Below are 72,089 nucleotides of genomic sequence, written 5' to 3' on the forward strand. Positions count from 1 at the left end.
TTGCTTTTGCACTGCTCTCACTTGGTGTGCTCAGATTTCCTTGACTTCTCAAAGATACCGGTCAGGCCTATGGGGTTTGCTTCCTGCTTCCCTTAATATATGTGCAGAGTAGATGTGCCTGCAATTTCCTAACCATTCCCACAGTTTTCTCTGTTTTGATGACTTCTTTTGCACTTCCACGCTCAAGCTAAATTTAGCTTAATTTCATCCCTCTGCTCCATTATTAGAGGCTTTATATGAATATATGAAGCCAAACTACTGGACTATTGGACAGAGTCCAATACAACATACCTCTCATATACCGCGCTAGGTAACACAGGTAGTTGGAGCACCGTTTGCACTGCTGAATCAGTCTAAACACTACTCATGATGTTGCACACTAGGGTAGTTCTACTCCAGTATAAACATCCAGATCAAGGGTCATCTAGTCTAGTTTGTGTTTAATTTCCTTTTAAAGTCATCTAGGTCAGTGGCCAGGAAGTTTTTCACATGGGGCTTTTAAAGCCCTTTAACTCACATATGCTCCAGAATGGAGGGGGTGCGTACACATATCGGCCAGATTTACCCCAAAGTCCCTGTGAATTATTGGGGAGCAGTTCGCACACAATTCAGGTTTTTCACTGTGCACTACAGTGTAGCCTGATTTATATTTGGGGTAAAAAAATCCAATATTTGCATTGGTTTTTTGGGACAACTTTGGGTTCACAGTAAAGCCTCCCAGTAAACCCGCAGTAAAGCCTGCTGTGTGTAAAGGTCCCAGGAGGCCTGTCCAAAAGGCCTGTCCCAGGCCTCCTGTCCAAAAGGCCTGTCCCAGGCCTCCTGTCCCAGGAGGCCTGTCCAGGGAGGCAGAGGTGGGGGGGGGGAAGGGGAATGAGAACTGACCCATAACTGTTCTCCTCATTCTTGTCACAAATCTCCTCCTGTATTCAGCACTTGTTGCAAATATATTTGTGTCGGGGGGGGGTTTCTCCCCCCAATACTATTCTACTCTGAACCATTTTTCTCCTCTTATTTTGTTCTCATAGTCCTCCGTCTCACTTACCCAGAATGACACTTAATGCTGTTGGCTGTGGCAACCTTCATAAAATGGGCATCACAAAGGCTGGTAAAGAACGCATCTATAGGTCAGCCAATTGGATTAAAAGGCAGTCTAAGGATTAAAAGAAGGCAGAGAAGAAAAATTGTGCCAAAGAGAAGCAACAGCCAGGAGAATAAAAAAAAGGGGGGGGGGAAGGCTTCAAAGAGCAGCAAAACAACAAGATCAGTCAGGGTCCCGTCCCCCAGCCCCCAGTAACCTGTTCAGCTGCATTGAACGTGCAACTTTCAAAGCAAATATCTAAGTTAGAGGATATGCAGTGCAGCTTTAGGGGAGGCAGGATTATCTCAGCAATTTGCATTTTGAGGGCAAGGGAAATTGTTCTGGGTGTGCAGATGGAACAATTTTTAGAGCCCTTCCACCTGTTTAGTAAGGACTGGGAAATCCTTCCAAACACAACAATAATCTGAAAGGGAAATATTATTAATTTAGCTAATACATAAAAAGGAGGTTCAAAACAGGTTTAAAAAGGAGGTTCAAAACTGAATTTTTATTAATTTTCAGTATCCTTCCACTTGTTTCCATTTTAATGGAAATTAATTTTATAGTCAACAATTTTAGTGTTGCTGTATATATTAATGAAATTATTTCCATGCCAAATCACTGTTAATTGTGAATTAATTGTCAAAACATATCTTTAATCAAGGTCAAAACAATAAGTTAATGAGACGGTGAGTAGGGAGACACAAAAAGCATGGGGTTGATTGGTTTCATTAAAAGCTCAGATAGCTTAGGTGGAAAGAAAATGTTTTTTTAAAAACAGAAACAGCTTGGATGGCACATGAGTTAAAGAGGGCAAATAGGAGTTTGCATTTCTGTTTTCCCTCTCTGTGATTATATTTAGTTCCTATCATCCATCCCGAGGACATGCAGCAGACCTACCAAGACAGATGCCAAGGCAACAGGAACCAGAGAAAAGGTATTGCCTCCCCAAGACACCCTCTCCCCACCAATAGATAACATCCACGAGCCAGCAGTCTCCTAGACAACTAGCTACTCAGAGTGCAGACCAAATGAGAGTACATATTCAGAGGAAAGTGGGGGGAAAGCAAGAAATGGGCAAGAAGTAGATAGGAAGAGAAAGTCACACAAGTGGAGGTCATTCACATGTATACACACACCTGAGTCCTGACCAAGATGGAGGTCAACTCATGTTACTATAGTTCACATTTGTGTGGGAGGGAGCAATTTCGTTCACTCTGACCATGTCTTCTGTACTCAGACATTACCAGAGAGGCATACGATTCTGCTACAAGGCAGCTGCTGTAATGCAGATGTAGCTCTGCGGCAGAGGATCTGTTTTGCATGCAGAAGAAAACTTTTAATGCTGGTTTTAAATGATTTTAGTGTTAATGTTTTCAGTTTTTTAATGATTTTAATTGTTTAATTTTGTTTTGATTTTAACTGTTAATTGATTTTAATTGTTTTTATTTGTTGTAAACTGCCCTGAGCTATTTTCGGAGGGGCGGTATATAAATAAATAAAAATTTTTAAGAAAGAAAAAGGTCTCAGGTTCAATCCCTGCCATCTCCAGGTAGGGCTGGGAGAGACTCCTGATTGAAACCTTGGAGAGCTGCTTCCAGTGTAGAAAACACTGAGCTAGACGGTCTGATTCTGTATAAGGCAGCTTCCTATGTATCTGTGATCACATATTAATCACGTCTGGGTCACAGAGACCTGTCATTCTAAGCTGCATCCCATTGCTAATATGCCCTGAATTCCATAGGCAAGCATCTCTCCACGGTTTCCAGAACGGAAGAAAGCAGCAACAAGCACCAGAAAGTCCTGTTGTGATACCTCAACTTACCTATCATTCACAGGGTTCAATTAAAGCCTGAAGTGCTGCAGCAGGCAGAGGCCTCAGTACAGAGCAAAGTCACATGATCAATGCATATGCAATGCAAAGTCACATGATCAATGCATTTTTGTTGTGCTCTCAGTGGGACACACCCTGCATAGGCAAGGGGGCTGAGCAGCAGGGGCATCATTAGGGGGTGGCCCATGGGGCACAGTCCCCCAATGAACGCTCAGAGCCCCAAATCTCATCCACCAGCTCCCTCCTCTAGAAAGGAAGTGCAGCAGTGGAGGCCCCTGCACAGAGCAAGGGAGAGAGAGCGCCTAGCCTCACCTAGCTCTCTGGTGCTTCCACCTTCTTAGGTGCTGTATTATATACAAATACGACAAATATTTATATACCGCTTTTAAACAAAAGCTCACAAAGCGGTTTACAGAGATACACATAAATAAATAAAATGGCTCCCTGCCCCCAAAGGGCTCACAATCTAAAAAAGAAATATAATAGAAGATAATATTGTAATATTAGAGACTTTTTAAAAAATCTAATTATTCTTGTGGGGGCATGACTGAGTTTAATTATCAAAAGGGGGTTGTGGGCCCAGGGTTCAGATCCTTTAAGCACTGAGCAATGCTCCTGCTGAGCAGCAGCACACACAACCACAAACACCCCATACCTTCGTGGGCCACCACAGTGATGGAGTCCACAGAAACAGAGTCCTACCTGCCACCGCAACTCCCTCTGCCATCCCCTCAGAAGGCCAGCAAGAAGCCCACTGCCCAGAATGAGAGGCATACAGCACTGCTGGGATGATCACAACCCACAGTATCTAACGGAGAAGAAGATTTGGGAGACACTTTGGATTTTGAAGAGTAATTTTTGAAATTAACCTTTACAACCAGCATTTGCATCACATTAGAAAGATGTTGACTAAATACACACACACACACACACACACACACACGTCATACTCTTTGCACCAAGTCTTAAAATCTAATCTTAGCATAAAGCTTTCCATTTAAACCTTGCCATAACTTGTGACAGATTTAACACAGCCAATACCTTCAGTGCTCAGTTATTCTAAACGTTAGCGTGGGCCATAATGGATAAAAATGGAACCATATCTATTTCTGAACATTCATCTTACACATTCCTGGAGGTTGAAATGAAACACAAAAGATGCATATCAGCTTCATTTATTCTTCAGAGTGAGGCTCTCTTTACAATTATAGCAAAAGGAACACTATAAAAACGATTTGACACAGAGGTGACCAACCTGAGGTTTTCTAGCCATTGCTGGACTACAATGCCCACAATCCCAAGCTGAAGTGGCCGGGGATGATGGGAGTTGTAGTTCAAGAGCAGCTGGAGAGCCTCTGGTTGGCCACCCTGGCTTAGTGCACATGCATAGAAATATGCTAGCTTTTGAATTCGGTGTCATCTACAACATTAAACTGTCTCTTGGGTTTGGTGGCTTCTTGCATTAGTTCCTGTAACTGTCCAACCTGCTCATCTCGAAGGGCATTAAGTTTCTCTTCTGAGAGGTGAGATCCAAAGTGAGGCCTGCTGGTTGAATTCTTTACACTTTGGCTAGCTTGCTGCCACAGCACTGCTGCATAGTTCTAAAAAGAGGAAGAAAGGTGTCCATGATTAAAAAGCAGGTGCAAGCAGATTTATGATCTAGAGCAGGGGTTCCCAAACAGTGGCCCTCCAGATGTTGCTGATCTACAGCTGCCATCATCCTCAGTGATGGGAGTTATAGTTCAGCAACACCTGGAGGACCACAGGTTGCTCTAGAGGTAAACAAACCTAAACTTAAAAGCACCCCTAAACCCTCCATTTAACCAATACAGGTAGACACTTCAGGCATCAAAGTTCAAAATTCATCATCACCATCTTTATTTGTGTCCCAGAGCAGCTTCACAACCTTGCACACACAAATACAGTAAAATTATGAATACAATAAGGAGCACACCATCTTTGTCCAACGCAATCCTTATTTATCCTTAATTAGCTCACATCATCTTTTGCATACTGCCGATTTTGCAGTGTTATATATGACTCCAGGATATTTATCAGAAATAAGCCAGATGATCAGTACTTACCAGGAAGCTTTTCACATGGGGCTTTTGAAGCCCTTTAACTCGCATCTCCTCCAGAACGGAGGGGTGCGTTCACATATTGGCTAGATTTACCCCAAAGTCTCTGCAAGCGATTGGGGAGCAGTTCACACACAATTCGGGTTTTCCACTGTGCATTAGAGTGTAACCTGATTTATATCCAAGGTAAAAAAAATCCACTATTTGTGTCGGTTTGGGGGGACAACTTTGAGTTTGCAGTAAAGCCTTCCATGGTAAAACCTGCTGTGTGTAAAAGCCTCAGGTATCAAACTGAGCAGCCAAGGCAAGGAGCTTAAGCTTGCACCATGGACCTGGGAGCATGGAGTGACATTCTCATATGAGTGATTGCAATTCAACATCCAGCATCAGCAGCTGTCAGCCTCTCTGAATGGCTGGCTCCCTCTCCTCTCCTGCTCCTTGTTTCTAGCAACAACCTGCTGTGCTCCTCCAAAATGGAGGAGACAAAGTGCACAAGTTTGTTGGAGGGGAGAAAGAGACAGACCAGCCAGCTTGTAACGTTGCCTGCTGAGGCTGCACGCTGCTCCTAGAGAAGCGAGCAAAGGGAAGAGGGGTGGCGACTCAGCACTCTGCTTCCAGCCCCGAAATGCTGAGTCGGGCATTGGGGCAGTTGCAATGAAGCAGCACTGCAGGGCCCACACAGGGGTCAGTGGGAGGCAATCTAGAAACTACCTGGGGCGGAAGCAGAAAACAAGCCACCACTGGAGCCAACATTTCAAGAACACATTAATCAAATGCCTTGCATAACTGTATGTTCCGCCAGTATCTTTTGAAGATAGACGTTTAAGAAACATGTGAAATATTTTTATTTATTTTTATACTGAACTTTGGGCCAAGCCTTCTCCAAGTGGTTTACAGAAAATATACAGGTTTCTGGCTGCTGGTGGTTCTTAAAGCTGTAGCAGACCCAATGTAAATAATCCCCAAGAAAATGGACACTGCAATACTAATTTTATTTTATTTTAAACACGATGATATACCCTGTAATAAAGGAGATTTGAAGCAGCCCTTTTAAACAGCTGAGAATCATTACCAGTTCTACAGTTTAACTTGCTATATTAAACTTTGTTTTTACTTTGGCAACTTCACAGCAACCTACACTCCATAACCAATTTAAAACAACGTACTCAGTGAACAAATGGAACACTTCAGTGTATCACATCATAGAACCTATTAGGAAAGCTAATTTGAACTGTCAGCTATTTTGCATTTCAATTTGAACTTCTGTACCAAGTCACCAGCAGCAATTTCTCATCAGGTTATTTCAAGCTGCCTCTGTTAGTGAAAGGAATGCACTGAACATCCTATCACAGATCTTTGGCATCGCATGCCATGCTTTTCCAAGACATTCAGCTCTCTACTGATGGAACAGTCACATAGGATGCTACCTAGATCTCACTGAAGCCTCACACTACTTTGAAAATGGGACTCCAAAGCCTCTTAAGAATTCTGCTGTGGAGATTTGCTAGTCACTTTGATGAAGTGTCATTTGCATTAACACAGAGAGTTTATCCAACCATGTCACAGCAAGCATCATAACTACTTTCATACAGCATAACTACATCATACCTACTTTGGGGATGGAGCCATAGCTCAGTAGCTCCAGACTCGCTTGCAAAAGTTTCTGCTCTTCATGCAGAAGGTCCCAGGTTCAATTCCTGGCATCTCCAGGTAGGGCTGGGAGAGACTTCTGCCTGAAACCTTGGAGAGCTGCTGCCAGTCAGAGAAGACAATACTGAGCTAGGTGGACCAATGGACAGACTCCGTATAAAGCAGCTTCCTATGTACCTGTGCTCCACCGATCCTCAGCACCATCAGTCAATACAATGTAGGAATGATGTAGATGGGAGGGAAGTTTCATTTAATTCTCTACAAGCTGATTATAACCTATAAAGCCTAAATGGCTTAGGCCCAGGGAATGCCTTCACCATTACGAGCCCTGCTGCTTATTGAGATCATCTGGGGAGGTCTGTCCACAGCTGCCACCAACTCATCGGGTGGCTACTTGGGGACGGGCCTTCTCCATCACTGCCCCGAGGCTTTTAAGTACACTCCCTGTCGAAATAAGCGCCTCCCCATCTCTGACAGCTTTTAAAAGGGCTGTTAAGACACATTTATTCACACAAGTTTTTAATTAGACTTATTGAATCTATCAGTTTTAAACTGTTTGGATGTTTTAACTTTGTTTTTAATCTGTGTTGTTTTATTGTAAACCACCCAGAGACGTGAGTTTTGGGTGGTATACAAATATGCTGGATGGATGGATGGATAGATAGATAATCTCCCCACTCTCCCTGCTTTTTGAAAAGGCATGAGGCAGGGAATGGAGCAACAGGAAGCGTGAATTCATACTTCCTGCTGCTCAGCTCCCTACCCCACTCTTTTCTGAGGACAGGGAAAGCAGGAGATGTAGGGTTGATTTTAGGAGGGCAGTGAGGCTGGGTGCAGCTGCCACCACCAGGTAAGACGGTGGAGAAGGAAAAAACGCTGCGGGATGCTGAGGCTGTGCCATGCAGGAAGGTAGAGAAGAAACGTGAGGGGTTAAGAGGGAGCTCTGTATTGGAGGAAGAGGAGCAGAGAGATACAGGCTATGGCAGCAGTGGGGATGAAAAACCTTCTATGGGACTGAGGGTCAAAAATGAGAAAGGAGAGAGCAACTGGTTGTGGGAGAGAGGATATTGTTTTGTGAGAGTGGCTCACCAAGCTACCTCAGGTGCCAGTGGGGCTTGGGCTGGGCCTATTTAAAAGGCACAAGGAAGGCAGCCTGGGAAGGGAGAAACTGCTGCATGCCATCTTCCAGTGCAGTTATGCTGTACACAAAAATTTTATAGATTTTTTAAAAAAAATGCACACAATTTTGCGGAGTTGGTGGGATGTTGCCCACTTAAGCAATTAAAGTATGCTGTCAAGTCAATGTCGACTCCTGTTGACCACAGAGCCATGTGGTTTTTCTTTGGTAGAATACAGGAGGGGTTTACCATTGTCATCTCCTGCGCAGTATGAGATGATGCCTTTCAGCATCTTCCTATATCACTGCTGCCCAATATAGGTGTTTCCCATAGTCTGGGAAACACACCAGTGAGGATTCGACCCGGCAACCTCTGGCTTGCTATTCAAGTCATTTCCCCGCTGAGCCAAAGGAAGGGCCTCGTTTAAGCAACCGCCCATGTGCTTTTGCAGAAACCTGCTATACACCTGGAGAAACAAGAACTTACCAAAAACTGACCAGTGAAAATTATTGACGAGTTAGCCCCCACAAAGAGACAAAACGTGTTGCAATATCACAGGGATGGACACTAAGAATATCTCACTGAAGTGACAGTTTATGACTTGCATAAGAGAACATGCAAGTGGGGATAATTCATGGGCAAAAGGTGCCGAGGGGCATACCCTGCATGGCTGGTGCATCCAAGCACAGTTGTTGGGTGGAATGGGAAAGAAAAAGAAAAGAAACCCTCTTTTGCTCCTTCCCTTCCTGGCAGGCCAACTACACTGGCAAATGTCAGCCCTCTTCATGTACCAGGCAATCAGGAGGATCCAGGCTGTCTTTGTTGCTGTAGCTGCTGCATCCAGAAATATCCTGGGAGATTCATATTGCATTACTGTTGCAGCAAGACAATAAGCAGCAGCATCAAATGGAGGCCATTGATCTTTATGCCATGGTGGCACTCTGTTCCTGACATCAGTGCAGGTGTTTCATGCTCCCCTGTCCCATCACCTATGAGACCTATGGAGCTGGACACAAGAATGGGCAAGAGGTCTGGATGGGACAAGGCAGAGATGAGTTGCGCAAGACTCATAAGTAATTTAGACAGCCAGACTGGCCAACGAACTGGGATGTCTAAAGTACTCCTAAGTTTTATTATGTCATCTCACATAAGGTAGATTCACTTCACCCAGATTTCTCCAACTTGGGTTCCCAGATGTTGCTGGACTACAGTTCCCCTCATCCCCGGCCACAATGGCCAAAGCCACTGGGGATTATGGGAGTTGTAGTCCAGCAACATTTGAAGACCCAAGTTTGAGAACCCTTGCCTTAACCAGTCTTACCATTACCATCTCAGGAAGATGAGCATTAGCTTTTTCAGCCACAACGTGATGGAAACTGATACATTCATTTAGTGGTGTCTAAAGATTCCTGTACTTACTGAACCCTTCAAAAACTGAATTCCAGTTTCCAACAAAAACTGAATGATCGGTGTTGTCTACTCTGGCTCACAATAGCTCTCCAGGATCTTGAAGGTAAAGTGTGCCACCAAGTTGATTTCAACTCCTGGCTCCCACAGAGCCCTGTGGTTTTCTTTGGTAGAATACAGGAGAGGTTTACCATTGCCTCCTCCCATGCAGTATGAGATTATGCCTTTCAGCATCTTCCTATATCACTGCTGCCCGATATAGGTGTTTCCCTGTGAAACACACAGCGGGGATTCGAACCAGCAACCTTCTGCTTGTTAGTCAAGCATTTCCCTGCTGCACCACTTAAGGTGGTTTTCCAGGATCTTAGGCAGAGGTTTTTCCTATCACCTGCTACCTGGCCCTTTTAGATGGAGATATTGAAGACTAAATAGGGAACCTTCCTGCATGCAAAGCATTGCTCTGCCACTCTTCCCCTTGACTCCATCCAGTGGGCTACTACAAAAATAAATACTCATGGGGTGGGTGGGAATGATTGTCTGAATCCACTCATGGTATTAAGTAAAGAAAATGGTTGTCCGAATCCACCCAGGAATATAGGTGTCAAAAACATCTGCTTTTCAGGCCATTCCAGCCCTTTTCACAGAAACCCATGATTGTACAATGGCTGCTGGTGCATAGAAGAATGTGGACTAGACTTCTTGCTTTTCAGCCATGTGTGCCTGCTCATTCTCTGAAGTCATTTGGGAAGGCTCTGCTCTAGGTTCTACAATCAGCAGAGGCGAGGTTGGTGGAGACTCAGGACAGGGCCTTTTCTGTGACTGCACCCAGGCAGTGAAATTCCCTCTCACATGAGGCCTGTCAAGCTATCTCCATCTCTTCCTTCCAGAAGACTGTTGACAAACTTTTTCCTTAAGACCGATTATGGCCTGCTTTGACTTTTGGGAGTTCCTGCTATTTATTTGTTGCTCACTAAGATTGTGACTGCTGGGGAATTTCACTTTGGTTTTGGTGGGTTTTGTTTTGTTTGCTGCTGTTAACTTTTGTTGCTGTTTTTTATTTCTGCAGTATTCACATTGTTGTTCACCATGCTGAGAGCCTGTAAAGCCAGAAGGGGGCTGTATAAATCTTTCAACAAAGAAACAAATAAATACAAAAACATCCTTATTCAATTGAAGTCAATGGCAAATGTCTTACATGGCTTCAATGAAATTTCCTTCTTAGTGTTCATAGTCTCAAAGTAAATGAGGCACCTGTGAAACTCCTAGGTAGTTTACACAGCAAGAATAGCTTGCATGTAAGCTAGGCTTTTCAAAGAAACCAAAGGGAAGCAGATGTGCTCCCACAGTTCATGGGGGAAAACATGAATCTAATACCAGACTTATTTGGGGAGTATTTTAAAAATTCCATTGATAGAAAAACTTTCGCAGTTCAAAGACATTTGGGCCTTTGAAAAACATCCTATCTGCACTCTGGATATTTCAAAGAATTCCAGAACTTATGGCTAAGAAACCCCAGCAGAGAGGATGATCTTGCAAAGTGCTAAACAAGTTAGACAGAAAATCCAGTGTGAGGACTTGGACTTGGACTCACATTGCACATGGCCAAAGAGGGAAGTTTACATACTTTCCCAAACCAGGTTAAGATATGCGCTGTGCACATCCACAACCAGCACTGGGACTGAGAACAGACTCCACTTGGGTCCACTTACAGGCTCCACTTGGGTCCTATTGAAACAAGTAAGGATTTAGCCACAGTCACTCTAACTGAAGATGAAGGGCTAACAAAACATTTAGTCCAAACATATGACTTAGAACCGGAGTACTGGGGTTTATTATTTCAATCAATCAATCAATCAATCAATCAATCAATCAGTCATTATTATGGTCTCAGACCAGTGCAAAGTAAAAGGAGCATGTAAGGTTATTATGATATTACTATAAGATTAAAAACTATGAATGTCTGTAAAAGGCGATACAAGAGCTATACAATTGCTACCAGTAGCATGTGACTATGGAGTCACAGTAGGGCTAAAATCTATGTGATGCTGTTGAAAGTCACATGCTACAGGCGATAAACTGCTGCAATGCTAAAATCTATAAAAGATAAACTGAGACTTTAAAAGCAGTAGGGCTGAGTGATTGAAGGAATTGGTTCTTGCTGGCGGTCAGAGCCCGGCAAATTCTGCATGCGGCCACACAGAACTTGGCAACATTGTATGTTATAGATGGATTACAGTCTAATAGGGAGACATAGTATTGGCCTGAGTGTCCTGGCAACTTGTCAAGTAGCAGGATAATAAGGGTGTTTTGTATGTCTATAGAACAAGCAGTGAAGGAGGACATGCTCAATAGTTTCAATGTGTCCTGAGTCACAGGGGCACAGATGTTCCGGGAAAGGGGTCTCCCTGTATCTTCCTTCAAGGACAGGGGAGGGAAGAGCATCAGTGAGCCAGGGTATAGGCCCTTCTGTGTTTAGGTACTTCTAGCTGCGTAAGGTATCCAGCAGATGTTGTTATGTACCTTAGACTTTCAAAGAGAAGAGAGTCTGTATCTCGGTCTATATGGCATTCTGCACCCAGTATGCACTGTTTGAGAAGTGTTCCGGCCAGCTCAACCCAAGGAGAGTAGGCGGGGAGGAGAGTCCAAGAACAGATAGTTTTGCAGATAGAGATAGCAATCCATGTGGATTGGAAGCCATTCATCAGTATTGAGGGGGTTAGGCTTATTGGGAGGAGGGATAATCTCAGCCAGTAGTTGAGTATGGACAGACAGTCTCTGGCTTCCACTTTCACCAGGCCTGCTTCCAATTGTAGGATGGCATTAGAGACACAAGGCAGGACTAGCAATACTGCTCTTAGGAATTTGAATTGGACAAGCTCTAGAGGGGCAAAGTTGGGAAATGGGCCAAGCTGGGCACCGTACAGAAGTTGTGCCATCAACTTAGCTTCAAATAGTTTAAAGGCTGTGCGTATGTATTGGCCCAGTTTTGACTGGAAGAATTTTAGAATGGCAGCGACGCTTCTCTGCGCGTTTGGGGCAACATAGCTGCCATGGGCCTTCCTAGTCCCAGAAGCATGAAAAACACACACACACACCAGGTATTTGAAGCATGTGACCTGGTCGATGTCATTCCCATTTATATGCCAGGAGTTTGTCCTAGGTCTCTTAACAAAGACCATGATTTTGGTTTTATGGCAATTGATTTCCAAAAAACCTTCTTGCAGTATTGGGCAAGGACCCTCAGTGCCCTTTTAAGTTCAATGGGAGTCCTTGAAAGAACCGTCGCGTCGTAAATCTATTTCAGTAAACCATTGGAGAAAGTGGATAGAGAGAAATTCTTCTCCCTCTCACATAACACTAGAACCAGGGGTCATCCCATGAAATTGATTGCTGGGAAATCTAGGACCAACAAATGGAAGTACCTTTTCACACAACGCATAATCAACTTGTGGAATTCTCTGCGATGAGATGTGGTGACAGCCAACAACCTGAATGGCTTTAAGAAGGGTTTGGATAACTTTATGGAGGAGAGGTCTATCAACGGCTACTAGTCGGAGGGCTATAGGCCACCTCCAGCCTCAAAGGCAGGATGCCTCTTGAGTTGCAAGGGAGTAACAGCAGGAGAGAGGGCATGCCCTCAACTCCTGCCTGTGGCTTCCAACGGCATCTGGTGGGCCATTGTGCAAAACAGGATGCTGGATTAGATGGGCCTTGGGCCTGATCCAGCAGGGCTGTTCTTATGTTCATTAATATTCCTGATTTTACTCCACTGCCTTGTCCTTGCATACCACAACTCTTTCCTCTAGATTCTACAGTGCTACCCATCTTTTCTATCTATTATGATTGAATGTGTTATGTTTTTTAATTGTATGTTTTAATCCTCTGTTGTGAGCCGCCCAAAGAACAATTTGTTATGGGGTGGCTAACAAATAGAGTGGTTTTTTATTATTATTATTACTATTATTTTTATTTTTATTAAGACTCAAGGACAGTTAACAAGATAAAAACAATTCAATCACACACACACAAACTGAACAAATACAGCTAAAAAAAATTAAAAAGAGCAAGGGACAGCTTATTGACCAAAGGCCTGGAGAAAATGGGCTATTATTTTCTCTCTCCGCTTGAGGACAAAGCAGAGAGAAATGGCTAAAGTTTAATCCCCACTGATGTGAGCATGGTAACAGTATAGAGGACCACTACACTGAAAGTCATGTGGAATTAACAACAGCTGTTGAAAAAGACAGGTGTGACTGCAACTCCATACCCTTATAATCGTATGACACAACATACAAAATATAAAATTTAGCCCCAATAAAGGCAACTCTTATGAAAGAGTTCAGAAGAACTCAAAGAGATGAAGTGTAATGCAAATTTTAATTTGTGTCTATGCAGAACAAATAGAATTCACCATATCTGGATTTCAATACAAAGTTGTAGGGTTAAATTACTTTTTAAGGAACTCCTTTCAAATCCTTTTTAAGCTCTTCACAGAGATCAAACAATGTCAGCCCTGCTTACTTAAAAATGTTGCTCTGATAGTCACAAATAAAGGAGTACTTAAAATGAATACACCTTCTTAGAAATAAACCTGGAGTCTCAACTTCTTTCTTTTCTGCCTCTGCTACCATAGCTGCAGTACTGCTGCCATAGCAACATTTCCCCTCTTGTAAAATAACACAGTTTCTACCTCAGTAGCCCCGAATTAAGAAAAGTTAAGCACGACAAGAAGTGCTTATGGAGCTTTAATTCACACAGAAGTGTGAACACTTTGAGGACAGCCTGGTGTAGTGGTTAGAGTGCTAGACTAGGACCGGGGAGACCTGAGTTCAAATTCCCATTCAGCCATGATATTCACTGGGTGACTCTGGGCTAGTCACTTCTCTCTCAGCCTAACCTACTTCACAGGGTTGTTGTGAGGAGAAACTTAAGTATGTAGTACACCGCTCTGGGCTCCTTAGAAGAAGAGCGGGGTATCAAACGTAAACAAACAAACAAACTTTGTTTCTCACCTAGATCGTGCCAAAGATTCATCTGATCCTTCCCAGACCTGGATATATGTCCAGATAAATAAAGGCTAGGATCCAAAGAATTCTGCAGATACCTGTGTGTCCAAATGGCCTCTTAACTTGCATTTCTCAAAGAGCAGCTGCCGTCCCGCCCTGCTGCTCATCAAACCAGACTGAAGGGGGTTCTCAAAAGCAGCATGTCTCAGGCTTTGGAGTTCTGCTGCTCAGCAAAAAAATACCCCAAATCTCAAAAGGCACAAACAGCTGGCATTAAGCAGCCTTCCAGGATTGGCCCAGAGCATCCAGAAATTAACATCAATCTCCAGCTCACTACTGAAAGCAACCCTGGAGATCTTAATGGCTTGATATTGTGAAAAATATTGCCGGCGGGTGGCCGGAATCTACAGGAATAGCTTCAGTCAGAGTGGGCCCACTCTGAGGTTGGTTGGGGGTTTTGTTGTTATTGTTGTTTTTAATCATCCCAGTCATACTTTACATAAGAAGCTGCCTTGTACCAAGTCCAACAATTGCTCCATCTAGCTCAGAACTGCCTATACTGACCAGCAGTGGCTATCCAGGGTCTCAGATGCGTCTTTCCCAACCCTACCTGGAAAAGCCAGGGAGTGAACCTGGGACCTTCTACCTGCAAAATAGATGCTATGCCATTGAGCCACAGTCCTTCCTGAATGTTCTACTTTATAACAGAATATTTGAGTAAGACACCTAAACTAATGAAGTTGAAACTTAAAGACATATTGTGTCATCGCTGGGGAATCTTTAAATTAAATCTTTAGGGAAAGCAATATAGTGCCCACTGTTGAATTACAAAATCTGTACTTAGGTGTGTTTTCTTCAGAGTCTTCCTCTTCCAGCCAGCCCACCAGCCCAGTACCTTCCAGAGAGGCCACAGGACAGGCCTTGGCTGGCTTCTCCGGCTCAGTGCAAAGAACAGCCATGTGAAGCGTGTGTTCTTGGACTGTGACTTTGGTCTGCCTTCCCTTCGAGAATAACCCATTTCATTTACTTGACATGGGAACTTTAGGAACACTTTCAGGTGGGGTGTTTAGCCCAGGATTACCACACCTCATTCACACACTCCTTATTGAGAGAGGAGAGCTGGTCTTGTGGTAGCAAGCATGGCTTGTCCCCTTAGCTAAGCAGGGCCCACCCTGGTTGTATATGAATGGGAGACCACATGTGTGAGCATTGTAAGATATTTCCCCTCAGGGGATGGAGCCGCTCTGGGAAGAGCAGAAGGTTTCAAGTTCCCTCCCTGGCTTCTCCAAGACAGGGCTGAGAGAGATTCCTGCCTGCAACCTTGGAGAAGCCACTGCCAGTCTGTGTAGACAATACCGAGCTAGATGGACCAATGGTCTGACTCAGTATATGGCAGCTTCCTATGTTCCTATGAATATTTTGAAGCTGAGTTCACAGCCCAGAGATGCCATTACAATGTCAGGATATGGCTTCCAATGGGAAGTGAAGGAGCTGAGAGCCTAACTAGAAGGTATTTTTCACACAGGCTTTGGCCCAGTGCGTCGTTTCCCCCCCCCCCCCCGCTAAATAGGCATGGGGGCCCTTAATTTAACTGGCGTACTCAAATATTATAAAGCACGATATCATGAAAGGACTGTCGCTCAATGGAAGAACACCCGCTTTGCATGCAGAAGATCTCAGATTCAGGTTTGCAGGGCAAAGGGTTAGAGCCTCCAAAGTACACCCTTCCACAGTCCTGATCCAGATTTCAAGCATCTATTCAAAATTAACTGATTTTTCTGGAACTTGCTTCCAAGTAAGTGTGGCCTAAGGCTGCAGTCTTATGCATACCACGCACAGGAATCTGCTCACACACTTTGATCTTCAGAGGATGGCCCACTCCGTGTTCCACCACCATCTGAAGGGTGTTTGAAGGGGATGCAGGATGGAGCCTTCTCAATTGTGGTCCCCAGACTGCAGAACGCTCTGCTACAAGATGTTTGGCTGCCTCCCTCACTTTGTACCTTTAGTTGCCAGTCTGGGCCAAATTACAGTACATGTCGCTACACAGCTACGTCATATTTTGTAATGCATTTATGCCCAATATTTATTTATTTAACAAATTTAACATTATACCTCACAAATCTTTGGGCCTCCCATTCCTCTTCTATGCTTTGTACTTAAGCTGGTCTGAGACTATAATACAGATGTTTGATCAATCATATGATGTTAATAACATTACTGCAAATCTGTTATGGCTATTTTCTTTGGCAAACAGCACTTGGAGGGACTCCCAATCCAGACAGGGATCCAACAGAGGACCCCAGAGAAGTGTTACGACCCCTCTACTCTATGCAGTCCCAACCTGTATCAGACCCTGCACAAAAGAATATGGCCCTGGTGTGCTTGCAATGGCATCAGGCAGCAGCTATTAATCTGACGCATTCTGGATGCTGGCCATTATGTGTAATCTGACCCTTAAACAGGTCTTTTAGTAGTGTGTCTGTTCTATTTCTTAGTGCTGCTGCTGTTTATTCTTGATTTAGTTTTTATAGTTATTGGCTGATATCCTAATACAGCACTTACACAACAAGCAAAGTTGGAGTAACTCAAGGAATTTGCAGTGGCGCTAAAAGGAGGGGGGGTGTTGCGGAATTGAGCTCTTTCTCAAAAGTTATTTATAAAACTAATAAGGCATGCCACAAGTTGAGCAACTATTACGCAAGTGCACGCATGCCTGCAGTAGCATGATACTAGTCCGCCCTGCAGCGACCCTTTTACTGGCCCATAGGAAGGAATGCCCTGCAGCAACAGCAGAAGCCACTACGAATTCTTGGGCCATCCTGCTGATGAGCAACAGCGATTCAGGGCAGTTGGCCGCTTCAGTTCAGATGTCCCTTGCCCCTCGTCCGGAGCCCACTGACACCATCCCTCATCTCTCTTTCACCTTGTCTTTTCCCCTGACTCCAACTCTCTTCCCCCTAGCTTCCATTAATATTTCTGTTAGAAACTGTTAGTTTTGCACTGTTTCTATTTGCATAAATAATAATAGGTACCTCCCCCCCATCTGTTTCTCTGTTAAAAAAAAGAAGAATTATGTGCCATTTCAGAGAAATTATTTTACTACTTTATATAAGAACAGCAAAGTATAAAGCCATAAAAATGAGTCTGACAACTTATTTTTCTTCAGCACTACATGTGTAAAACATTTTTCTCTAAAAAGGAGAGTGTGATCAATTTGGTATTTCTACTACTTTCCTAGGGAAATGTTTACTGCTCTCAGAACTACCTCCATGGTGCCAGTTTTCTAAGGAACTACTCCCTGCTTAAGCACTATCTAGACAGAAATACAAACATGTATACATATTTGTAGTGGTGGTAAAGAGAAGACCCTGTACATACATTTCTAGATCTGGGAGGCACAGCAATGCTTTCTGCCCTCTGAATGGAACAAATGGAATATGCTAATTGGAACAAGGTCCTGACCACTCCAGCTATCGCAACAGACTGTGAACACATTTCAAAGCGCCAAACAAAAGCAAAAAAGCAGGAAAAAAGAAAAGCAATCTGGAAGCAACTTTTCAGACTGCAATGACATCTACTACACACTTACCAGCTTTCCATGAGTCTACTAATTAGGCTCACACTTAGTTCTTTCAGTTATTAACTGAACTAACAGATTCCTAAAATTTTTACTTTTGTGGGGGGGAGGTATCCAAAACACATTTTCTTGCAATATCTCACAATATCCCCGAGGACAATGTAATTCATTACCAATCTAAATCAAGTTTCACATTTTGAAATTCTTGTATTTTCTGAACAAGCATACATACTAACTGGTTGATATAACTAATGGAGCATATTGGTTTGCAACTTCTGAGCTAAAATTCACAGGCCATTAACAAACCAGTTAGGGCCACTGCTCCACCTCAAGAGGGCTTGAGAACCACGGAGCCAGGAGAAAATTCAGGAACTTACCAAGCCAAGTCTTGAGTAACAAAAGCAGAGAAGCAGCCATGGTTTGCCTCTTGTATATTTGGACGCTCAAACCATGGTGTGGGCTATTACCTATGGTCAGAACAAGCCATGGTTTTGCTTGGAGCAGCAGTGGCGGGTGGACTGGAAGACATTGGAAGCTCCCATCTACTGAGTTGGACCATTGGGGCATCGAGCTCAGAATGGTCTATTCTGACTGGCAGTGGCTCTCCAAGCCCTTCGGGCAGGAATTTTTCTCACCCCTACTTGAAAATGCCGGGGATTCAACCTAGGACCTTCTACATGTGAAGCAGATACTGTACAACTGATCTATGGCCCCATTCCCCCCACACCCCATAAAGATCTCCAAGATCCCTTCCTATTATTCTATGCTGCCCATAGTCAAACCACAAATTAATTAGAGCACAAATTAAGGATTTGGTAGAAATGAATCTGCTTTTTCTGGAGGGTGGGTGCAAAGCTAGTATAGGATACTTCTGTTAAATAGTTTTAACATTGTTTTAAAATATTGTTTCAAGGTTTTAAATTGTTGTAATGTTTTAACTTTTTGTTGTCATTTATTTTAACTAATGTTTTAATTTCTCTGTTGTCATTTATTTGTTTTAATTAATGTTATAACTTTTCTGTTTTTTGTTGTAAATCGCCGAGGAACATAGGTTTGGGGCAGCATAAAAATATGTTAAATTAAATGAATGAATGAATGAATGAATGTAACATAATGAGGCTCTACACATGATCCACACGTAGAACCTAACCGGGCTCTGTGGGAAGAGTGGGTTTAGACCACTCTCCCCACAGATGACCAGGGAGCTTGCCAAGGACAGGAGGATTGTTGGAGCTTCCCGGTCGGGGGCTCCTTGTGAGTCACTGTGGCGTGGAGCTGCACCGTGGTGACTCATGGTTGCCAAAATGGGGTTAGCAGTGCACTCATTCCGCTAACCTCATTTAAGCGGGGGAATTAAGCAGGCTAACCGCCGGGAGCAGTGCAGCTCCCGGTGGCTCTCACGACCGCTCGAAAGCGGGCTGGGGCCTGGGCTCCCTTAGCCCGCTTTCGAGCAGTCATGTGAATAGTCTCAATATGTCTGCATAAATAATATTAATCTTGGGCTTAAAAGCAGAGAAAGCACACAAATTCAGTTCTATGAAATAAACTGAAATAATGCCTAACATGATGTCAATCTATTTCAAGGCAGCAAGGGAGAAAAAGCATACTTAATTATCCATCCAATTAAATATATATTGTTTAATTATTTGGCAAATATCTACCACAGGAACAACTAACATTTCAATCCATTGTTCTAATAAAATAATGATTTGGGGTGGGGAGAGAATTATCTAGTTCTATATGAACTATACTCAGACATGCTCAACTGAGAGAATCCCAAGGTAGTATTGAAACACACTAGATGACTCTGGGACAGTCACTTCTCTCTCAGCCTAACCTACATCACAGAGTTTTGTGAGGATAAACATAACCATGTACTCCAGTCTGGGCTCCTTGGAGGAAGAGCAGGATGAAATGAAATTTCCCTGAAATGTAAACTCACAGTTTGAAGTGGGTTTCAAATCTGGGTTTATTTCAAGGAAGTGGATTAGAATAAACCAAGACTGGATGGTTTGGACATCACAATTGATCTTGGTTGATTCCTAATCTCTCTTGGAAGTGGAATTTTTCCAGTGCGTGGGCAAGGGAGAAAGGAGCACACGTTTCTGAGGCTAAGGCCATTTCCTAAAAGAGAATAGTGTGAAAATGGAAGCTGTTTGTGTTTACTTGCTCTTTGTCCACATTACATAGCTTCCTTTCATGCAAGGTATTAGCATGATCATTCAGGGTCATAAATGGGTTGTTCAGACTGATTACTTCCTCCATGCACCATCGCAGTGCAACCTGCTGGCCATTTGTGAGAAATCCATGATGTAGTCTCAAAAGATGTGACTTTCATCCCAGATTTCTCTCTCTCTCTCTCTCTCTTTTTTTTTTTTTGAATTATTTTCAATTTTATTGAAACATAAAGAAGAAGAAAGTACAGTATCATATTTCTTTAAGCAAGTACTAAAGAGGAAACGTTCTAAATATGTTAACAGTTCTAAGAAAGTTTGGCAGCAATGATCGACATTTGATTACGCCTGATCAACACTTGGTTACCCTTATTACAATGAATACATAAAGCTTCACAAATCAAATCCAGACATTAGGAAGAAATGATGTCCTTGTCGGATATTAAAGTTTATAAAGTGATCCCAAATTAACATAAATTAACATTAACATCCCAGATTTCTCACAAATGGCCAACAGGTGGCACTGCATAAAAGTGCATGAAGGAAGTAGTTAGTCTGAGTGACCCATTTACAAGTGCTAATATCTTGCATGAAAGGGAATTACGTAGTCTGGACAAAAAGCAGGTAAACACAAAACAACTTCCATTTTCAAATGGCATATTCCGTCATCTGGAAATAGCCTAGGAGACATCCCATGGGATCAACATTTAGCCACTGTTCTATGCAATATCTGAACCTGCTCACACAGTTAGGTATAACAAGCTGATCTACGTCAACCCTGTAGGCACTTACCCATTTTATCAGAAAACCCAATAGTATCTCAAACATTCTAAGCAGCAAAGAATCTCCAGGCTGCAATGCAGACAAATCTCTTATATGGTCAAACTGCCATGATACTATTACATCTGAAAGCTTCCTTTGACACATGAAAATTACCAAGCTTTTGTTCGTTATTGTCTCTAAACTGCCCAATCAGAACAAAAGGTTCCACAGACTGGAAATACACCTATGATTTTCACAAGACACAAATACTTATTTTATCAGAGTGCAAAAAACAAAACAGAACAAGTTGGACTGAGCTGCTGCAATCAAGGTTGTGTATGTTCTGTACAGAAATTGGTATCTGGAGAAGATGTCAGACTTCTGAACATAATTTGGGAAATTTGCCTTCTACTCACTGGGATAGGGCCACAGCTCAGTAGAAGAGCATCTGCTTTGCATGCAGAAGGTAACAGGTTAAATTCTTGGCATCGCCAGGTAAGACTCAGAAATATCCATACCTAAAACTGGAGAGTATATACCAGTCAATGCAGACAATACTGAGCTACACCAACAGTCTGACTCAGTAGAAGGCGGCTTCCTATGTAATATCTAATAGCAACCCAGATTATCATCTTTCCTCCCATTGATTGCTATGCAGAGGTACTATCTTGCTGTGGGGCAGGAAACATAGGGAGCTGCCTTATCCCGAGTCAGACCATTGGTCCATCTAGCTCAGTATTGTCTACACTAACTGGCAGCAGCTCTTCAAAACTTCAGGCAGGAGTCTCTCTCAGCCCTACCTGGAGATGCTGCCAAGGACTGAACCTTGGACCTTCTGTATGCAAGCAGATGCTCTACCACTGAGCTATGGGCCCAATCACCTAAGGGGAGTATCTTGCCACAGACAGCACACATGCAATCACCCATCCAAATGCAAAGCAAGGTGAACTCTGCTTGGCAATGTGGACACTACCACAAGCCTAGCTCTCGATCAAAATGCAACCAAAGAGAACCTCTGGAACTTGCACCTAAAATGGCCTCTGTTAACATTTCCTTGTCACAAAGTGATTGGGAAGATTTCAAAGCACTAAATTCTCTGGAAAAACACATTGAACCATAGTTCTGAATGTAATGTTGTCTCTGTGGCATAGTCAAGAGTTATTCCGTCTGTAATAGCATGACTGCCCTTCTCCGAGACCTTCTTTTGCTAAGGTAATGGCTCTTAGGACTACAGCACTAATAGGCAGGAAACAGACTGACACCAGAGAAGGCCGTTCAGAAGAGATATCTATTAAAGCTTTTAGAACTGCACTCAGGTTCCACAGAGAGCACTCCCTAATCTGAGGATGCCTGTATAAAAGTGACAGCTCCTGAGAACTTGATAGCACAAAGACAGGAAGAGAAAAAACGAAAGCATATAGGACCGACAACTAAATTTGTATGTCATCGCTGATTTAGCCACCGATTATCAAAAGTCCCATCTTAGTACACTAGTTGCTTTTAAATCAGAAATTTCTTTTTCCATAACCCTTGCATATTAATAAGAATTTAGGATAGGCATAAGAAAACATGCTCATAAACATGCCAGGAGTGAATAATTTCAGCAATATTTCTCTTGTAATGCCCATACAAAGTAATCTTGTCGTGGATCATTGGTAGTTTCATCTTAATGCAAATCACCAGAATTTTTATATAGTCCATAAGTCCATGTCCCTAGTTTTAAGCTTCGAAGACTAACAACATTAATCTTTTGAAATAGACATATTAATTGGACCATTCTTTTCTTCTACACAATAGGACTTGTCCCGTGTCTGCATTTATTTCCATTCTTTCCTTTGCTTTGACCAGAGAAGAAAGAGTTTTAATTCCTCTTTTTCAGGAATATAAGCAGCAAGCTGTACTGAGTGTTCAATCATGCTCACTACTGGAGAAAAAAATTACTTTTGAGTTCCATTTTCTTAATCAAATAGGAATGTTTGAAAAGAATAAAAAGATTGAGGGGTTTTTAAATCCTCTCTCAAGTTATTTTTCTGTGAAACCTGAACTGACATCAAACTTAAGGGAGGGAAAAGAAATGTAACTGCCACCACGTATTTCTTTAGCAGAATGTTAATAATGATGTATTGCACATTGTATATTTTATTGCATATATATACAAATTTAGGACATATTTACAAAATACTGTATCTAGGTGTCCGACATCAGAATAAGCAGCAAGAAGTACACACCTCTTGTCCTCTTAAGAATACATCCACTATTCTAGGGTTTCTCACACATGGGTGCCCGGATGGCCTCTGACCATTGTGGCTGTGGATGATAGAGGTTACGACCCAACCAAGGTTCCTAATCTTTGGTCTGATCCAGCAGGCTTCTTCTAACATTCATGTGTCCCATCTCCCCAATTGACTTCATCAACCATATGGACAGACAAAAGGGCCAGCTGAAGAAGTTCCCTGCCAGCATGTACTGCAGTGGCCACATAACTTCACATTCTGTTGCACCGTAATGGCCCAGTGCAGAGGTCACAATGCTCAGCACTGAAATACATCGTCTACATCCAAACTGGACTGCTGAAATTCACTCTATATAAAAGACAGCTCAAAACTCATAGCTCATTCAAAATACAGCTGGCAGAATGGGAGCCACGTGATATAAAAATTCTTTGCCAGTTACACTGGCTGTCAATATTTTAAAAAAACAACACCACACCTTTAAAGTCTGAAACAGGCAGGGACCAGGTGAGCTGCAGAACTCCGGCCCTCTAGCTGTTGGACTACAACTCCCATCATCCCCAGTCAGTGGCCAATAGTCAGGGGTGATGAGAGTTGCAGTCCAACATCTGCAGAAGTGCAGCAGCCCTTCCTTAAGGAAAGCCGTGAACCTACCTAAGCCTTAAGACTGGTATCTCAGGTATGCCATTGACCCAGATTCAATTGTTAAGAATCTCCCCAAGCAGATCCAGAAATCACCCAATTCTCTTGCTTTTAAATGGGACTTAAAGACCTTCTTAGTCTATAGGGCTTTTAACTACTGATATGGACTCCTATGGTTTTCTATGAATTGCTCTGATCGTTTTGCTGTGACGGTTGTTTTAATGGATCATTGCATTTTATTTCCATTTTGCACACTACCTTGTGAAAATGACACTCTTAAAGGTGGAATAGAAATTTTTAAAAAACCCAACAACCGTACAATAAAATATATGCTGAACTGGACTTCCTAACTGCAGGACACAGAAAGGCAGGGCGAAAGGAAATGGTGACGGTAGGACTGGAGATGACACTCATACCATGCAAAATATGTTATAGCTAGCCCAGAACTATCTCCTTAGGACCGTATTTGCAAAAGGACCATCATTAAGGGCCAGTGTGGGTTGGTAAATAGGATAGTGACAATATCAATCCTACAGCGAGGCAGACTGAAAGCCAAACCTCTGCCATGACCCAGCATCTGGGAACCCCCACAAGGTAAACTGTTTACAGGCTGAGAACTGATGACCCAGATTCCAGATAACCCCATGCCACTGAGACCGCCACCCCAGGAAAATCAAGGAGACACAAGCTGGTGCCTCACCCATGACCCAAGGACACATTCTTGTCTTCAACTTCCAATTCTAGGGAGTCCCCTGAGAACCTAGCAGAAGCTCCCTGCTATCATTGGAACCAGAACCTAAAAGATGAAGCAAGGTCCCTTTAAGACACAGAGCCTTCCCTAGGGAAGGGGGAGAGTCAATTCCTCCTGCTTGTGCAGCGGCCATAAGAACTGGCAGTCTTTTTCAGGAAACTGCTGGAGCAGCATTCCATTAGTCTTGCATTATCCTTCTCCTGTGATCCTGCTTGGCACTAGCTGTGGTGCTGACTCCCTGTACTGGAAGGTGTCCAAGGTCCATGGCACTTCTGGATCCCTTCATTGGTGGAGGCCTTGGCTTGGCCCAGAACAGGATAGCCTTGGATCTAAACCACCACCATGGCCACCAATAAGAGCAAGAGCCCTTCTTCGGCTGCCATGGCAGCTGAAGGAGGAGGGCTATTTCTCTTGCTGGCAGCTTAAGGCTCTGCAGAATGTTGTGTTGTGCCTGCCTTGAGCAGACAGCATGGAAATGAGTCAGAGATGTCATCATTTATTTATTTAACTTATATAACACCGGCTCAGGGCAATCCACAATCAAGCAGTGGCTCAGGATGGTTCATAGTCATGCCAAGCTTCGCAACTTTAAAAAAAAATTATATATATATATATATATATATATATATATATATATATATATATATATATATATATATCTTGGCACCAGCTCAAATATTTGCAGTTCACAATCAATTGTGAAATGCCCACTGAATCAAAATTTGGGCTGGTTCGAGGCAGTTCACAATCAATTATGCCAGGCCGCCCTTGACAAATTTTATTTAGAGCTTGGCATCAGCCCAGAGCCAGACAATGTACCATTGACAAAGTTACTGGACTTTATTTATTTGTTACATTTATATCCCGTTCTTCCCAAAAGGCTCAGAGCGGCTTACTAATAATAATCTTATCCCAAAAGGGCTCACAATTTTTAAAAAATCAAACAACTTTCTGGGGGCCCCAGAAGGTTCTTGGTCCTCCTGAGGCTGATGGAGGGGCCTCCCTGGTTGCCTCTCCCTCTGCTGCAGCCTTATTATCCATCTTGATCATCATATTGAGAGAGAAGGGGAGGTTGTCAGGAGCACTGGGCAGAAACTCACTCCACATCGTCCTCCAAGGGTCGGTCACACACACAACACAGAAGCACATTCAACTCGTCAAGAAGGATCAATGAAAGTCCAGGCTGGGAGAGGCTGTCGTGAACAGACACCGAATCTAACATGGAGAAGTCCCAAGATGAAGGAGTCATGACCACTGAGCTGGACACCGGGGCTCTCGAGGTGAAATGATTGTGACCCCTGAGCCTGACTCTGACCGAGAGGACTCACAGAATAAGGCAAGCTTCAAGGGGCCCTCAGCCCCACCAATGGAAGTGCCAGCACCTGCTGACCCCACTCAACACATCCTTGCCTCTGTCCTCTGAGTCAGAAGATGAACCTGAAGCACCTCAGTCTCAACCAGCAGCCACCCAGCGATGCCACAGCCACAGTGATTAAGAAATAGGGTGCTGCTCCTTTAAGACATCCCAGGCTTGTGTGGGGCTGCAGTGCTGGCTCTGTATTTAAGTTTGCCTCCACCATTTGTTGAAGCAACTTCCTTGTGGATGTGTGCTACCCTGTTCCCACTTCCTGTTCTTAACCTCCCTGGCTCCTGCCCCGTGGCTTGTTTTTGGACTTCAACTGATCTTTGGCTTCTGACCCTTTGCCTCTTTCGGCTCTGACATGCCTGCTCCTACTGGACCGATCTTTGGCTCCTGACCTCCTGCTTGTTTGGCTTGGCCTCGCCTGCTCCTGTAGTGTGCTTCCTGCCACACCCAACCTGCCCAGGTACGACAGCGACTACCACTTCAGGCTCTCAGATCTGCTATTCCACAACTGACTGAAAGACATACTTCTCCTCTCTGTTCTAGGCTCCACTCATCCTCTTCAATATCTCCCTCCTCTTTGCTAAATTTGTTGTGGGCCAACTTGGGGCTGGTCCTTGATTCTGGTACAGGAAATGGTGGGGGTGGGGAGGCCCAGGCCCTGGCGGGTGAGGGGAAGTGGCCCCAGCGGCCTCTATTTGCCCACTTAGCAATCAATCAAACAAACCAACTTTACTTGGGCCTTTAACCAGCATAAGATAAAACATAAAAATAGTAGTGTTAAAAACAATCTATGCCTGAGGGAAACAGAAGTGTAAAGTTCAAATTGAAAACTATAGAATGTTATAGAATTAAAATATGAAAATAAATGCATAAAGGCAAAGAAGTTTAAAAAGCCTAAAACTAAAGCGTATAAAGCTATAGAAAGGTTAGGATTGGAATTAAAATTTGATTAAAATAAGAAAATATTTGTTTATATGATTATTTGATAAAACTGTATAAATGGGTAGGAGAGGTGGCATTGCAAGTATGAACTATGTTGGGCCTAAATAGTTCTTGCTGGCAGTCAGATCCTGGCGAATTTTGCACGCTTCCGTGCAGAACTTGCCAGTGTTATATGTTGTAATAGGGTTGTAGTCAGAGAATAGTAGGGAGACCTAGAATTGTCTTGTATGGCCTGGGAACCTTGCAAGTAACAGGAGAATGAGGGTACTGTGGGTGTCTCTATTAAATAGGCAGTGTAAGATGTGCTTAGTGGTTTCAGCTTGCCCAGCATCGTATCTATCTATCTATCTATCTATCTATCTATCTATCTATCTATCTATCACATTTATATACCACCCAAACTTACGTCTCTGGGCAGTTATGAGCACAGACATTCCAGGAAGGGGATCTTCTTGTATCTTCCACCTAACACGGATGAAGGGAGGCCAAGTTGAAGGCTCTTCTGTGGCTAGGGGTCTCTAGCTGCATTAGATATGCAGCCGGTGCTGCTACATACCTTAGGCTTTCAGAGATAGGGAGATTTGGAGCTCTTCCTAGGTCAGTTTGGCAGTCTGTATCCATTATGAACTGTTTGAGAAGTGTCCTGACCTGCTCGTATCCCAGGGAAAGAGTGCAGGGAGGGGTGATAGATTCTCCAGCAGCATTCTCTTCCAGATAGATTGGTATCCATCCTCCATCATTAGAGTTAGGCCCATTGGGAAGAAGAATATTCTTAGCCAGAAATTTAGTACGGACAGCCATACTCTGGCCTCCACTTTCACCAGGCCTGCCTCCAGTTGTAAACCAGCACTGGCAACACAAAGGGATTCCTAGAATAATGCTCTGAGGCATTTAGACTGGACACGCTCCATAAGGGTGGTGCTGGAGAAGGGGCCCAGCTGGGCTCCATAGAGAAGCTTCCAATAGTTTAAGGGCTGCAGGTATAGAATAGCCTCCTTTTGACTGGCAGCAGCGCTCCACTGGGCTTTGGGGGCAACACATCTGCTGTGGGCCTTCCTGGTGCCAGATGCATGGAAGACCACCCTGCCAAGTATTTGAAGCATGAGACCTGCTTCATTGTGTTCCCATTTATGCACCAGGAGTGTGTCTTTGGTCTCCTGGCAAAGGCCATGACTTATTTCCTGGCAAAGGCTAATTTATTTCCAAATTCTCCTCTTTACAGTATTGAGCAAGGGTCCTAGAGAGTCCTAAGTTCTATGGGGGTCCTAGACAGAATTGCCACGTCATCTGCATATAGCAGGATGGAAAAATGTTTCTCTACCAGCTTGCGGGGATGGAAGTCCAAGTTGTTTAGGTACATCATGGCGTTTATGCAGAAGTGGAATAGAAGCAGGGCAGGTATCACTGTTCCCTCTAAGGTATGCACATGTGTGTGCGCGCTCACAAGTTTTTGGATGTCCACTCAGTTCACTTTTTATCCCACTCAGGTTGAATCAGGTAGGCCCCATTCTGAATGCATCTGGGCACATAGTGCCTTGATACTGCCGCCCAGAACAAAATTCAATCCACACAGAAGAAAAAAAATTAGAGAGACCACTGGCGGGTATGCCATTTTGTTTGATGCCCTTACAAGTGGGGATGGCGCTTGACAAATGACCTTGGGAAGGTTTCCTTCGGACCTAGGTTTCCAGAGACTATTACGTAATGGATGACACTCATTTTGTTCCTGGCCCAGAAGGTAAATTTGGATGGGGTAGATTCTTACCACCTTCGCCCTCATGGTCGTCATGAAAGGCACCTCATGCTCTGCCCTTCTAGCTTGGACCAGTAAACTGCTTGGTGCCAAGCGGGACTTGCCAAACCGAGGAGCAACCGCTGCCACCTCCTGCTCTTCAGTCTCCTCAGGATATTCTTCTACTTTGTGGGAGTGTAAGGACGAAGAGCTGGGCCAGGATTCCTCTCGCACACACCTGAGCTTTTTCTTTTTGGATACTTTGTGGGACCTCTTTGTTTTCTCCTGTTGATCTCTTGCATGAATAACCGTAGGTCATAGATTCCCTCAACTTGCCACACTTCTCTCTCCTCTTATGTTTTTCACACAGTTCAATGTCAAGGTGCAGGTCAACTGGGTCATTTTTTTTTTAATTGCTTGCTGCCTAGGAGCACCTCAGGCACAAGCAGGCCAGCCACTGCACCAGAAAGGCAGCCTCTTCTTCTTGGCAGGCAGGGATTGCTTTTTGGGCCCACAGGAGCCCAGGCAGCCACTGGGCTGCAGAGGATGCACTTAGTGGTGGACACTGTGGTAGGCAACCTAAATGGGCTTCTCTTTAACCCCTTTACAGCTAACATATCTGGAACAGAAACAAGGCTGCCTGGATCAAACGAAGATTGTATTAAATAACTCTCCCTCTGAATATCCTAGTCTAGATGCCATGGTTAAGTTTCTGGGATTTGTCAAGCCCTGCATTACGCTATGCAGAGTAGTTCAAGAAAACTGAGGGAGTTTAGCCATGTGGTAGTCCTTCTGCAGGCGCGTAACAATGATAGGGCAAGGGGAGACAGTTGTCTGGGGGCCCCACTGCCTGGAGGGGCACCCCAGGGGCACCTCACGTGACTCCCCATTGCCCCCTGCCCAGCCCCATAGCCTCTCAGCCACTTGCCCTCTTCGCCGTCTCTCCTGCTTGTTCTGCTGGCCCGCAATCGAAGCAGCAGCCCAGCGGCAAAGAGCTCCTTTTCTCCCGCCTCTCAGCTGATCGGCGGGTGGGCGGGGCTTCCACGGAGGCCTCCGTGTAGGCCGCAGTGAAGCCTGAACTCGAGTAGGGCCCAAGCAAGCCAGGAAGGAGGAGGCAGCCTGCGTGTTCTCTGCAGCAGAAGACTCCTTGCTGCCCTGCTTAACCCAGACCAGCATTTGCCAGGTAGAATGTGAACTCCTTTTTGTGGTTACCTTTCCCGCCCCCCGCCCCCCATATATAGGGATCTGCTTGCCATAGGGCTTGGATATGGGGCGGGGGGAGGGACCGAGAAGTCTCTGAATATTTATTTTGAAACAGCTTGGAAAATTTGCTGACTTAAAAAAAACTATCTAAAAAGTCCTATAAGTGGCTTGTTTCATGGCAGAAAATTGCAAAAACTTCTGGAACAGTATTTTATTAATTTTATTTATTCATTCATTCATTTATAAATGCACTTATGTTCAAGTTGTTTTGCAACCCAGAAGGTCTGAGTGAGAACTGTGAAGCATGTGTGGTGCTTTTATTTTATTTTTCTTGTGTGTGAACTGCTCCCCAATAACTTGCAGGGACTTCAGGGTAAATCTGGCCAACATGTGAATGCAGCACCTCCATTCCAGAGGAGATGTGTCTTAAAGGGCTTTAAAAGCCTCCTGTGAAAAACCTCCTGCAATCAAACTTGACTGAATTTGTTCAGAATTCTGAGAAAACAAACATAGGTTCACCCTGCATGGTTGAAAGTCTCCTTTACTAATCTGCAGCAAGGGGCCCATTTTAATAATTCATCTTTCTAGTGTGTTCTAGGCATTAAAAGTAATACAAATGTATAGTACTCAATGTATATCACTATATATTGTGACATGTGCGTGTGTGTATTCAGTGAAATGTATTTGCAGGCAGCATACTTATTTTGGAATATCAGACTTAAATCCTTGGGGGCCTGGGGTGTGCGGAGGCCCTGGACTTTGAGGCGCTGGGGGCCCATTTTAAAATCTTGTCTCTGGGCCCACTCCAACCTTGCTACGCCCCTGTCCTTCTGTCAAGTCTTGGCTTACTTGTGAAAGGAAGAGTCTCTCTGAGGCCATTCAGCCTACTGTCATGTTTCATGGAGGCTGACTGTAGTTAGCTCTGGATTCAGCCAGCAATACAGATGCATCTTGCCCTGAGTAGTGTGTTTTGATTGTGGTCCCAGGAAACCAGCTGAACAGAATGCTAAGGCTTTGCAAATGAGGAGTGCCATCCAAATAAATTATTCACTCTGTGCACTGTATTTTCCTCTGACTCCATGAATTAACCAAAACACAGGCTTGGTCCAAAACCAATTGAAATCAAATAGGAGGTTTTCTTCCATAAAGTGTAACAACAAAAGCCTGATTCAGAATCAATTTAAATTAAAAAGACTCATTCCAGAGAGACCAGTTTGGATCACAATTTTAATAATGGCAACAGCAAAGGAAGGGAGGGGAGAGGAAAGAGAGAGAGAAAGGAATGTGAAATGCATGACACTAAGGGTTGTAACTGAAGAGGCCACCACCGGAACGCTAAAATCATAATAGGACTTTTCCGCAATGCTTTAGAGCATTGCCTATTTGAAAGTTGGAAAATGTTTTCCAGGATTAAATGTCTTAACATGCCCAAGCAAGAAATACTGCTATGATTCATCTCTAATCTCCAAAGAGCCTAATAAAAGCCACGGTGAACCACAACTAGCAGGACCCAGGCTCAAATCCCCACTCCGTCACGAAGCTCATTGGGTGACCTTAGACCAGTCACTACCTTTCAGCCTACCTCACAGGCTTGTTGAGAAAATAAAATGATGTGTGCCCCCTGAACTCCTAGGGAGAACCGCAGAACACATTATTTTCAAGCCGAGGTTTAAATGTCCTTTCCCAATTACCATAACAATCACAACTGTTTCAGAGGGCCTGTAACAATTATACATTAGGGACGTGCACGGAAGCATAAAGTGTAACAATTATACATTAGGGACGTGTGCATGCACGCGACAGCGCAACATGCGCGCACCCGTGCCCAGTGCGTTAACAGGCATGTCAGATACTTCCGGTTATATCTGGTAAATGGGGGCACCAGGGTGGCAAGGAGGTACTCTGCCGCCACGATGGACTTTAGAAAAAAGGAGCACCGACAGGAAGAGTGGAGAGAGGGATAAGTGCACCCTTCCCTGCTCTTAAAGCAGCACCCACCCCCGCAATCGGACCACCCCCGCTTGGTTCTGTGCACATCCCTATTATGCATGACACTGCCACTCAGTGGAAGAGCACATGCTTTGCATGAAGAAGATGCCAGGTTCAATCGCTGGCATCTATGATTAAGAAGAATTGTATGTAACACAGAAAGTCTCCCTGAAGCCTTGGAGAGCCACTGCCAACTGAAGCAGACAATACTAGCTACATGGACCAATAGCTATAGGAACACAGGCAGCTGCCATATACCGAGTCAGACCATTGGTCCATCTAGCTCAGTACACAGACCAGCAGGAGTTCCTCACAAACTGGGGGACTGGGCGACAAAATGGCAAATGTGGTTCAATGTTGGCAAGTGCAAAGTGATGCACATTGGAGCAAAAAACACCAGCTTCACATATACGCTGATGGGATCTGAGCTGTCGGTGACGGGCCAGGAGAGAGATCTTGGGGTTGTGGTGGACAGCTCATTGAAAGTCTCGTCTCAGTGCATGGCAGCTGTGAAAGGGGCTAATTCCATGCTAGGAATCATTAGGAAGGGGATTGAAAATAAAACTGCTAATATTATAATGCCCTTATACAAATCTATGGTGCGGCCACATCTGGAGTACGGCGTACAGCTTTGGTCACCATATCTTAAGGAGGATATTGTAGAACTGGAAAAGGTACAGAAGAGGGCAACCGAGATGATCAGGGGCCTGGAGCACCTTCCTTTTGAGGCTAGGCTACAGCATTTGGGGCTCTTTACCTTCTCCAGCCTCAGAGGCACAATGCCTCTCAATACCAGTTGCAGGGGAGCAACAGCAGGAGAGAGGGCATGCACAAAGCTCTTTCTTGCCCGTGGGCTCCCCAGAGGCATCTGGTGGGCCACTGTGTGGAACATGATGCTGGACTAGATAGGCCTTGTGCCTAATCCAGCAGGGCTGTTCTTATGTGTCTCAGCCGTTTCTTGGAGATGCCAGGGCCTCAGTTTAACTGGGCAAAGAGGTACTTTTTAAGGTAGTGGCTTTCTTATATTTAGTAGGAGGAGAACAACTGTGCCTATTAAATCCCAGCACAGTCCAGTGGTGATGTCTACCTTGGGTTGTTGTTTTTAGATTTTGAGCCCTTTAGGGACAGGTATTATTTTCAAGCCTCAGTTTAAGTTTCCTTTCCCAATTACCATAACAATCACAACTGTTTAAAGAGGACCTGTAACAATTATACATGTCACTGTCACTCAGTCGAAGAGCACATGTTTTGCATGCAGAAGATGCCAGGTTCAATCACTGGCATCTATGATTAAGAAGAATCGCATGCTTATTCTTTTTCTATGTAAGCTGCTTTGAGAATGTTTTTGTTGTTGTTGAAAAGCAGAATACATCCACTTTTAATTCTGTTTTAATCATGTTTCCTATTTTACCTTGCTGTTTTGTTTTTATGTTTGTTTTATTATTTTATTTCATATTTTATACCGCCTGATATGTACATCTCCGGGCACTGTACAAAATTCAATACAAAAAAGTAAGAAAAGATTAAAAATCCACAGGACACAATAAAAACAATCTCAAAACAACTTATTAAGACAAATCATTAAAATTAATTCCAGTTAAAAGCCTGTGAGAACAGATACTGTACATCTTGAGGGTCTTCCTAAAAACAAACCAAGAAGGAGATGCTCCTATTTCAAAAGGGAGCATATTCCAAAGCCCTGGGGCAGTTCTTATTATGGTTTTATGATTTTATTTTGTTTTGGTGTAAGGCACCTCGAGCATTAGTGTGGAGCATAGTAGGATATAAATATTTTAAATATAAATAATAATTAAAATGAAATAAGATGGCCCTTTCTGATGAGCGACGATTTTGATGCAGTGCAGGGCACCTCAGTATGAGGTCATGTGGTCCATTAAACCAAATGAGCCACAGAATAAAAATGGCATGTAGAAATAGATGTTTTACTATTGCAAATATTTATATACTACTTTCAACCAAGGTTTTCAAAGTGGTTCACCTAGAAAAATAATATATAAAAATAAAGATGGCTGCTTTCTTCAGTTAACTGTTAACTGAGGGGTAAGGTGTTGACAAACAATTCAACTATACTGTGAGCACAAAGGACTTTGAAATGTGCAGGGAATCAGACTCTAAGTCCTGGTATCACTTGTGCAATCCAATGTGCAAACACAGAAGATGCAGCCTTATACAGTTATCGGAGTCATGTAATTGGCCCCTCTAGTCCAGCACTTTCTATCTGGACAGTAGCGCTCCCAAATCTCAGGCATGGATGTTTCCCAGCCTTGCAATCTGCTCCTTTAACCAGAGATTCCAGGGATAAATCCAAGGACTTATACATGCAAAGTGCTTCCTCTATGATCTAGCTATGGTGCCGTCAAGTATGGAAGCCTGTGCACAAGCTTACACACAAGATGTTCTTGGTTATGAAAAACTAGTTGGTTTGTCTTTTTCAATTGGTTTCAAAATCTGAGATAGCAGCCATTAAAACAGGGCTGCACATCTTCAGCCCTCCTCCAGATGTTGGACTACAACTCCCATCAGCCCTGATGATGTTGCTGGGGGTTATGGGAGTTGTAGTCCAACAGCTGGAGGGCCAAACCTGTTCAGCCCGGTTTTTAAATTCCTGCACTAGTTGGGGACCTACCAGGAGCCTAAAGCAGGTGCGGAGGGGGGGCGGGAGGGGGGAGTGCTTTTAAAGTAGAAGCTGCAGAGAAAGGCAAGTGGCAAGTCATCTGGCTCCAGTACTTTGGGAGGAATGAAGAGGACATTGCTTTTAATGCACCCACCTGGGTCCCAGGGGAGGGGGAGGGGGAGGGGGAGAGTGCAGTGAAAGGAGAAGTCCTTCAGGCACGTCAGAACTCAAACAGAGTTCAGCAATTGAGAGGACAGAATCCCTCGAGTTGCTGCGGAACTCAGTCACTTTATTGATTTAACATGAGCCCCTGGTGGCGCAGTGGTAAAACTGCCGCCCTGTAACCAGAAGGTTGCAAGTTCGATCCTGACCAGGGGCTCAAGGTTGACTCAGACTTCCATCCTTCTGAGGTCGGTAAAATGAGTACCCAGAATGTTGGGGGCAATATGCTAAATCATTGTAAACCGCTTAGAGAGCTTCGGCTATAGAGCGGTACTATTGCTAGCCAACCCCCGCACAGAGCATCTGTGCCGCACTTTAAGGCCTGCTGCTTCCCCCTCCCTCTTCTTCCTCCCCCAGTCTCTCCTCTCTTCCCCTTCCCTCGGACCCGCGCTCTCCAGCCCTCCTCCCTTCCCGTTCCTCCCCCAACACAGAGCCCCGACGGGCAGCCAAGAAAGCCCCCCCCGCAATTTTCTCTACCTCCCGCCCGCCCGCTGCCTGCCGCCGCCTTTCTCCCCCCCCCACCCGCGGCCGCCTTTCTCTCCCCCCGCCCACTCTCCCCCCGCCTCCCAAAAAGCTGTGGCTTTTCTCTCCCCCCCGCCCGCCGCCTTTCCCCCCCCAACCACCGCCTTTCTCTCCCCCCCGCCCACGGCCCGCCCCTGCCGCTTTTCTCTCCCCCCCGCCGCTGCCGCTTTTCTCTCCCCCCCTGCCGCCGCCTTTCTCTTCCCCCACCCACGGCCCACTGCTGCCGCTTTTCTCTCCCCCCCCGCCCACTGCCGCTTTTCTCCGCCCGTCGGCTGGCCACCACCGGCACTTTCACTTCGGAACTCTCGCAGCGTGTCGTGTCGCGAGAGTTCCGCCGCCAAATCCTGGGCACGCATGTCCCAAGAGAATTCAATATATAGATATGTCCTTTTTATTTTATTTTTTAAAAGGTTAACAAAGGAACATTTTCAGTACAATCGTACAGTGCCCTCTCTCCCACCATTTCCAAGAATCCTTTATATGGTGCAACAACCAAGTATCTGAGGGTGCCTGTTTTTCCTGTTGGGACAGCATTAACTGACCCACTGATAATGATATACCAGTGCAGAAGCTTCCATGATCCACCCTGACCACTGGTTCAGCAACTCATCCATGCTATAAAACCTTGATGCAGGTCTTTGGTGCCATCATGTGGCAATCCTCAGAAACTGCAGCTTTACATAACCAATCAGAACAAAACTGAACCATTGTATAAATATTCATTTAATGTTTGAATTTCTCCGATTAATTGAGTCAGCCCAAGTTCAACCTGGTTAATTAGCTACCATTTCTTGAGGGGGTGGGGGGAATCCATCTGCCTATTGCTCAAGATTAGGGCACTTATATTTTCCATCAGCCAAAGCCCAACTTGTCTTTATTTTAGGTTACTTGGCTTACTTCCTTGAGTCACCTGATCCTACGACTTCTCTGGCTCTTTATGCTGCGAAATTGCTAAGAATATCATAACCCTGCTGGAACAACCCCAAAATACATCTAGTCAGACATTCTCTTTCCCACAATAGTCAACCAGATGCCTCTGGGAAACCCACACACTTTCTGCAATTGTGTGAGCTGTTGTGCGAGGAGCCAGTTGGTGAGCAGTCCTACCTCACTGCAGACTTAAATCAGCCTTGTGGGTCTGTTATTTAAGGTCCCACCTTCTACCTGGAGGACAAAATCCTACCGTTTCATTTTGGAGTGCACTCTGTTCATCCGCACAGGATTCATTCAAGCCCCTGCTTTCCATCCCCACGTCTAACCACACCAGTTTAGCCATGCAAATGGCCAGTGTGCATACATGATGGCGTCCAAAATGGCCACTGCCAGTGCAGGAAGGGCCAAAAAGGTCCCCAAACTGCCCTTTTAAGATGGGGGAGGCCAGCAGGGGGAGAGGGAACTGCTGGAGGAATCCCCCCGTCCATGGCATCACCCCGAGACCGCTGAAGGCAGTAATTTCTTTTTAAAATCCTGCCCCCCACCAAGCCGGGCCCAAACCAGTTTGGACTCAAGCCGGACCGGGGCCTGGCTTGCCATGCACAAAACCGGACCCAATTCGGCTCGAACCAAACTGGGTTTCCAGTTTTCTGCACACCCCTACTCATAGGATCATCTAGGTTTGGTGTGCTGTGGAAGAACCAGGTGGCTTCCATTTGCCCTGCCTCCTTCCAACCAAACAATGCCCCCCTGGCTCCTTGCTTCCTTGTAGATGGAGCACAAGAGATCAATATCCCTGTTACAAAGTAGCACAATCCGTGATGCTCAAGTTTAGCAACTGTGGGCAGCTTATCCAATATATCACTGCAACAAATGGTGGGCCAGAATGTCAGGTGAGCTCTCCCTCTCTTTTTCACTCACAACTTTCTATTTCTTGTCAGAAACAGAAATATCTTGCAACTCAGGCACAATCATCATGAACATACAAAGTCCAGACCAAACAATTTTGTTACAGGGAAATTGCAGCACAGAATCTACCTCATTCAGCTTGCCAATTACTTTAAGAGGGTCTGGGTGAGTTGAATCAAACAATCTACATGATTGCATGAAAATACACGTATATGACGGCAGGATGCACATTCAGCACAAGAATGGCAGGAATTTCCCATCTTAAGGATTAATGTACTAGAATGTAAGTTGTACGGTCAGGTTGTTAAGGATTTTTTTTCCCCTTGTAAGCACAAAAGATGAAACAATTTTGTATTCACTGCCTTCCAATAGACAAAAATCACAGAACACACCAGGCAAACGGCACTTATGTCTTTCTAGTTTTTTTTTCTTTCCGCCTTGAGCACTGTAATGCTTTTAAGCACCATGACTGATAGCCTCTATAGATACCATTCATTTCCCTTGCCAGATACTCTATCTGCTGGTTTAATGCCTCCCTCTTTGCAGCTTCAGGAGCCTTCCTTGTCGATCCTTCAACAGATGAAGCATCTTCATTCTCAGTAATTAATTCTGGGTAGCACAGCCGGAATGTCTAGGTATCAGCATGACTGATGGTCTTCTTACCATGAAACATAAAATATGGCCTCTAGAACAAATTCTTGGAGCTGCTTCATAACAGTAGGAATCTGTTTTATAAGATCCAAGTAAAACATGTGGATACTCACCTTAAGTGCCGCAGCGGGGAAATGCTTGACTAACAAGCAGAAAGTTGCCAGTTCAAATCCCCACTGCTACTATATCGGGCAGCAGCAATATAGGAAGATGCTGAAAGGCATCATCTCATATTGCATGGGAGGAGGCCATGGTCAACCCCTCCTCTATTCTACCAAAAGAAAACCACAGGGTTCTGTGGGCGCCAGACTCGAAATCGACTTGACGGCACACTTTAAAACATGTGGATGCTTTCTGGGAGATCCTTAGAAACAAGAGGGAATTTGGCCACTTTAGGAACATGCATTTTTCTGTCCCTAGTCAATTCAACAGAACATTTATTTTATTTATTTTTTACATTTATATCCCGCTCTCCCTCCAAGGAGCCCAGAGCGGTGTACTACATACTTAAGTTTCTCTTTCACAACAGCCCCGTGAAGTAGGTTAGGCTGAGAGAGACGTGACTGGCCCAGAGTCACCCAGCAAGTCTCATGGCTGAATGGGGATTTGAACTCGGGTCTCCCCAGTCCTAGTCCAGCACTCTAACCACTACACCACGCTGGCACCACTACACATCCCTCCCAGTGGCTATTACTGGTGTCTTCCTTGTGATTATTTTTAGATTGTGAGTCCCTTTGGGGACAGGGAACCTTCTTTTTATTATTCTTTTTCCTATGTAAACCACTTTGAGAACTTTTCTTGCTGAAAAACAGCTTCTTCTTCATCACCATCATCTCCTTCTTCACTCAGCACAAATACCCGACTTTATAAATGGGCCTTAGTGCTTTTGCCTCAATACAATCTTATCTTTCCGATCTGCTACCAAAAAGGGGGGGAATACAGATATTCTTAATTCTGAAAAACCCAAATTCTACACTTTTGCAAACCAATCTGTCAATACAATATAATTCACACAGGCCAATCCATATAATGTACATTAACTCCAGCACTGGCAGAGCCATCATAGTGTGAATGGGTCTGGATAATATGGGTCGCTGCACTTAAGGGGCCTTGCGCCCCAGCCATGCCCCCAACGTCAGACATTGGGCGTGGTTTTGCCTGCTGCGTCTGATGTCAGACTCTGACAGGACTACAGAGCATGGGGGGGGGCATAGCGGTGAGTACCCAGGCCGCCGCTGGTCTCCCTCCGCACCTGAACTGCAGAATTGGGGGGTCTGATTACAGAATTTCAGATTCAGCACGAGCTGCGTCACATTCAAGCTCTCTCTTTTTCTGAACCTTTCTTCTGTATCCTACAAAGAATTGTTTCCTTAAGAATACAGAATGTTGAGGTATTGGCATTAAGAGACTAAAGAGACCTCCCAAAAATGAATAATCTATTTCTTTATAAGAACAGCCCTGTTAGATCAGGCCCAAGGTCCATCTAGTCCAGCATCCTGCTCCACACAGTGACCCACCAGAGGCCTCTGGGAAGCCCACAGGCAAGAGATGAGGGCATGCCCTCTCTCTTGTTGTTGTGGCTCCCTTGCAACTGATATTGAGAGGCATCGTGCCTCTGAGGCTGGAGGTGGCCTATAGCCACTAGATTAGTAGCCATTGATAATCCTGTCCTCTTCTCACAGGAAGACTTGTGCAGACAAAGAACCATAGATTTAGAGCAGGGGGTCCCAATCCTGGATCCCCAAATGCTGATGGACTACAACTCATATCAATAATATACCCTTACTCCTGTCACGCTCATTAGTGAATTGCTCACCTAACATAGGCAAGTACAAACATAACCACTTGTTTATCGGGGCATAGCATGTGCTTTGCATACAGAAAGTCCCTGGTATCTACTGTCAGGCCTGGAGAAGTCTGAAACTTTGGAGAACTGCTACCAGTCAGTGCAGACAATACTGTGTTAGATGGAGCAAGGTCAGACTCAGAATAAGGCAGCTTCCTCTGTTCACCTTCAAAAATGCTTCTTGCAATAAAAAGTTAAAATAAAGTTAAAATAAATAAAATAAAGTTAATTTAAAAATAAAAATGTTAAAAAGTTAATTTAAAAAATAATTTAAAAATAAAATAAAATAAAAATAAAATAAAAAATAATTTTAAAATAAAAAGTTAATTTTAAAAACTTTTAAATAACCTTTAAAAATTAGTGATGGTGCTTAACACAGATTAGATGGTAAATGGTTCAATTTCTACTAATGTAAAAGTCTGCTCCAGTTACTAATAGTTTATTCAGTTCTACACATCCAAAAGATATGAAGAATTAAGCATTATGTTTAATCATCATTATTGGTTTCTGAACAATACCATCTCTACTGCATGGTGTTAAAAATGGTTGGGTTAAATGACTTATCAACACAAATTCAAAAGCACTCCTAGGTAATGACCAGGATCAATCCATTTAAACTCTTACTTCTTAAGGCGTGCCAATTATTTTAATTAAAAAAGTAAACATTTATTATATTGAGAAACCCATGTTAATAATTGATATAACTAATTTAGGTCTACCTGAAGAGCAGCAGATCCTCATCAACAAAGCATGCTTTGTTTATACACCTCCCTCGAGCATCAACACTCCCCTGTGGTTTCCAAGATAGCAGACATTAATCTAAGAGTAATGTATAAAAATAAGTATGCAAAGCTGGGCACTCTGTGTTTTGTCCCTGTTGTCTAGCACACACATTAAGATTTCCATCAGTTTTCTTCTCACAAAAAATTAAATTCAAACTGCACACAGGAGAAGTGCTGTTATACAATTTTATGGTGCGGCCAGATTTGGAATACTGTTTACTAGGAACGTACACAAGCAATTTGCAGCAAACCGGTCTGCCATGAACCAAGCCAGTTCGAGTGGCTCAACTGAAAACCGGACCGGTCTTCAGGAAGGTCGGCTGATCCACGATTGAACCTCTCTGTGGCAGACCAGTTCACTGCAGTTCGAGGGACTATGCTGGTAAAGGGGAATCTGGTGAGCAAAGCGGAATCCTTGAAAAGGCTTTTAAGGGGTGGATGGGCGAGGCAGTGAGATGGCACCTTTAAAAGTAGATGAAAGGGGCTTACCGGTCCAGTGGCGGCCACGGTTCTGGTACTCAGTGCATGTGTAGTGCTACCCCCAGCAGCAGGCCCGCGTAGCAGTGGCATGGGTCTAGAACTGACCTGGACTCTGCATATGCAGAGGTCATTTCTGACCTCTAAGGTCAACCCTGACCACCATATTACTGAACGGAGCTGTTTTAAGGTTCTTTTGATTTAAAAAAATTTCCCCTGTGATTTTTCACAGAAAATCAGTAAAATTGGGGGCTTAGCGGGGCATTGCTGGACAGAGCATAGTAGAGCATAGTAAAGGTAAAGTGTGCCCTCAAGTCGATTTCGACTCCTGGTGCCCACAGAGCCCTGTGGTTTTCTTTTGTTAGAATACAGGAGGGCTTTACCATTGCCTCCTCCCATGCAGTATGAGATGATGCCTTTCAGCATCTTCCTATATCACTGCTGCCCGATTGAGAACCAGCGGGGATTCGAACCAGCAACCTTCTGCTTGTTAGTCAAGCATTTCCCTGCTGCACCACTTAAGGTGAGGCAGAGCATGGTACAACACTTTATTTCTATTTTTTTCTGCCTTTTTTCCTGCCTTTTTTTCACCTCCAGGAACCTAAACACACACACCATTCCCATTGCCTCGAGGTCTCATTATCCATGGTTTTGTTATCCGCGGAAATTGGTGAGAGAGGAACTCCCATGGATAATAAGGGCCACCTGGGAAAGGTACAGAGAAGGGCAACCAAAATTATCAGGGGGCTAGAACATCTTCCTTACATGGTAAGGCTACAACACTTGGGGCTTTTTTGTTTAGAAAAAAGGCACCCAAGGAGATATATGACAAGAGACCTATAAAATTATGCATGGTGTGGAGAAAAATAAACTGTTCTCCCTCTCTCACAACAGGGGTCATCCTGTGAAAGTGACTGCCAGGAAATTTAGGACTGTCAACAGGAAGTACTTTTTCACACAGTGCATAATTAATCTATAGCATTCTCTGCCACAGGACGTGGCAATGGCCATTAGCTTGGATGCCTTTAATAAGGGCTTAGACAAATTCATGGAGGACAAGTCTATCAATGGCTACTAGTCCCAATGGCTACAGGCTACCTCCATGTTCAGAAGCAGGATGCCTCTGAATACCAGTTGCAGTGAACAACAGGAGAGAGGCATGCCTTCATCTCCTGGTTGTGTGGCTTCCCAAGGCATCTGATGGGCCACTGTGTGAAACAGGATTCTGGACTAGATAGGCCTTCAGCCTGATCCAGAAAAGCTCTTCTTATGAATTTAACCCAAATTAGAGTTCCCCGTTACTATATTCTGCAAGACTAGAGGATCTCTCCATGACAGAAGAGACAAAGAGCACTAAAGTATCTCCCTGTTGTCATGTACTAAAATACACAACTGAAAGGAAAGAAATAAACACCACTTGTCTGTGTGATGAGCCAATCCTATGTAAAAAGAAGCCAGAATCATAAAGCATGTGAATGAACAACTTTTTAACAAAACAAACTAAGAAAGAAGAAAAGCCTAGGAGGCACAGGGAAATCAAACTACACCCATGCATATCTAGAGGCATCCATGAGAGGAGGGCTGGTCTTGTGGTAGCAAGCATGACTTGTCCCCTTAGCTAAGCAGGGTCCACCCTGGTTGCATATGCATGGGAGACTAGAAGTGTGAGCACTATAAGATATTCCCCTCAGGGGATGGAGCCACTCTGGGAAGAGCAGAAGGTTTCAAGTTCCCTCCCTGGCATCTCCAAGATAGGGCTGAGAGAGATTCTTGCCTGCAACTTTGGAGAAGCCGTTGCCAGTCTATGAAGACAATACTGAGCTAGATAGACCAGTGGTCTGACTCAGTATATGGCAGCTTCCTATGTTTCCTTAAACCAGGGCTGCACAACTTCAGCCCTGCAGCTGGTTTTGTACTACAACTCCCATCATCCCCAGCCACAGTGTCCAACAGACAGGGATGATAGGAGTTGTAGACCAACATCTGCAGGAGGGCCAAAGTTCTGAAGCTCTGCTTTAAACCAAAGCAGATATTGCATCAGCCTTGAAGATCAAGCTTCAGATCTCACTACACCCATGAACAGATTTGGGGGAAGTTAAACAGAGATAATATAATTTAATATGAGATGTTGTGGAAAGGAATAAGACTTTGGAAAGGGACAGCCAGTGGGAGAAGCTGCCACTACTACATTATTTCTTTATTACATTTATATACCACCCCATCCGAAGGCTCCGGGCGGTGCACAGCAAGAACAAAAACCTTATAAAACAAATTTAAGACAGTTCAGAACCATTTAAAACCAATTAAAAATATTTAAGAGCAATTTAAAAACTTTGGAAGGCCAGGCCAAACAAATACTAAACAAATACTTAAGGGCTCTCTTAAAGGCCAACGACGAACTCAAACTGCATATATCTGCTGGGAATGCATTCCACAGGCCAGGAGCAGCTACAGAGAAGGCCTGGTTCTGAGTCGCCACCAGACATACTGGTGGTAACCGGAGACGGACCTCTCCAGATGATCTCAACGTGCAATGGGGATCATACAGAGCTATTTAAGGTAACCCGGACCTAAGCCATTCAGGGCTTTAAAAGGTAATGACCAGCACTTTGTATTTTTCCCTGAAACATGTTGGCAGCCAGTGAAACTATTTGAGGACAGGCATAATATGGGTTACATGCAAGTTTACATGCAGTATGCAAGTATTACATGCAAGTTTACATGCAGTCTCTCCGTGTTATATGCAAGCTGTGTCCACGCAGGTTGAACCCGGCAAGGGGGAAGGGTGTAGCCATTAAGGAAGGGCAGGGAGGGGGTGATGAAGGCAGCGGAGGCTAAAGAGGGAGTGGGGTTGCCAACAAATAAAGCCAAGTCATGGAGTGGCAACGGTGGAGGGGAGAAAGTGGTGGCAGCAGGCAGGTTGGGCAATGCCCAGGAAAGAGGGTGGGGTGCCCACACTAACTGCCCCATGCCACACTCACCATCTGAGGCCACTGCCTCACCTGGCCTCATGGGGGAGCTGCCCCTACACGAGGTGGCCTTAAACAAGCCATTTCTCCTCATCTGCAATATGAGGATAATACTTACTATATGGGGTCACTGTAAAGTTTTCACCAAGATAATTGATGTGAAGAACTATGAATACATAGTAGATGTGAAGAACTATGAACATCAGAAACAACAGACAATGAGATAAAAACAGACTGGAAGAAATGGAGAGCCAAACCATGCAAGATAGAAGCAGGCAGAGCAAAGGGTGCAATGAGACACTTGCCTCCCATTCCTTCAGGAACTGCTGGGCCTCTTCAGGGCCAACAGATTTGTGCCTCCTGAATTCATCTTTCACATACTGATCTCCCAGGGCCTTCAGCTCCAATGGCAGTGCTTGGTGCAGCTGCAGAATCTTCCGGTATAGAGTTCTTACCCGGGAAGCATGCTGGCTTATGCTGCCTGGCATAACCCCCAAGGAATACTTCTGGACTACCAAGTATGGAACTGCTTCTCCGACAGTGTCTGCACTGGGGAAACAATATCAAAGTTGGATGTCAGGCATGAGAGGATAGTGTTTGTCTGTTTATTATATTTGTACAACACCCCAAACTTCCATCTCTGGGTGGTTTACAGCAACATTTTAAAAAACTTAAAACAGAAATAATTAAAACCTTAAAACAATTTAAAACCACAAAGCTAGTTTTAAAACCTGGGTGAATAAGTGTGTCTTCAGAGAGTTCTTAAAAGTTGTCAAGAGATGGAGAGGCTCTTATTTCAGCAGGGAGCACATTCCAGAGTCTTGGGGTGGCAACGGAGAAGGCCCGTCCCTGCATAGCCACCAGACGAGTTGCTGGCAACTGCAGATGAACCTTTCCAGATGATCTCAATGGGCGATGGGGCTCATAGCGAAGAAGACGTTATCTTATTATTTATTTAATTTATTTGACACATTTATATACCGCCCACTACGAAAGTCTCTAGGCAGTTTATGTCAGTCCTGTCCCTAACCAAGAGATGTGAAGGGAGGGGGGGAGTTCAGTGGGGTGGACTGTTCCACACACAAACCTCACAACTCTGCCTTAACCACTCAGTTGCCACTGGCAACCTGGAATTTTCTTTGGGCAACTGGCAGCTTTGCCTTTTTTTTTGCCATAACAATGACTTTAACAGCATTCCTGGCAGCCAGGTAATGCCAATTGCCATCTTTCCACCTCTAGATTGAGGAAGGAAGTGACCCTGCATCATGTCATAGGGGTCACTTCCTGCCTCATTCTAGACCAGGAGTTCATTCCACTTGTGGTCCAAAATGGGACAGTCCAGACACAACTTTACTCTTCCATCTGCTGTTTGTGAACACTAGGCTTTGATGTGGGCTGTATGAGGGACAGGACTGAGTACTGGTAAGATCTTAGTTTGCTCACAGTGCACAACCTGTATTTTACTTATGACCTATCAAACTGGAATTTTAATTTATATTACATTTATAAAGAACTACTTAAAAGTACACTAATGCTCAGGGTGGCTCACAACATTAATAAAACAGATAATAAAATAAAAAATAAATTAAAAAGTTAAGAGACCAGACTAGACCCACACTTAAAAGTTACAGGAGTCAATTACACACACACACCTCAATCTCAATCAGTTTATTACGATCATAGATCAGCACACAACACACACACCCTTAATGGCTGCTACTCCTTAATCTGCATTAGAATTCCTTGGCTGCTGCACATAAAAGATGCAGGGGAAAGGAGAGAAAACTGTCCCTTTTGCACAGTTTACCTGATTAGAGCAACTGATGGGCAGCAATCCTGTGCACATTTACCTACATGTAAACCTCACTAAGCACCGCTGGACTGACTCCCGAGCAAACATACAGCGAAGAGTGGGCTACGAAACACATTAAGGCACTTTGAGCGGCTCGCAATACTGTAGGGGCAAACCGAGGCGTCGCTGTTATTCCGGATTAAACCTCACTTGTATATTTTGAAATACGCCCATAGCAGGCAAGCCCAACCGGGGGGAAGGAGGAGGCTGGGGCTGAATCGGTTTGGGGTCTTCACTTCTTCTACAGAAGGACGTGACCGCGCTTAGGAAGGCGCCGCGCTGGTGGGCTGATTGGTGTTGAAGTGGGAACAAAAGCAGCCTGGATTGAAAGCGGGGAGGAGGGGAAGGAGTCCCAGCAAGGACGCGAGTTAGTTACCTGCCGAGTGCAGGTCAGGTCCAAGGGCAGGTCAAGGGAGAGGGAGGAGGGGGAGCAGCCGCCTCCCGGCTGTGGGTTGGTTAGCAGCCGGACTAGTGAGGCCGGAGCACAGGGAGGCGGTATTACGCCTCGCTCCGCCCCTCCCTTCCATTGCGTCTTTGGCACTGCGGGAGCGAAGGGGCAGCCCAGCAAGGGAAAGAGAGATTTGAATGCAAGCCCTTCCCACGGATTGCTTCGTCAGAGGAGTCGTCACTCTCTTTCTGGCCAGGCGGCCAGGCCCTCCAGCTGTTTTTGAACTACGATTCCCATAATCCCCAACCACAGTGGCCAACAGCTAGGGATTATGGGAATTGGAGGCAAACATCTGCAGGAGGGCCAAAGTTGAGCAGCCTTTACCTGAATATTATTTTTAATGTATATTGAACTGCTACAGCTACTATTTATATACCGCATTTCAGCAAAAGGTTCTCAAAGCGGTATCATATAAAAACAAAATAATAACAATAATGATTAAGAAAAAGGTGGTTGCCTGTCCCCAAATGGCTCATAGTCTGCGAAATAACCTCACAGTCTCTGGGGAAAAGAGTAAGACTCACCCATGGGAGCATCGGCTAGCTCGCTCTTCCAATGAATAAGGGAAAGGTGGCAAACAGCTTCCTCCTATGAATACAGGAAACACCCTGATGGTTGGCCCTTCTTAGTCTCAGCATTCCCCCAATGGCCAAGATGATGCTTTTGCAAACCCAGAATCAGCACCTGAAGGCAATAACCTTCTTCCGCTGTTGCTCCCCAGCAGCTGGTGTTCAGAGGTACACAGCCTCTGGGCCTGGAGGCTCTCTTTAGCCATCGTGGTTCATGGGCCTCTCCTCCATGAATTTGTCTTATCCCCTTTTAAAGTTGTCTGAAGCCCCATTCAGACATTATGTTGTGTGGGCAGACAGCTGTCTGTACACACGTGTTTGTGTGAATGGCTGTACATATGTTCATACTTAAGTGAACTTGGGTACAGACAGTCCCCCTCAACTTTAGGTTACAGAACAGGAACTGTGCCACTGTACATGCATTGAACCTAATGTGAGAATAACTATATACCTTACAGATCTGTATGTGCACACACTGTGCATAGATTGTCCATGCATTGAATATGTGAATAGAGCTTATGCCAGCAACTGCTGCATTTTGTGACCCTGAATCCCACAAGTTATTGTGTTTGTGTAAGTACTGCATCATACTATCACCACCATTTCATGGACTTTTAAATTTTATTATTTTTTTAAAAAAATTATGTGGATTCCACTCTTGGAAGCATTACAGCACTCATCTCCTGAATGGGTGTGTGAGAAGGGAGAAATTGTGTCAGTTTCACTTCCCAGCCTTTGATGGAGCATGTGAAACTGACAAAGATCTGTAGCAAAATATTATGTCCTCTTTCCCCTGCCCTTCCTCTTGAGAGGTTGGGTATAGTGCTGAGAAGGCTGCAAAGGAAACCATTCAGATCGGTGCTCTGTTTTCATTTATTTCTATTTGCTTTTACATTTCTATCCTGCTGTTCCTCCAAGGAGCCCGGTGAAATCTAACCAGTGTACACGGTTAGATTTCTCCTCACAACAACCCTGTGAGGTAGTTTAGGCTGAGAGAGAAGTGACTGGCCCAGAGTCACCCAGAGAGTTTCATTGCTGAATGGGGAGTTGAACTCAGGTCTCCCCAGTCCTAGTTCAACACTGTACTCACTACACCATGCTGTCTTCCTGTACTGAAGTCAGATATTTGGTAATGTGTGGAGCTGGTCTTGTGGTAGCAAACATGACTTGTCCCCTTAGCTAAGCAGGGTCCGCCCTGGCTGCATATGAAAGAGAGACTAGAAGTGTGAGCACTGTAAGATATTCCCCTCAGGGGATGGAGCCGCTCTGGGAAGAGCACCTAGGTTCCAAGTTCCTTCCCTGGCATCTCCAAGATAGGGCTGAGAGAGATTCATGCCTGGAACCTTGAAGAAGCCGCTGCCAGTCTTTGAAGACAATACTGAGCTAGATCGACCAATGGTCTGACTCAGTATATGGCAGCTTTCTATGTTCCTATGTTCACTAGTAGACCTATGTTTTGCATTTTCCATTTTTAATTACAAACCGTTATGTTTAGATTATATTTACATTGTGTGTATGATGCAAACACAATAAGGTTGTTCACACTACCGTTTCAGGGGTGGGGAAGGTGGGGGAGGGAGGCAGAGTTGAACCTACCTTCCCCCCAGACAACTGACAAATCCATGTGTGGTGCACAGCTCGCATGCCCACACAAATTGCACTGCAGTGTTGGAGGCCAGGAAAATGAGCCTTGACCTCCAGGAATCCCAAGATGCATTCCCCCTCAAGCCAAGTGCTCTAGGTGCCCAGCTCTGTGTATGCTCAGGTAGTGGGCAGCCCGAGCCTACACACGAACCTGGACCTGGGGTAGAGGGAGCACCTGCGCCATGTAAGCCCAGTTAAGGACCAGGTTACAAAGTCAAACTAGCAGGGTGGAAGCGCCAGGATCGGGAGGCATCCCAGCACTCCACATGAGCAGCCCAATGCAGGCTGGGCTGCCCTAGCCTGAGTTGGGCTGCTCGTGTGAATAGCCTTATTCGTGTGAATAGCCTAGGCAAAGAGGCACCTTTTAATGTGGTGATTCTCTTTATTTAGCAGGGGGAGAGTAACTGGCCCTATTCACCCCCAGCACAGTACCTCCAGTGACTGTTGCTGGTGTCTATTTTATGTTTCTTTTTAGATTGTGAGCCCTTTGGGGACAGGGATCCATCTTATTTATTTATTATTTCTCTGTGTAAACTGCCCTGAGCCATTTTTGGAAGGGCGGTATAGAAATTGAATTATTATTATTATTATTATTATTATTATTATTATTATTATTATTTTATATGGAATCAAAAGGGTTAGCATCAGAGAACGCCGCCTTAGCTGCACTATCAGTAGGTTTAATGCCCCTGCTGAAGAGTTCTGCATAGATCACTATATTGGTCACTGTGATGATAGAACGTACATATAGGAGCTGAAGAGTGAGTGTTACCATAGTAACCAGGCATGGAATGTTCAAGGGGGAGGGATTTAAAATAGGACAGTTGGTTAGGAGAAGACAGTTGGAGTAGGAGTATTGGAGCATTAGGAGTGAGAGGTTGGACAGTGTGTAGCAGAGAGATTGTTCAGGGGTGTGTGTGAGACTTGGTTAGTGAATGTGTGGAGAATATGGAACCAGTAGTATACTAGGGCAGTGCTCTACAAGTGGGGGAGTGTTAAGCCTGGGAAAGAAACCTTGAATGTGAAAAGTGCCCGGAAGTGAAACCTCCTGGTGACAGACAGGAAAGTCTGAGTTGATCCACTAAGTCTGCGAACCAAGTTTTATTTACCTCTGTCTCAGTTATATCACCTCCCTAAAAGTTGCATGTTATCAAATAGGAAAAGCCACTCTGAGAGAGTTAAACCACTGATGTACTTAGCAACTTTGTAGAGAAATGTATGTGCCCTGCCTTGCAGAGATCTTTATTCCAATCAGTTGTAAATAATAACTTTATTCCTATTTTTTCCCCTACAACTCAAGTTTTGTTTCATTTGTACACTGAACATATGCGCCTATCCTGTGCTCATGAGGCAATGGAACCAAAGTATTGCATACTGAGAGCAGGATAGTAAGTAATCATATGGTGGCAGCGAAAGAAAGTAAGAACTGAATAAATCCCCAGAATCTGGATACTAACATTATAAAACAATATAAAAATAAATCACCTCCCTGGATTTGAGAGGGGCATCAAGGTGGGTTCCTGGCAGTCACATAGAATTAGACCCTTTTTTTACAATCGTTGTTGTTGTTACAAAGTTGTTAACATGGGAAGCTGCTTTATACTGAGCCAGACCATTGGTTTATCTAGCTCAGTGTTGTCTACATTGACTGGCAGCAGCTATCCAAGGTTTCAGGTAGGAATCTTTCCCAGCCCTACCTGGAGATGCTGCCAGGGAGTGAACCTAGGACCCTCTGCATGCAAGCTGATGGTCTGCTACTTATAGCATGATAAGTGGATGTCTTATAACAGACAGTGCTCACAGATATTCACCCATCCAAATGCAAACTAAGGCAAACCTTGCTTAGAAAAACAATTCATGCTTGCCACCACAAGACCGGAACTGCACCCCAAATATGCAATACTCACTGGGCCGGGCACAGAGCATCTGCGCCTGCAGCTGGCCCACCCATCCGCCGCCTCCATTCCGCCCCCCGCCCCCACACAAACAGCTTTCTGGCTGGCCAGCCAGCCTCTTCTCTCCCTGGATGCTTTCTGGCCGGCCACACACTTCTCCACACACACACCCCACCCACCCCACACACACACCCCACTCCACACACACACCCCACCCCACACACTTCTCCACACACACACCCCACCCACCACTGCTTTCTGGCTGGCGGGCCGGCTAGCCTGCTTCTCCCCCCCCCACTTCTCCACTACTATCCCCGCCACTTTCTGGCTGGCAGGCCAGTCTCCCCCCCCATTCCCCCCCTCACTGCTTTCTGGCTGGTGGACTGGCGTCTTCTCCCCCCACACACACTTATCCACCCCTCCCACCACTATCTGGCTGGCAGGCAGGCCGGCCTACTTATCCGCCCCCCCCCCCCCCCCGCTTTCTGGCTGGCTGGCTGGCTGATTGGCAGGCGGGCCGGCCCGCTGATTCTCCCCCACCCCACCCACCCACTTCTTCACTGGCCGGTTGCTGCTGCAGCCTCCATTTCCTCCCCACCCCCCGCCTGTATCCGTGGCTATCCAGCAGCTCTCCGAACTCTCACGAGAGCTGCCACACATGGGATTAGCCACAAGTATGCCTTAGATAATTAAAATATAGATTATATATACCGTGTTTCCCCGAAAGTAACACCTAGCAGTAATTACCGCTGTACCGCTAATATAAGCCCTCCCCCGAAAATAAGACCTACCGCTAATCCACTGTTTTTGCATCTGTCCTGAGAGCTGCCGTATTTAGCCTAGAAGCTGCCCTGGTTACAAGGTAATCTTTTCTTGTTTGAGAAGGGGTGAGGTGCGGCGTTTTTCCCCGGCGGGAGGCGGGGGTTTGCGGCTGCGCGCTGGCCGCAGGGATCAAGAACAGCAGGAGACGGGGTTGAAACTTGAGGCACTACCTCGGAGTAAGTTGTTCTCTGCTTGCCTGCCGTGGCGGGGGAGGTGTGTGCTCCGGGGGCTCCGTCCAGCACGGCGCTATTGCGGATTCTTTTGGCTACCCCCTCCTACAGTAGTTTGTAGAACATGAATACCGTACATGTTGATTTGATTGTTGAACAGGTGTTAACGTACCAGTAGTTTGTAACGTATAATTGCTGAACAGGAATAAACGTACTTTACTTTTTTGAACTTCAATAAAAATAAGACCTACCCGAAAATAAGCCCTAGTGCATTTTTTGGTCCCAAAATTAATATAAGACGCTGTCTTATTTTCAGGGAAACATGGGTAATGCATGTTGTCTTATATATCATATTATATGAATATCCTACCTTCCTTCCATCATGGGACTCAAGACAAGATTCATGGGACTCCGAGGTAGTCTCCCATCCTGGCACTGACCCTGCCGAGACCTGCTTAGCTTCAGCAAGGTGGCTGCTGTGTCATGTGCCCCCAGACTCAAAGATGCTGCATGAGATCCTGTGACATGTCTCTTAGATGGTTCTGAACAACTGCCTGAAGGTGCACCGTGGCCTGGCCTGGCCCGAACCTAACACAACTTGCTTTCTGAAAACTGACGACTCGTATTTTGAAGACTAGCCGGTCATATAGAACAGTTGCCTCCTTGGCCCTCTGTTTCCTCCCCAGCTCTTAAGGTCCAGCTGCTACACAAAGTCTGTACTGTGTAGTAAAGATCAGAAGTCATGTTTATGGCATCATTTCAATCATTTCAGTGCCAGCAACAAGAACATGGCTTGTTCTGTGTCACCAGGAACAATATGGACTGCTGGCATTGCCCTTCGACACAGCCAGCACTTCTATATTTACATTTTGTTTGCTTTTCTTTAAACACACACACACAGACACAGACACAGACACACACACACACACACACACAACCTTGGGTAGGTGGAAAGCTTCATCCACCCTCATCTTTTTGTTCACCACACATGGCTGCTGTGGAGCCTGCTGCTGTATCCCGACCTCCCACATAGAGACCTGATTTGAACTCTGTTGCTCTAAATACATTTTGATCTGGCTACATTTAATATCACATCCAGCCTGCTTGTTCAAAAGTTGACAGCCTGTGGATAAGCAACTGACATTCAGTCTGCACCAACTGCAATGAGATTCATGAGTAACGCTTGGCTCAGGGGTGTAGCAAGGTTGGAGTGGGCCCCGAGACAAGATTTTAAAATGCCCCCCCCCCTCACTGAAGCTCAGCTCATGAAGTAAAGAAATCTTAAATGAGGCTGAATAGTGGTAACGAAAAGCAGAGTAAAAAAATTTATTGAACATCATCCTAAATTATTTTTTTAAAGGTTTTGTAAATTGCGGATGATGCAAGTCATTGAATGGTACTAGAGAAAGACATGCTGTTCTGGTAGCTCCAGGTCTTAACACTCACATCAATTTCGGAGGATGAATACAACTGAAGGAAGCCCAGGCAGGTGCGCAGCTACTATTCAGTCATGTGACTTGCCTCTGGGGGCCCCCCAAGGCAGTGGGCCCCCAGACAACTGTCTCCCCTTGCCCTATTATAGTTACTCCCCTGGCCTGGCTATTCTCAGAGATACATTGCTGTTGGGTTAGAAGTGAGTCTGATGTTTGCACATGGGGAGGAGAACTGGTCTTGCAGTAAAGGTAAAGTGTGCTGTCGAGTCGGTGTCAACTCCTGGTGACCACAGAGCCCTGTGGTTGTCTTTTGGTAGAATACAGGAGCGGTTTACCATTGTCATCTCTTGCGCAGTATGAGATGATGCCTTTCAGCATCTTCCTATATCGCTGCTGCCCAATATAGGTGTTTCCCATAGTCTGGTGGACATACCAGCGGGGATTCAGACCAGCAACCTCTGGCTTGCTCATCAAATCATTTCCCCGCTGCAGCAGCGCCATTAGGTAGTAGCTGGAATGAATTGTCCGCTTTGTTAAGCAGGGTGACTACATGTAAACGCTGTAAGATATTCCCCTTAGAGGATGGGAACATAGCTCACATGTAGAGCATCTGCTTTGCATAGAGAAGGTCCAAGGTTCAATCCCTGGCATCTCCAGGTAGGGCTGGAAGGACTCCTGTCTGAAACCTTGGAGAGCCCCTGTCTCAGCCAGTGGTTATTTTAAAAGCTATGCTTTACAGTGTCCACTTGAGCCCCCTAGTGGCCACTCTTCATTACAAGAGTGAATTTCTCAATCTCGTTGTACTAAAACATCCCTTTTTAAGATAGGTCTCCTGCTGCTTGGGCAATCTTTTAAAAAAACAACCAAAGGCCTTTTTATTTGTTCAGGATTTTACCCCTTAGGGGCTGCCAGGTTCCTCAGCTCTCCTGCTTTTGTTTGTCCTTTGTATAGTGGTTGGTTTTTGGTTTTTGGTGTGTTATGGTTTTGATTGCTTGAAGTGCTTTTAATGGGTTGATGAGGTTTTTATGGAGTTTTATTGTATTTTAATTTTTGTAAACTGCCTTGGGATACATTTTATGAAAGGCGGTAAATAAACCTGAAGCTCTGCAACTGATGTTGGACTACAACTGCCATCATCCCCAGCCACATCTTATTGCAGCTGAGCTTGATGGGAGTTGTAGTCAGGGATGGGTGAATTTAATTCACTCTCTCTTTTCCTTTTTCCATATTTCAGAGCATGAGGCTACCTCCGCTCCTTTTAGTAGAATCACTCCCTCCTGTCTTTGGACTTATCTTTGCATCTTCTTTTGCTGCTATCTCCACAAGATTTCCCATGTGCCTTTGCAAGGTAGACACATAAGAGTGATAAATGAAATTAAATAAAATTTGTCTTGATTGACACTGGAAAAGTGATGTAGTCTGAATTCTGTATTCAAAAGGTTTCATACATTCTTTGCAAGGAGAAGGACTCTGTCTTATTTAAATAAATGAGTCTAGGGTTTTGTTTTGTTTTTAGAAACAATTTCAAACCCTAACAGTTGAGAAGGTGAAATATGGAGCTTTCAGGATTTAATCTCACCCTTCTCCTGAGATGGTAACAGTTGTGGATCCTGTTCTGCAAATCCAGAGATTCCAGTAAATGTCACTCAAAAAACCAAGATTTCCACTAGTTTTAATAGTTTTATTTTTACATCCAAGACATGCAGATAACTTACACTGGAAGCAAAGGCTTGCATAGAGTTGGTGGTTAGGATGGAGATCAAGTTGCAGGAGATGAATTCTTGAGAGTTATGAAATGTGCTAGGAGAAAAGTTCTGTGGCTTTGCTAATTATGAAAGTTCCAAGAGAGCATCCATCTCACTCTCAATAATAATTAAGAACAAAGGGCAGCAGAGATGCTTACCCTGGATTGGCTGAGGGTAATCTTATAGCATATAGACTAAAAACCCTAGACAGCTGCTTCTGGCTAGACCACAAACAGCAGTAATACATGGCTATGAAATGGCTAATACATAATATAATTCTCTAGTCTGCGTGCATTCTAAACCCATAATGCCCTCATGGAAGCACAGATCTTTTATCAGTGACTAGTGTTGAGCAAATAAATGATGTCAAGCTCAGCCCCAAGCATAACAAATCACAGAAGTTTGCTTTGCTTTCATGACTATACTTAAAATCAGAGGCATTCTTTAGCTGGAAGTTGATATTCTGAGGCCATTCTTGAATGCATGAGTTGAAGCAAAACAGGGCAATAAAGCACAAGGCAGGTCTGTTTGGGATGTATTTTGCATAATTTGCTCCCGTTAGGAAGAACATACAGTGCTTCCCTTGAAGGCAATTCAGTTAAGGCAAAAACCCCTTTACGGGGATTGCTATGGATGTGGCTCCAGTTGAGCTCAAAAAAGTGAGGGAATTTGATGGCGCATGATGTTCACACCATGGGCACATGAGACCCGATGTCCAGTCTGTGATATTGTACTGGCCTACAAACAAATCATATGTGAAGGAATGACTCCTTCCCTTTATGTTTTGCAAATTGGTTTTTTTGGTTTGTTCTGTGTTCTCTCTAAGCTCTGCAGGGGATAAAAAGTTACAGCCTCTGACAGCCAAGTCTGAGGTAAAAAGTTGTGTGCTGCACAGTTTTGGACGGAATGTAACAAAGGCCACATTTGGATCTAATGCAAAACCGGAGTTAAACGGGGCAGAGATTGGAACTCTGTTACATCCAAATGTGTGCAACCACAGTCTCGCAGCAAACCTGCGGTTTAGCTCGCCAATCTCCAATTTGATCCTTCAGTTTGCACTAAGGTTCACAGCCAAAACCAAAGTTTTGGTCACCACAGTGTTACGTCCTAACACAGATAGCGCCATAACTGTGGTTCCCTGCAGTTTCTGGAACTTCAGTCATAGAGACAGCAGTGCAGACCTGCCCGGGATCACAGCCACTCCATGCTTGTGGCACTTCTCGCTGGCCGCCTCTCCAAACACCAGCCCCATCCCTCCTGTCACTGTTCCAGCAATGCAGTTAACCGCAGGTCCACCAACTTCTGGTTTCGTTTTATGTGAGAATGCGGCCAAAGTGTTCTGATTGGTTGTCTCCAGGCAGCAACAGAAGATTCTAGCTGCCTGAGGGAAGAATCTCCCTGATTGGTTTATGTATATATCTGGAATGGGATAAAAGGGAAGAACTGGAAAGGGGGAGAGCTGCTGAGGAGAAGAGTGCTGTGTGAGCTGGAAGGCTAGAAAGTAGAGTCAGGCTGAAGCTGGGGGAGGAAGTGGCAGTGAGGGAGCTGGGCCTACTGGAACCTTCTAGGCCTTGGATTAGAAGTCTAGCAAGCTTGTTTGTTTTATAGTTTTAAAATTGTACTCTTGCCTAATTGAATTTTTCACTGTTTGCTCCTGTGCTGTTTTTTAAATTTTGAAGACTTTATTATAGTAAACCTGTTCTTGCTTTTTCACTATTTTACTGGTGTCTGTCTGTTTTAAAAGATTATGCAAAATACACTCCAAACAGACCTGCCTTGTGCTTTATTGCCATATTCTGCTCCAACTCATGCATTCAAGAACGGCCTCAGAACATCAGCTTCCAGCTAAAGAATGCCTCTGGTTTTAAATATAGTCATGAAAGCAAAGCAAACTTCTGTGATTTGTTATGCTTGGGTCTGAGCTTGGCTTTGTTTATTTGCTCAGTACTAGTCACTGATATAAGTGACCAATATTTCTAGTCACTAATATAACCACCAAAGACTTCAGCAGTGGGCAGTATACAAATATGATTAAATAAATAAATTAAAATAAATAAGATCCAAACTGTTAATACTACTCAGAAGAAGGGGCAGATTACATCTTAAAAGGCCCAATTTCTTCTTCTCTACTACGGTTTGAAATTATTTCTTTAAATAAACCCAAGTCTCACACCTCTGTTCACAATAAGATAACAGAGCCATTTCCCTTACTATGAAATGCTCTTTCCAGGGTTTCAGAAGTGTGTTTCTCAGCCCTGGAGGTACCAAGCCCTGAACCTGGGACCTTCTGCAGGGAAAACATGTGCGCTCCCATTGAGCTACAATCATTCCAGAGAAATCTAGCCAGCCATTGTCAACCTGACCCAGCATGGCATTTCTTATGTTCAAAGAGTTCTTATACAGAAGTGGGTCTTATGTTCCCATCCTCTCCTCTCCTGTCGCCCACAATGCAAACCACAGCATGAGCAGGCACACTGGCTTAGAGAAACTCTGCATGGTGCTATTGAGTTGCTTAGGCTGGATATTAAAGGTAAAGGAAAAGTTGTACCATCGAGTCCTGTGGTTGTCTTTGGTGGAATACAGGAGGGGTTTGCCATTGCCTCCTCCTGCGCAGAATGAGATGATGCCTTTCAGCATCTTCCTGTATTGCTGCTGCCTGATATAGGTGTTTCCCATAATCTGGGAAACACCAGCAGGGATTCAAACCAACAACCTCTGGCTCGATAAACAAGTCATTTCCCTACTGATATTAGCCACTGGGGCGGGCGGGGGATGTGGCTGCCATAACCAGCCATAAACCTCTGCAGAAAGCAATACAAACATTATCAGGATCATCAGCCTTGAGGGCAGAACTAATAGCTGGAAATAATAATAATGAGGAGGAGGAGGAGGAGGAGGAGGAGGAGGAGGAGGAGGAGGAGGAGGAGGAGGAAGGAAGATTCATAATAAGAAATAAAGTATTCACAGAAATTGAGCTGGAAGAACTGCAAAGAACAACACAGGCTCAAGATATGGAAGAAGAATTACCACCAATTGAAGAAGTTGCTCAGGCGCAGGTGGAGGAGGTGTAGGCAATAGAGGATGCCACTGTCGCTGAACCATTTCAAATTCAAAACCAGGCAACCTCCCCTTTGCCTTCATCTCAAAAACCTGAATGCCATTTAACAGAAAGGCAACAAGAACTAAAGCAAAAAAATAACTGAAAACATGAACAAACACCAGGGTTCGACTTCCAGCTCTAAAAACAGTTGCCAAAAAACAACTTGCTCAGGCATTAAAAGATGTCAATGCTACACTTGCAGAAATAACAGCCAATAATTTGCAAGAAATAAACCAACTAATGTACAGTGCAACAACAACAACTCCACAAGAGCTCGGATATAAGATCACTGGACCTGTTAAAAAAGAAAGTAGTACATCACCTAAATGGAAGATTAGATTAGAAAATAAAATCTCCAGGCTTAGATCAAATGCTAGTAAATTGAAAGATATGAAAGATAAGAAGCTGAAGAATGAAAACACCAAACAGTATCTAATCCAAAAATTCCATCTAGATTCAAGGAAAATTAGAGAAGTCCTGGAAATAATAAAGCAGCAAATAACAGCAGTGTCAAAGAAAATTAGCAGATACGAAGCCAGAATTACACAACACAGGCAGAATCTCCAATTCCAGTCAAATCAGAGATGTTTCTACCAAAGCATAGAAGGAGAAACTACAAGAAAAACAGAAACACCAAATAAAGAAGAAACAGTGAAATTCTGGGAAGAATTATGGGACAATCCAATAGATTATAATTAAAAAGCAGGCTGGGTAAAAGAGGTTGAAAAATGTAACTAACAAATGCAGGATCTAATAACAACCAGAATTAATAAGTGAAAGCGCAAAGAAAATTAAAAATTGGACTGCACCAGGCGACAATGAACTGCATGGCTTTTGGCTTAAACACCTAACAAGCCTTCATAAACAACTATCAAAACAGTTCTATCACATTTTGCAAGGAGGTGATATTGAACAATGGCTAACAACTAGGAAAACTCATCTCATAATGAAAGATCCAGCAAAAGGCGCAGTTCCAAGTAATTATAGACCGATAACCTGCCTGCCAACCATGTTCAAATTATTAACTAGAATAATAGCAGATGAAGTAATGCAACATTTATTAACTAATGAGCAGCTTCCAGTTGAACAGAAAGGAAATTGCCCGAACACCAGAGGCACAAAAGACCAGCTGCTGATTGACAAAATGATTTTAGAAAATTGCAAGAGAAGAAAAATAAATCTAAGTGTTGCATGGATTGACAACAAGAAGGCCTTAGACTCATTGCCTCATACATGGACACTAAAATGTTTAGAAACAACTGATGTCAGCAAAAACATTCAGATATTTATTAAAAAAGCAATGAGCATATGGAGTACACAGTGAACAATCAATGGCGGGACACTTAGGCAGGTTAGCATTAGAAGAGGTATTTTCCAGAGGACTCACTATCCCCTCTGTTGTTTGTAATCGCCATGACTCCACTTTCACAAATACTAAACAAAACAGGCCTTGGATACCAAATATCTAAAACATCAAGTAAAATAAACCATCTGCTCTCCATCGACAATTTGAGTTGTATGGAAAGTCCCAATCAGAAATCGAATCACTGCTAAACACTGTTCGTATATTCAGTAACGATATAGCAATGGAGTTTGGACTAGACAAGTATGCTGTATTAATAATGAACAGAGGAAAAATAACAAAAGCAGAAAGAATGGCAACTTGAAGAAAGAAACAGAGGGTTTAATACTGGCTGCACAAGAACAGGCACTAAGAACAAATGCAATAAGAGCAAAAGTCGAAAAGTCAACAACAAACAGCAAGTGCCACCTTTGTAAAGAAGCAGATGAAACAGTGGACCACCTAATCAGCTGTTGTAAAAAGATCGCACAGACTGACTACAAACAAAGTCATGACAAGGTAGCAGGGATAATACACTGGAACATCTGCAAAAAATACAGGCTGCCTGTAGCAAAAAATTGGTAGGACCATAAAACTGAAAAAGTTGTAGAAAATGAAGATGTAAAAATATTATGGGACTTCCAACTACAAACAGACAAACATCTGCCACACAATACACCAGATATAACGGTAGTCGAAAAGAAAGAAAAACAATTCAAAATAATCGACATAGCAATACCAGGGGATAGCAGAATAGAAGAAAAAGAAATAGAAAAAATAACAAAATACAAAGATCTACAAATTGACATTGAAAGGCTACAGCAGAAGAAGAGCAAAATAATCCCAGTGGTAATTGGCGCCCTAGGTGCAATTCCAAAACAACTTGAAGAGCACCTCAACACCATAGGGGCCACAGAAATCACCATCAGCCAATTACAAAAAACAACTTTACTGGGAACAGCCTATATTTTGTGACGATATCTATAATAAATAACAACAATATTGATAATAAAATTCAGCCATCCCAGGTCTTTGAGAAGGACTTGATGTCTGGATAAAACAAACCAGTCAATAATACTTGTCTGACTGTATAAACAAGAAATAATAGTCATAGTAATAGTAACAGTAATAGTAATATAGCACCATCAATTTACACCGTGCTTCATAGAATCAGGTACATAACTCGGGGAGAGTGGGCTCATGTTCACCCCTCTCCCCAGTGGATCCTCACACACAATAGCCTTGCAACCTGCATATGATGTCACATACAGTGGCGTGGCCAGCACTTGAAGGGCCCTGCACAGCCCTTCAAGAGCTCATTACCCGGCTAGTTTCATTGTTGTCTGGGTATTCTCTTTGTTCTCTCCCTTGCTCAGGCAGAAAACCAAGAAAACATGCAGTTGACAACAAAGACAGCTGGGAATGAGGCTAGCTGGAGCTCGGAGGGAGGGGTAAGGGGTGAACCAGGTGGCTCCCAGGAGCTGGGCAGCTCATCTTCTTTGAACCCATCTGCCCAATTATAGCTCTGCTCCTACATGAAATAACATGAAGACAGGCCCCTCCCCAATGACCTTACAATCTAAAAAATCAATATGGGCAAGAGAGCTGTCACTACAAAATGTGATGACAGTCAACAGCCTGGATGGCTTTAAAAGAGGCTTAGATAAATTCATAGAGGACAGGTCTATCAATGGCTACTAGTCTGAGGGCTATAGGCCACCTCCAGCCTCAGAGACAAGGTGCCTGTTAATACCATTTGCAGGGGAGTAGCAGTAGGAGAGAGGGTATGCCCTCAGCTCTCGCATGTGGGCTTCCCAGAGGCATCTGGTGGGCCACTGTGTGAACCATGATCCTGGACTAGATAAGCCTTGGGCCTGATCCAGCAGGGCTGTTCTGAAGTTTTCTAATACAAGGGTGAGGGGAGAATTAGAGGAAGTAGTGGCCACTCCAAGCAGCTGCAGTATGTAATCTGTGAGGTGGACCCCAAGATCTCTTGTGACACTGAGGTATTGAGAAGCACCATGCAGTTGCAGGGGAGCAACAGCAGGAGAGAGGGCCTGCACATACCTCTTGCCTGTGGGCTCCCCAGAGGCATCTGGTGGGCCACTGTGTGAAACAGGATGCCAGACTAGAAGGGTCTTCGGTCCTATCCAGCAGGGCTGCTCTTATTTTCTAATGTACTTATTACCAAACCCTCAGTGTAGGTGTCAAAAAGAGATACTGAAGAAAACGTAAGAGAACTTACCATTTAATATAGTAAATGCTATCACACTGTGAGAAGAAAAGGCTGCCTTTAACATTTCCTTCTCACATTTCCTGTTGCAGTAACACACTGGAAGGCACCTAACTTCAACTACGGAGCCTGAAGTGTGCCCTACTTGCCTTTCTGCCCCACTGATTCATATTTGCCTGCACCCACTTTAATTTTCCTCACCAGTTAATAATCAACTGAACCTGTGCGGCACAGTCTTGTGATAGTTTCTAAAAGGTAAAATCCACAATGGCCAGTAGAACATATACTCAGGTAAGTGTGCAAAGTAGTGCAACGCTTGGCTTACTTCTTCTTCTTTTTTATGTTTTAAATTTTTATTGATTTTAACAATATCTTAACATTCACAACACCTTAAACAAATATTGACTTCCCGCTCACACCTCCTCGTGAATCACCAACTATAGAAGTAACCCTTGCTATAATAATAATTCAAAACATATATCTAAACCTTACAAACCAGTGCAACGCTTGGCTTACTTCTGAGAAAACATGCATACGATTCCACTGTGAGCAGACGAATCTCTCAGTTTGACCAGTTACAGCTCACATTCTTAGTTTGAAGCTTGTAAACCAACTTTAAGCTACTCCTAAAGGAAATGAAACAAATCAGTAACATGTATTTAAGTTGAATTAAAAGAAATCTTATTGCCCAGTCTCTTGTTTTAATTAAACATGTTTTCTATAAGACATACATAAGTGCAAGTTATGTGGTTTCTTTGGCAAAGTTGCTGCTCAGAGTAAATACACTATAATATTATTCTGTTTACTTTGTCCCCCTTTCTAGATTTTTATATTTTCCTAACCACTCTGTGTGGTTGCTTCAGTTTTGGCAACCAGACTTATGGTAAAGGGGTTGAAAAAGTTCAGGCTTTTTAATATATATATATATATATATATATATATATATATATATATATATTCATCTAATCACAGCTAAGTCATATTCCTTCTACTTTAATCATAATCCTTTCTTTAGAAGAGATACATGAATGAGAATTCTACCCAAGTAAATGAAGCTCAAGCCTTACTAACATGTTGCTAACATGTTGTTGGAGCTTGCACTAATGTGTCTTTTTGGTCATTTCAGAAAACATAAATCAATGTTATAGGAACACAAGAAGCTGCCATATACTGAGTCAGACCATTGGTCCATCTAGCTCAGTATTGTCTACACTGACTGGCAGCAGCTTCTCCAAAGTTTCAGGCAGGAGTCTCTCCCAGGCCTACTTGAAACTTGTCAAGGATTCAGCTTGGGACCTTCTGCATGCAAAGCAAATACTCCGATACACCGAGCGAGCTACAGCCCTATCCTATACACCAAAGCAACAGACATCAGACCTGAGCTACACAACACAGGATGAAATAGTTAGCACTGATGACAGGAGCCCTTGGGAGTGAAGCAGACCACAACAAGGGGGAGACTATAGAAGCTGAATACCAAATCTGAGCACTGTCATACTTATAAGCTTTTCAGACTTAGGCAATGTTGCCAGTGAGTTGAGATGATACTAATCTTGCTACTGGGTCATGGGCCTTCAGTCATGCTGAAGCCCTATTGCCTTCGTTGCCTTCATACCCAATGGTTTCCTGGAGGTACTTGGCTAGCCACTGTGTGAAACAGACACCGGCAGGACTTGATGGACATTTGGCCATCCTGGTGGACATTTGGCCCGATTCAGCAGGGCTCTCTTCTTATGTGCATATATGGGAGGCTGGTTTTCTGATGCGTCTGAGGAAGTGTTGAAACAATTGACCATCAAAGTTTTGATGTAAACCTCCCTGAGCCATTTTTGGAAGGGTGGTATATAAATCAAATAAATAAATTCAGATAAAAGTGTTGCATCCTTTTGATAAACCAGTAAACAGCCAAAATGACTGGACATCAGCACAGATTGTAGGTGGCTTTAAGCTCCTTAGAGTGGCCATTGAGATAACTAAGCATGTGATCGAGCCTTGATCAGGGGTGGACAATCTGAGCAATTGAAGATGGGTATGATGGGAGTTGTAGTCCAACAACAGCTGGAGAACCTCAGGTTGGCCTTGAGCAGGGGTGTCAAACTGCAGGGGGCGGGCAGCTGTTATTGGATTACAACTCCCATCATCTAGTCACAATAGCCAGTAGCCAGAAATGATGGAAGTTGTAGGCCAACATGTGTTGGAGGACTGCCGTTTGACACCGCAGGCCTAGAAACTTCAGCATCTGCAGTGCACCTCACAGCATGGATCACACTGCCTTTGTACCACCTCTGCTGCCCCCTAGAGTCAGTCCTCCAGGTGGCAGGGAGCATCTCCCATTGGTTATTGAAAATACTAGAAAGATCATGTGGTGGCAGTGGGCCTGCTTGGTTACAATCCTTTCAGCCTTTACAGTACCTTTGTATTTGTTGTTGTTCAAATATGTGTCTACTGCTTTTCAACAAATAAACAAAAGTTCTCAAAGTGGTTTACATAGCAAAATAAATGGGGGTGTGTGAGAGAGAATTCCTTGTCCTCAAAGGGCTCACAGTTTAAACATACACACAAACACATACAAATGAGACACCAGCAACAGCCTCAGTCCCCCCAAGTATGTAGGGCTGTTACTATTACAATTGTGGACCTGCAACAAAATGTTGCATTATGTTCCTAGTGTACATTTGTTAGCTGAACTTGTGCCCGAGCATGGTGAAAGTTTTAGGCACCTTTTCCCCTCAGAAGCAAAATGGGTTGTATCTTGAAAGAGTATTTTTCAAGCTTGAAATTTCTCACTCTTTTTGTTCAAACACTCCTTCCCGTCCCCCTTCTCAGCACTGATTTCCATTAGCTCAATCCACCTGGTTAACTGCCCTCCGAATCCACAAACATTCCACTCCATTGTGTTATATTGGGACAGATTTTGGGGGGTTGGGCCCCCTTAGGTTTTTTTCTTCAAATTTTTGTGAAACTAATGTATCTGTGGGTTACTCCGAGCCTGGCCTGCCATTTCTTCCCTCTCCCCCACAGGTGCTCTGGTTATACTGCCATAAGGATCATAACATGTCCAGCTCCTCCAGAAATTGATATAAGGTTGTTATGCGAAGCTGCTCTCCTGTAGTCTCCTAAGTAATAAACGTTTCAGCTGATGTTTAAAAAAAAAGGTGAATTGGACATTTCTGCCTGCTGTGTGCCTCGGGTATTGAATATGATAAGAGCAAGATGAAAATAGTCATTAAAAATAATTGTATTCAGGCAAGATTTGCCAATCACTTTTTAGTAATTAAAAAAAGACTTCTGGCCCTTTAATTCAAAGTTTGCATTGGGTCTGTGCTGAACTGTTTAGTCTCTGCAACAACCTTCCTGTAGCCTCTTTATTGGCGTTTACTGACATGCCACCCACCTTGAACTCCAAATGTGGATCCGAAGATTGCTGAGCTGTGAACACGGTATTTGTGTAATTCTGCCAGTATTGTAACCGCCCATATAACCTCAGGAGAATCAAAGCAAAACCATGCTGAAACATTCAAAAATAGCTTGAACACCACCATTGAATCAGAGGACGTTTGCTGGCTTCTGAAGCCAGACCTTAAGAAACACATTTCTTAGAGGCCAGAGGGAAATGTCCCGGCTTGGCCTCTAGACAGAAAGATCAGCAATCCTCTGAAACAAAAGGGGACAATTTGGAGAAAGCATCCCAGAACATCAAGTTCCAGCCCTCATGGTTTTTCTGTAGAATTCCTTTGAGCATTTTTAACAGTAAAGTGAGTTACTTCTAATGTCGCTGCTGCTGTTATTATGAAGGAGAAAAGCTAGCCACTATTATAAAGGAAAACATGCCTTCAGGGCAAAGTACACTCATCCCTTGCCAACCGCGGTTTTACCAACCACGGTTTTGAGGATATGTGAATGGGAAATTGTGACAGGTCTTGCCAACTGCAACCCTAGTATCCGTGGTTGGCAAGATTTCAGTGATTTGGAGGAGGAGTTCAGAGGTTCAATCTGCTCATTCCTCTTGGTGACCCTTGCTGACCTTGCTGTCCCTCCCTTGCCAATTTAAAATGCCCTTGGGTGATTGGAGGGGGTGGGTTTCAAAAAATTTCCAGAAGTCTGATCTGCTCATTCTTCTTGGGGCTCTTGGCAATGTTATGAGATTTGGGGTGATTTTTAGCAAAACATTTGTATTTTTTCCTTTATTTTTAGGTCTTATTGTGGCCGCGGTTCCCCTAACCCCCTGTTTCCCATAGACTTGAATGCTTCGCCAACCGCAAATTTGCCAACGGACATGTTTTGCTGGAACAGAACCCTCATGATTGGCAAGGGATGGCTGCATATTCAAAAAGATGATGATGATGATGATGATGATGATGATGATGTGTTTCACTTGCACTTTTCAGTGTACATTATAATAAAATTTCATTCATCCTCTATATTGAGAATGTGAGCACACACCAGACTTCCATTAACTCAACTACTTAGAGCTTACATCTCACAGGAAAAAACCAAGGCAGAAAACACACAAGATTGTTGAAATCTGCAGCTGGCAGAGTTGCCCTAGATGCTCATCTTTGCAGCAGCTGAGGATGAAAACCAGTTTGTGTTGCTGGACTGACTGGGGTGGCTTGCCCGTACTTCGCTGTTCACTACTTGGTAAGAGCTGGATGCTGTCGTGTCTGCTCATAAAACTGACATGTGGTCAGGAACGACCAGAGACAGAAACAGTAACCTGAGGGCTTATGGTTGGGGTGACCAACCTGAGGTTCTCCAGCTGTGGTTGGACTACAAATTCCATCATCCCCTGTCACAAGAAATTACAGCTGGGGATGATGGGAGTTGTCATCCAACAGCAGATGGAGAGCATCAGGTTGGCCACCCTGTTCCAGAGTGAGATGTTCCATGCCAGGGCTCATCATCACTAAGAAGCTGCTCTTCCACATTTTTGCAACTCCGATCTTGCAAAAATGAGATGCAACCAAAACTTGTGCAACCAAAAAGGCATTTTGTATCCCCTAACATTTTTGTTTCAGAAATAACTTCCATACATCCAGAATCTGATAACTGCTTTCTAGATGGATTTTTTTTAAACCATGAAGATTTCATCCGCAAGATACAATGAAGGCATTCAACACTAAAATACCAAGAGGCCATGTTGACCAGCTCAATCCAGACATGCACACATTCCTGCTTTTGTCTTTTCGCTTTCAGAATGCTGTTAGTAAAGGAATCAGCGAGCAACCATCTTTGAAGGGGCTCTTTGGCTCACATTTTTCCAGCCGCCTGCCCTGTTGCAGCTACAAACAGGATCTCAAGTCAAGTTCCAAGCCTGAGGCATGAAGCAGGAGAATAGGGGCTCACAAGCTGTGCCAGATCTCCTGAAATCCTCTGTAGCATTTTCAACATTGTGATAGTTGCTTTTGCTTTTATTGTCTTTACATTAATAAATCTTACATCTGTAGAATAACCATATAATGCTGCTGTGTGTGCCCCATTTACTTTTTCCTTTCTTCTTTATTTTTTTCATCCTGCCTTCTATCTTTCCCTCTCCTCTTCCAGGTTTGAAGAGCACTTCAGCCATACAGAAAGCACATTGTTCGGTGATATCAGGGTATCTGCAGTGATTTCTCATCTCCTTGCCTTTTAGGGCAGCATTTCAGTAGTGGGAGGCTCTGTGTGTGTGTGTACATGCGTGCAAGGAGGTGGGGCAGGGCAAAGTTCTCAGCAAGATTTAAAGGCATAGTCTTAGATTCATTTAAGATTAACTTGCAGTCAGTACATGTTATGAACATTTGCTGCAGTTACTTCAATGCATCATCTATTATCTGTTTCTGAAAGTGCTGGAAGCGTTATGACCCTTGTGAATGCATAATCGGAGCACCTGCGAGTGAAAGGGAGGTACTGGCAGTTTTGCAGTAGCCTGCAGATACCTAACCTCGGTTTCACAAATATCTGAATAAGGGAGATACTACAGATACTTCGGGTCCATACAATATAATAACTATAATAACATCATCAACATTGATCAAATGCTACCTTTGTTTATAACACTAGTCAATCCATGTGTAAATACAGAGTTGTCCTTAAATTTAGGCTTCTGGGACTATAAGATCCCTGCTGGATCAGAAGATTCAAAAGTCCACCATCTATTTCCAACAGTGCCCAGGCAGATTCTTCCAGAAAGCCCACATCTAGAGCATGAAGGTAACTGCCATCCCCTGCTGTTGTCCCCACCAAATGGTTTTCAGCAGTAGACTGCCTTTGAATCTAGAGGCTCTATTTCTCTCAGATATAATTGAAGTAAATAAATAAATGAAATTGTGCTGCCTGAAGCAGGATACCAAATAGCACCTCTTCTTTTCTTTTTTCTCCTGCAAAGATCATGCCCCCCCCATTATTTCATTTTTTTCAGATCTCTTCCCCTTCCTTCCTTCGCTATTAGGAAGGAAAGAAGAAAACTATATGGTGCCGTTTCCCCCTCCTTCCTCTGCAGAGCATTGGGGCGGTGTTGGTTGGACTTTTGTGCCCCCCCCCCGAACCAGCTCCCAGTTTGCCACCTGAGGCAGTCTGATTCACCTTTCATTGTAAAAGGCCTCACCATGGATTTGCAAGGCATTAATTTTTGCCTCAGTTGTTACAATAAGCTTGATAGCTTTGATATGTTGTCTCATTCCAAAGCAAATTTCATTAGTCAGGTGTTGTGTGACTGGATTTTGTGGTTAGCCATGTTGGAAGGCAGAAAAGTGGGCTACATTACAAATCAAAAGAAAAATAACAAGAAATGCACCAAAATATCCCTCAGTGCAGACAGTAGATGAAGAAGACTATGAATGCTACCGATCCAGTTATCTTCACAGACACCACAATGAGAAATACGGAGCAAAGTAAGGCAATGAACTTTACTGTACAAACTTGTCTTTAAAATACTAGAAACAAGCCTTTCAGGTTACAAAGATCTCTTCTCCGGGAACAGATTTTCAGAGCAGAAGTACAAATTGACCTTGTATGACCTATTGTATTTATTTAGCTGTCTAACTGCGATTTATTTAGCTATTGTTATTTATTTACCTGTGTCATTTGCTTTGTACTTGCAAAAACAGCCAGCTATTTGAATGAAGGAAAGGGTTCATAGCCTTCCTACAGAGATCCACATACATAGAGCTCTACTCCAGGAGAAGATGGGAATGAATCCTGTTCAGGACAGAAATTCCATTGAGTCCAAATGTACGTTCTTAATAAAACCCTATGAGAAATCTGACTGACCACTAGGTGTCACTGTAATATCACAGCCATAACAAATTGGTGCAACTAAAGTGTTTGCCACAGCCCTTCCTTGAGGTAGTCTCATAGATTTGGAAACTAGATATTCACACAGTTGCAAAAGAGAAGCTCTGTATCTATGTCAAACTGACAACCTTGTTACAATTTCATCACAGATCTTTTAACTTTTTGGTGCCGATGGATTATATTGGTGCAGGGTTGGGGATTTTCTAAAATTGGTGAGCTGCTGTGAAATGCTGAGACCTCCCCAGATGACCTATTAACTTATCTGGGGAGGTCTTCAAATGACTAATCTGGGGAGGTCCAGTTATGGTTGCTGATCTGATGGTGACTCAGAGCTGAATGTTCTCTTTGGCTGCCCCAGGGCTTCGGAATGCACTTCCTGCCAAAATAAGAGCTCCTCTATCTCTGATTGCCTTTAAAAAGACCCTTAAGACACACAGGTTTTCTCAGGCTTTTAATTAAAATTAATTTTAACGTGTTTAACTGTTTTTATCCTATGGAATTATTTTAATTGTTTCACTCTGTGAATTGTTTTTATTCTGTGGAAAGGTTTTGTTTCTTTTTGTTTTTACCTTGTAATTTGGATTGATTAGCAAGCCAGAGATTGCCAGTTCAAATCCCCACTGGTATGTTGCCCAGACTATGGGAAATACCTATATTGGGCAGCAGTGATATAGGAAGATGCTGAAAGGCATCATCTCATTCTGCACGGGAGATGGCAATGGTAAACTCCTCTTTTATTCTTCCAAAGACAACCTGGCACTGTGGTCGGCAGGAGTCAACATCAACTCGACGGCACACTTTACCTTTACACTGCCTAGAGATGTATATATCAGGTGGTATATAAATATGATGGATAGATAGATAGATAGATAGATAGATAGATAGATAGATAGATAGATAGATAGATGTTGAATATACAGTAGTGTGTAAATAATGGTCAGCATCCAGACTAACAAAGTGCAGGTACAGTCATAGTACACTGGTGCAATGGGGAGGGCAGTTTTCATTGATCTCCCCTTCCATCTGAAGCTGATTGTTACTCCAGAAATAAGTCCCTGAGGGCTGCATGACCCTCAGGGACATATTTTCAGGTATTTTGCTTTGTGTGTTTTGATTGTATGTTTTATTCTATTGTTTTATTGTCAGCCACCCAGAGAGCAATTTGTTATGGAGCAGCTAACAAACAAAGTTGTTGTGGTGGCTGTTTTGTTATTTAGTCAGAGCAATGGGGAGATTAACTAACTTTTTTTTTTTTTTTTGCATCCCCAGCCTGCACCACCTTTTCTTCTGCTGCTGTGTGCCTTTTTCTTTTTTGATTTTTGGGTTGGTCGGTGGGAGGCCAACCACCTGCCCTCCCCCGCAAATGTTGAGTCCCAGAGTGTCTGATCGGCCTGAGTGCCTCTGAGAGCAGTACCTGGCCAGTCTCCATCAGAAGACACCAGTCGCCACAAAGTAAGTAACCCAATTTTGGTCAGATTCGATTTCTTTAAATAGATCCTATTTGGGATAAGGGAGGATTAGGTACTAGCCAGGTAGTACATAGGACTGTAGGGCAGGAGGGGTGGGTTAAGAGACAGGCCACTGCAGCCCCCGCTCCCTTCCCTAAATTTGACTTACCCCATTGTTGCTTGCTCCCCCCTATAATAATAATAATAATAATAATAATAATAATGACTGTTTCTTTATTTGGGAGGATTTAGTTTTTCTAGCTTATGTATGTGCACTATAGTGCTTTAGATAGCACTGTGTGTGGCACATAAAGCATAAATAGGCCACCCCAGACCCCTTTTTGAAATACTTGTCTTAAAGGTGCTTCCTCCCTACCCCCACCCCCCGTGGCAGGGCATCAATTTTTAAAACCCCAAGATGTCTGGGAGGGTGTGACAGAGTGCCAGGCAGAGAGAGGGCTGCTGCTGCTGCTCATCGTGGGCAACAGCAAGAGCGGCCTACTCCCCGAGTCATCCCCACTGCTGTGGTGCAGAGTAGGCTCACCTTTCCGGAGGTGCCTGGTCCCACAGCATAGCCACCTGTATCAGCTGTAGAATTGGGGGGGGGGAGTAACTCCCCTGCCAGGGAAGAAGATCCTGTTGCCGTAGAGGAGGAGGTGATTGTGTCGGCTGATACTAGCAAAGCCATATCACTCTCACCATCCTCCCCAACCCCCCTTGGCGGCCCTGCTCTGAGACTGAGGAGGAACAGGAAGAAGTCACTCTGCTTCCTGTTCTTGGACGTTCTCAGCCCCAGACTGAGGGGGGTGGACCTCAGAACGAACCAGTAGCCCCCCAAAAGTTCCCAGACCAATGGCAACATGGTGTGGGACCACTTTGAGATCTGCTATGGTGACCCACACCATGCTGTCTGCGCCCACTGCAGGACACAGGTCAGCGGGAGGAAGGACCCCAAGCATTTTATGATGCCGGGGATGCTGCTGCACCTGCGGAGGCATCACCGGAGGGTCCCTTTCCCCTATTGCGGGCAGCAATAAGACTGGTGTGCCCTCAGCTAGCAGCCTCAAGGCACCTGCTCCTGCTCCCAAGCAAGGGAAGCTGCCTGTGCAGTGGGTGCATTCGGTGGGCAAGCAGTGTGGTCACCCAGAGCCTCATCTCATCACTCGGGCCATTGGAGAGATGATCACTGTGGAAGACCAGCCATTCCAGGTGGTGGAGAATGCCATCTTCCGCCGGCTGCTCCGGCTGCTTGCCCCCAACTACACGATCCCCTCATGCAGGTGAGTGGGTGGGTAGTGCCATACCTGTACCTGTTGTGTAGGGAGGTCCAGTCAGGGCTGCTTTGCGCAACAGTGCCTGACACCAGTGTGCACTTCACTGCAGATTTGTGGACAGTCCCAGTGGGAGGCAGGCTGCTTTCCTGTACCTCACGGCACACTGGTGGGGGCAGGAGAGCAAGGAGACCTCTGCTACTGGTGGCATAGCCACTCCCTCCCATGCAGCAAAGCACAGGTGGGCTGAGATGCATGTGGAGGTGCTTGGCACTAACCACATGACAGATGAGCTCTTGGTGACCATTGATGACAACATGGAGAGATAGCTATCCAGGCATCCAAATCTTCACTGAGGATTGATAGTGACCAACAATGCAGTGAACATAACCAGGGCAGCCGAGCAGCTTCAGTTTGTGTCTATCCATTGTGTGGCACTCACTCTGAACATGGTCGTACAGGATGCACTTGGCCCTTCGGGGGGCTGTGCCCAGGTGAGACATCCCTGCTGGAGGTGCTGGGCACCAGTCTGCAGCTGCTACAACTGCTCTAGTGGGCAGGTGGCACAAGATAGCAGCTTTCTTCCACTGGAGAGAAAAGGATAGGCAGATGCTCAAGGAGAGGCAGCTTGAGCTTGACCTACCTGAACTCCTGATCCTTCAGGATGTTCTGACCTGGTGGAACTCCACCTTTCTCTTGCTCCAGCACCTGCAGGAACAAGAGCTGGCCATCCATGCCCTGACAAGGAGGTGTGGCTTAGAAGTGTGTGACTTATCCAACCAGGAATGGGTGCTCCTTTCTGAGGTGGTCTTGGCACTCGAGCCATTCGTTCTTGCCATGAATGACTTATGTGCCCAGACAGCAATGCTGAGCCAGGCTTTGCCCACCACTCTTCTCCTCAAGGAGATGATCGGTGAGCTCCAGTCCATACTGACCACTGAGGTTCAATCACCTTGGCAGGTTATCTGAGGACTGGAGTGGTGGATCCGCTCAGGACACCCTTGGGTGCATCAGCAGTGCATGTTTTATCCTGCCTTTGTGGCCCAAGGATGAAGGGCAAAGTGGTCACCCCTGCCCAGCTGCCCAGGTGGAGGAACCTCCTGGTTGAAGAGGTCAGGCAAGCAGAGGAGAGGAGGTTGGGGCATAACCAGGAGGTAGGGTGCTGGGAACAATGTGGTGTTTCAAGTTCCCCATTGCTCCCTATGGCTAAAACACTCGAAACAAACTCAAAACTTTTCAAGTGTTTCAACAAATCAATTCGAGGATTTGTGTTTCATTTCAAGCTTGAAACAAAATGCAAAATCCATTTCATGCACACCTCTAATGTCAAGCAGAATTGTTGCGATCCCAGTAATC

The 72,089-nt window shown here is 44.3% G+C and overlaps 1 protein-coding gene across 2 annotated transcripts; it reads right to left on the reverse strand.

Annotated features, from left to right (window-relative positions):
• Positions 1-4,071: 4,071 nt before the first annotated feature.
• On the reverse strand, positions 4,072-46,390 carry SDHAF3 (succinate dehydrogenase complex assembly factor 3). 2 transcript variants are annotated; one of them, XM_053266102.1, is made up of 3 exons: positions 46,314-46,390; positions 43,795-44,038; positions 4,072-4,513 (listed from the first exon to the last, which is right to left on the reverse strand). In XM_053266102.1, the coding sequence occupies exons 2-3, from the start codon at positions 43,975-43,977 to the stop codon at positions 4,310-4,312; spliced, it is 387 nt and encodes a 128-aa protein (XP_053122077.1). In that variant the 5' UTR covers positions 43,978-44,038; positions 46,314-46,390; the 3' UTR covers positions 4,072-4,309. The 2 variants fall into 2 exon arrangements, with proteins under 2 accessions (XP_053122077.1, XP_053122076.1); XM_053266101.1 differs by lacking the exon at positions 46,314-46,390 and adding an exon at positions 45,718-45,911.
• Positions 46,391-72,089: the final 25,699 nt, after the last annotated feature.

This window comes from Hemicordylus capensis, chromosome 6, assembly GCF_027244095.1.
Source record: "Hemicordylus capensis ecotype Gifberg chromosome 6, rHemCap1.1.pri, whole genome shotgun sequence".
Lineage (NCBI taxonomy): Eukaryota > Metazoa > Chordata > Lepidosauria > Squamata > Cordylidae > Hemicordylus > Hemicordylus capensis.

Bases quoted from the DNA above. Each gene is read 5' to 3' on its own strand.
- SDHAF3 (XM_053266102.1), bottom strand. From the start codon at position 43,977: ATGCCAGGCAGCATAAGCCAGCATGCTTCCCGGGTAAGAACTCTATAC. The intron at 4,514-43,794 runs GCAAGTGTCTCA...TCCTCTTTTTAG, and splicing joins AGTTCCTGAAGGAATGGGAG to AACTATGCAGCAGTGCTGTG.